Raw genomic sequence first — 72,089 nt, 5'->3', positions numbered from 1 at the left:
TAATTTATCACAAATACAGCACAAATCTATCACTAAATACTTTTATTATTCAATTCAATTACACTTTTCCACAGTTTCCACTCAGTTTCTACACAATTTTCACTGCAACTAAATGTTTAAAATGTTTTTTCATTGGCTCCCATCATTGGACCAATTAATACGCCAATGGTTACTCGTGGCAATTTCTCATTGGGCAGTTATCTTACATGGAAGCTTACATTAAGACTACACGTAGCTTACAGTAAGGTTACGGTAGAGAGGACATTTGCAGCTTACCTTAACCTCACCTGAACTTAAAGTATGTCGGTCAGTGTGTTGATTGATAACAAATAATGATTGTATATTTTTTGAATGATTTATCAACGAGATTCATTGACATTTTAGATCACTCATATTCATGTATTTAACATTTAAATATACAAATGCTTTTTAAATAATTGTTTGTGATTTTAAAGGTGCTTCACTTTCACTCTGAAATTGAAGTGTTATAAATTGCGTATACTTAACTCTTTAGTAAAGTTGTTATTTTCGATTAATACTATTGCGTATAAATTAGTTGCTAATTATTCTACTATGCATGTTCTACATATGGGGCTTTCTACTGCAAATTTTAAGTCAAATTTTTTTTTCTGAAATGGTTTTGCGCATATATTTGCCGCACTACGTAAAATACACATCAGTTTAAAGTAAATAGTACTTTTTTGCATATTTTAATAACATTTTTCTCTGCTTCGTTATATTTTCAATACCTTTTTAGGTCTTTTTGTCGTTAATAACAACTGCACATTATTTAGTAGAAAATGTAACTACGGCGCATGTATTTGATTATTCTAAGTTAAAAAGTATCTATTTAACGTGAATAATACTTTTGGGCATAATTTATTAACATTTTACTGTACTTCGCATCTATAGTTACTATTTAAGTGTTAACTAAAAATGATTTAGCCGATTAATACTACTGCCCATGATTTTATTGATAATAATTGTATTGCGCATATTTTTAATACCTGCTTAGGTCACTTTGTCGATATTAACAACTGCGCATGATTTTGTTGAGAATGTAACCTCTGCGCATGTATTTTCCTATTCTAAGTTGAAAAGAATCTATTTAACGTGAATAACACTTTTGCGCATAATTTATTAACATTTTACTCTACTGCGCATCTATAGTTACTATTTAAGTGTTTGGTACAAATGATTTGGTCGATTAATACTACTGCGCATAACTTTATTGATAATATTTGTACTGCGCATATTTTTGATATCTGCTTCGGTCATATTGTAGACATTAACAACTGCGCATGATTTGGTTGAAAATGTAACCTCTGCGCATGTATTTTTCTATTCTAAGTTGAAAAGAATCTATTTGCCGTGAATAATACTTTTGCGCATATTTTATTAACATTTTACTCTACTGCGCATCTATAGTTACTATTTAAGTGTTTGGTACAAATGATTTGGTCGATTAATACTACTGCGCATAACTTTATTGATAATATTTGTACTGCGCATATTTTTGATATCTGCTTCGGTCATTTCGTCGATATTAACAACTGCGCATGATTTGGTTGAAAATGTAACCTTTGCGCATGTATTTTCCCATTCAAAGTTCAAAATAATCTATTTAAGATGAATAAAATTTTTGCGCATATATTATTAACATTTTACTCTACTGCGCAACTATAGTTACTATTTAAGTGTTTGGTACAAATGATTTGGTCGATAATTACTACTGCGCATAATTTTATTGATAATATTTGTACTGCGCATATTTTTGATATCTGCGTCGGTTATTTTGTCGAAATTAACAACTGCGCATGATTTAGTTGAAAATGTAACCTCTGCGCATGTATAAGTTGAAAAGAATCTATTGAACGTGAATAACACTTTTGCGCATATTTTATTAACATTTAACTCTACTGCGCATCTATAGTTACTATTTAAGTGTTTGGTACAAATGATTTGGTCGATAATTACTACTGCGCATAATTTTATTGATAATATTTGTACTGCGCATATTTTTTATATCTGCTTCGGTCATTTTTTCGAAATTAACAACTGCGCATGATTTAGTTGAGAATGTAACCTCTGCGCATGTATTTTCCAATTCTAAGTTGAAAAGAATCTATTTAACGTAAATAACACTTTTGCGCATGATTTATTAACATTTTACTCTACTGCGCATCTATAGTTACTATTTAAGTGTTTGGTACAAATGATTTGGTCGATTAATACTACTGCGCATAACTTTATTGATAATATTTGTACTGCGCATATTTTTGATATCTGCTTCGGTCATTTTGTCGACATTAACAACTGCGCATGATTTAGTTGAAAATGTAACCTCTGCGCATGTATTTTTCTATTTTAAGTTGAAAAGAATCTATTTGCCGTGAATAATACTTTTGCGCATATTTCATTAACATTTTATTCTACTGCGCATCTATAGTTACTATTTAAGTGTTTGGTACCAATGAATTGTCCGATTAAAACTACTGCGCATAATTTTACTGATAATAATTGTCATTTTGTCGATATTAACAACTGCGCATAATTTAGTTGAAAATGTAACCTCTGCGCATGTATTTGACTATTCTAAGTTAAAAAGTATCTATTTAACGTAAATAATTCTGTTGCGCATATTTTGTAGACATTTTACTCTACTGCGCATCTGTTGTTGCTATTTACCTATTTAGTACTGATGTTTTTGTTGTTTAACACTACTGCGCATAAATTGGTTAATAATAATTCTACTGCGCATACTTAGAATGTTTAACCATATAATTAAACACCTTGATGCAAGAACTAGCCATAGTGCGTTTAATTTTAACGGGCACTGGCTTGTTATTACATCAACGTTCTCTATTGTTCTTTGGTGTTAGTGGAAACATACATTTGTAAAACTCTTTTATATACTCATTATTTATGAAAAGCATATTTTGGGGTCGTCATGTGAACATCGAAATTGGCACTTAAACCGACATCTACCTGCCATCTCTTAGTTATTTACGAACTACAATGTCCCCAAATTATACATTTTTATTTAAAATTTTGAAAATGTCCCCAAACCATACGTTGCGTCTGTAGTTAGTTTGGGGTCGTCCCCAAACTAACAAAAAGTCCCCAAAACATGCGTTTCTTTCATGAAATGTCCCCATATCATGCGTTCGACATATATATACATGTATATATATATATATATACATATACATACACATACACACACATATCTATACCAAAATGTAACGTTATATTTTTGAAATAAATGATACTCTATTTTTTTCCTTTACTTGCATTTAAATAAATATAATCTATTGACTATTGGAATAACTCTTCAAGGTATAAAACAACAATTACTTAACGATTTACCGAATCCGATCTCTAAAAATCGCGATTTACAGATTTTATTCAAATTTGTTCCACTTTTGCATATTACCAATCGAAAGGGCTTAAAAAAATGAGTTAAAAACAGGAAGAATTATTTTTGAAGAAGCGCCAGAAAGAGATAAATAATAATAATTATTTAACGATTTACCGAATCCGATCTTTAAAAATCGCGATTTACAGAGTTTATTCAAATTTTTCCGCTTTTGCATATTACCAATCGAAAGGGCGTAAAAAATGAGTTAAAAAAGGAAGAATTATTTTCGAAGAAGCGCCAGAAAGAGGTAAAAAATAACAATTACTTAACGATTAACCGAATCCGATCTTTAAAAATCGCGATTTAAAGAGTTTATTCAAATTTTTTCAACTTTTGCATATTACCAATCGAAAGGGCTTAAAGAAATGAGTTAAAAACAGGAAGAATTATTTTTAAAGAATCGCCGGAAAGAGATAAATTATAACAATTACTTAATGACTTACTGAATCCGATCTTTAAAAATCTCGATTTACAGAGTTTATTCAAATTTTTTCGACTTTTGCGTATTACCAATCGAAAGGGCGTAAAAAAATAAGTCAAAAACAGAAGGAATTGTTTTCAGAGAAGCGCCGGAAAGAGGTAAAAAATAACAATTACTTAACGATTTAAAGAATCCGATCTATAAAAATCGCGATTTTCAGAGTTTAATAAATTTTGTTCCACTATTGCACATTAAGAATCGAAAGGGCGTAAAAAAATGAGTCTAAAACCAGGAAGAATTATTGTCGAAGAAGCGCCGGATGGAGGTAAAAAATAACAATTAATTAACGATTTACCGAACCCGATCTCTAAAATTTTCGATTTTCATAGTTTATTAAAATTTGTTCCACTTTTTCATATTACCATTCGAAAGGGCGTAAAAAATGTGTTAAAAACAGGTAGAATTATTTCCGAAGAAGCGCCGGAAAGGGGTAAAAAAATAACAACGCAAATAACAAGTTTTTTTTTTGCTCTTTATGGAAGCAGTATTATAATTTTTAATTGATTTAAAAATGTACTCTATTGTGTACATTTTTTTGCTGCTATTGTAATTCTTGGTTTTTAATACAAGGAAGAGGTAATTTATTTATATTTTGATTAAATATAATAAATAGATAACGTACAAATTTTTAATTTTTCCAGGTGAACTTCTTTTTTGACCCCCCTTCTCTATAAAACTGTATAATTATGTTATATAAGGACTGCCTCTTATCTTTTTTATTTAAAAAATATTAAAGATCCTTAAGGTCGAGAGAATTGATGTATCTTTCCCCTTTCACTTCCTTTGTGAGTAACCGGTATCAGAAGTGACAACCGACTTCATTTTGAATCAATCAAATAAATTTTGGATTAAGTTTCGATTCCGGTTATCCTCCACCAATCACAGCTCAGCAACTCCAGAGTAACGAGCTGCAAAGGAATCAGATTAATTTTATAAATAGTCGTTCGCCTTTTGAATTTTCAAAAATGAATTTCAAAAATTTTTAGATTCACAGTTAGCAGCCCTGAAACCCCCTAAGTAACGAGTTGCAAACCAATCCGATAAATGTTTAATTTGGCCATCCGCCATATTGGATTATCCATTTTGAATTTTTAAAAACAGTCTTGAGATTCGTAATCAGCGACCCCAAAACCTACTGAGTGACGGGTATCAAAGGAATCCGATCAATTTTTTGAGAAGTTGTCCTCCATTTTGAATTTTTAGTAATGGATTTTGGATTCGTAACCAGCGACCTCAAACACCTTAAGGGTATAGTGATCCGTAAACGTTGTTAAATAGAAAAAATTTTAAACTCAGTTCAAAAACAATACTTTTTATTAGTGACGATAGATTTATGTAAAATAATTTATATCAAAAATATGTAATTCATAAATGAAAACAATAAAGGAAAATAGGAAATGAAATAGGAGTTAATGTTTTTTGTCTGATTTAAAAACTTCCTGTACCATACTGCTCAACAACTTAGCTAAAATTTCAGTTTTAAACATCGTCTTTTTTTTGTTTTTTCATTTGGACGTATCTATTATACCTTCGACCTCGATATGATCTCCATTTACCACCTGAAATATTGTAAATTGAATTTTTATTGCTTTTATTAACATTAATTTCTTTTTCAATTATATTAATTTCTTATTCATTTTTATAATTATAAGTGTATTATTGCCTTGGTTATTATTGAAAGCCTCTCTAGCAGGAACATTTGGGTATCTATTGTTTGAAACACTAGGATGTTGGTTTGGTTGTCTATTACTTTGTGATAATGGTTGAGCGTTTTGATTCGCAGATAGAAGAGGTTGACGAATAGCGTGTTGATCGGCAGCTTTTTTATATATATTATTTACTATTTTATTTCTTTATTTATATTTATTTCATTATTTATATTTATTTATAATAATTTATAATTATCATAAATTAAAAATATTATTTTATTAATATTATTCATTAATTTTTTTATTAGTATTTAAATTTATTTTTTATTTCTTATTTAAATTCATTTTTTTATTTATATTATTTTTTTATTTATTACTTGTATTTATTTTTTTTATTAATTATTTTTTATTTATTATTATTATTAATTATTCTAATAATTATTATTAATATTTTTGGATATAAAATTCTTACTTGGAGGAGGCTGGTTAACAGCAGAGTGAACAGAGGTTAGAGGATTTTGAACCACATAATGACCAGACAGAATTAAATTACGTTGAACCGTCGGTGGAGAATTTTCTTTTTGTTCGGTCGGTTTATGCTGATTATTATTAATTGGAGGAAAATTATCGTCAGTCAAGTCAATTGTATCAATAGTGTTAGTTTGAATAATCTGGAAGCAGGAAAATAAAGTTTTGATTTTTATTACTTTTTAGAATTGAGCATTATATTTATAAAACAAATAAAAAATATATTGTAACTCACTTCTTCTTTTATTTCATTTTCGGAAAACATTTCAAAGGTATCGGCTGTGAATAATATATCTCCGAATTGGAGCCCTCGTGGAGTCTAGTAAAAACAAAAGAAAATGCATTAAAGAAAATAATTTAATTAAATTAATGAATAAAAATAAATTTAATAAATTAATATTAATTACCCTTTTGTTATTTTCAGCGGTTTTATTTTTTTTATTCATGATGTTATTCATTGTTATATTATTTATTATAGTACCCTTAACGACGAATAAATAAACTCCGTTACCGACGGAAGTTACACACAGTTTAAGAGTGAATTTACAATGTACAATTTACAATTTTTTTAAAACTCGTAACTTCTGTAACAAAAAGTCTAAACGAGATTTTAAGAATTTTTTTTGCATGTTGTTAAAAAACATATTCTTTAGTGGAATAATTATCAATGTTTTGAAAATTAAATTTTTACATTCTCATCTTAAATGAGAAAGTATTCGTTTTGGTTGATTTTGACTAACTTCTAATTCATGTATATCTCCACGTTTTGAGACCTCCTGATGCCATAAAAATAGGTTTTGAAAACCTGTCCGTCTGTCTGTCGTTTGTCGTCTGTAGTCTGTCTGTAGACACTTTTTTGTCCCCACGATAACTTGAACAAATCTTAACGAATCGCTTTGAAATTTGGTATACTCTTTCAACATGTAAAAATGAAGCCTGCCCTTGCGACTTGTTTTGGAGGAATGAGGGTCGAATTCGACCCTGGTTCCTACCTCGTTCCTCCCTGGTTTGGGGAAATTGAAAAAAAAGTTTAGTAAATGATAAATAATGCAATAAAAACTATTAATAATAGTAAAATACTATTATTAATTGTTTTTATGTAATATTTATACTAAATTAAACAACAATTAATAAATAATAGTAATTTAAAATAAGTATTTACAGCGAAATACTTTCTACCTCGTTCCTACCTTATTCCTCCCTCATTTCGGGAAATTATAAATATGCATAATTTTCACATTCCAAGTGATAAAAGATAATCAAATTTGTTTTTCTTGTTTTTTTAATTAATGAGTTCCAGTGGCATTTATTAAAATGTATGAGTGATTAAAAAAGTAGAATGATTTGTTTACGTCTGTCAAATATGAGCCTACTTTACCAGCCGGCGTAGTGAACGCGCGATTTATTTTTTATACACAAGATGTCGCGTCGAAGAATATTAAAGCGCAATATTTGGACATTTTAAATTAGTGGAAGCATATTTTTGTTTCATAACAATTTTTACATTATTTTATTAGATACAAATTAGTATGTATAAACATACTAATTTAATCTGAATTAGTGAAATTTTCACTGATTCAGTTTAACAGAGCTGCGCTTTATTATTTCATAATTAAAAATAAATTAATTAATTTAACAAAAAAATTTTATTTCACAAAAAGAATTCATTTCTAGCTGAATTTATATTTGACAAAATACTTCTTACGCTACATTTTATTTCTACAAAAAATTCATTTGTCTTAATAATTATCTAGCAGAAAAATGTAAATGCTGATTTAAAAATAAAAAAGTAGAAAGTTATTAACAAAACAGGGTGGCCGCAAGTCAGGGAAAAACTGAAAATCAGGGAAAAGTCAGAGAATTTTGTTAGTCAGGGAAAAAACAGAGAATTTTTTAAAATTCTTTAAAAGTCAAGGAATTTTGATTAAAAGAAACTACAAATTAAAATACCCTGATACATAAATGTCAATTCAGTTTTTTTTATTTAGACGTTTTTAGTAATATAGCTCATTATAATGGTGACGTCAAATTTTTCATTTTTCAAAGTATTTACTTTTTTAATAATAAAAGTTTTAAATATATATAATAAAATTTTGTTATTTAACAATTAATAATTATCTTATCTTTTTCTTTATGAATAAAATTGTTACTTAAAAAGCATTATAAAAATTTCAATCAGCAATGCAGAATATTAAATAATTCAAAAGTTTTTTAGTCAGGGAAAAATCAGGGAACTTTGAAAATAAAATTTTGCGGCCACCCTGCAAAATCATGAATGGTTAAATTAAAAATTTTTCTCACAGATATTTATTTGGACAAATTAAAGTTCATTGAAATATAAAATCAGCGCTTTAAAATCTTTTAATTAAGTAAATTTAAATAATTAAAAAATCGCCTGGAAAAGAATTCGATGAAATAAAAATTTGTCTGAATGTAAAATCCAGATAATTATGTCAAATGCAAATTCTGGGACGAATGAATATTCCCCACATTGAAGTGAATAGAATTTTTGAGGTATGTAATTAAAATTTATAAAATTTATAGTAATAGTTGAAGTAAATAATTGTACACTGAAAAAAAAATTTATTTGATTCAAATACTTCAATTTATTTCAAAAATATTTAATTAGTTCAAATACTTTTTATTTGGATCAAAAAAATATGTATTTGATTCAAATAACTTGAATTATTTGAATCCCATTTATTTGAACCAAATAAATCGTATTTGATCCAAGTAAATAATTAATTAAATTGAATAAATGAATTCATTTAATACAAATAATGAGTTACTTGAAACTATTCATTCATTTAATTCACTCAAATATTTCGTATATTTGATACAAATAAAAAGTATTTGACACAATAACTTTATTTAATGGATTCAAGTCAACTAAATTATTTAATACTAATACCCTATTTTATCAAGACAAATAAAAAAGTATTTCAATCAATTAAATACTTATTTTAAACAATAATAATGATTTACTTGAAACATTTTATTTATTTATTTCACTCAAATATTTCGTTTTATTGAAACAAATAAAAAGTATTTGATACAATAACTTTATTTGATGGATTCAAGTGAACTAAATTATTTAACTCTAATACACTATTTAATGAAGACAAATTAAGAAATATTTTAATCAATTAAATGTTTATTTGAAACGAAAATAAAGAGTTACTTGCAACTATTAATTTATTTATTTCACTCAAATATTTCATTTTTATGGTACAAATAAAAAGTATTTGATACAATAAATTTATTTTATTGAATCTAATTAATTAAATTATTTAATATAAATAATGCGTTATTTAATGTTACTCTCTAAATTTGAATCAGTGGATTTCACTGCTAACCAGTTATAACTATACCAAATCAGTGAAATTTCACTGATTTGGTATACTTATAACTGGTTAGCAGTGAAATCCACTGATTCAAATTTAGAGAGTAATGGGTCAATCCATTATATTTCGACTGAACTTGCTGCTAACTAATTTTTAAAAATTATAACACTTTGCAGGAATGATTTTTAAGTTATTATGATCACGAAATGAAAAGAATTTTATTAAAATTTTAATTATTTTTTGCAAAATATGAATTTAAAGTATATGAGGTGCTGAAAACTGACAAATTTTTAGTCATTAGAAAATATGCAAAAAAACATAGAATTTAACATAAAAATAAAAAAAAATTTGGAATTAACTAAGAATGAATAAATTTATCATTATCAATGGATATAATTATTTAAATATGTGAAATAATATATAAAATATGATTTTCAAGTTCACCTGTCAAATAACCTAAATTTGCAAATTTCATCTATTAAATGTGAGAAAGAGAAGTCATTAAATTGAAAAAAACCTTACCAAATATAAAGTACCTGTGACTAATTTTTAGTTTTTCTTAGCACTTTCTTCCTTTTTTCTTCATAAATGTGAAATAAAAAGCAATAAAAATTGTCACTTTGCTTTTTTTCACCATTTTTAAATGTAAATAAATTTCTTGGAGAAAACTGAAAAATTACAAAACTTATGCAATATCTAATTGATCACTGAATACACACACTGAAAAAAATTCGCTTTGGTCCCGAAGATACTTTTTGAGATAATTAAGTTTAAAACTTTTCACAACACACTAAAAAAGAAATCTTGATTTCAGCCTATATTTTAGGCTGAATTTAAGGTGTAAACGGAGGCAGACCAACTAGACAAGGACAGACTTATGCAAAAAACATGGGCTTAATTTAAGGTGTAAACGGTTTAAGACTTTGTTTTTACTGTGAATTTTTATCAGGTTAATACATGTAATTTTTTAAGGACAAAGTTAGGTTTTATTGGTTAATCATTTTTAACCAACTTCAATTTTATAAAAATCACATGTATTAACCTGATAAAAATTGTGAAAAGTTTAAACTTAATTATCTCAAAAAGTATCTTCGGGACCAAAGCGAATTTTTTTCAGTGTGTGTATTCAGTGATCAATTAGATATTGCATAAGTTTTGTAATTTTTCAGTTTTCTCCAAGAAATTTATTTACATTTAAAAATGGTGAAAAAAAGCAAAGTGACAATTTTTATTGCTTTTTATTTCACATTTATGAAGAAAAAAGGAAGAAAGTGCTAAGAAAAACTAAAAATTAGTCACAGGTACTTTATATTTGGTAAGGTTTTTTTCAATTTAATGACTTCTCTTTCTCACATTTAATAGATGAAATTTGCAAATTTAGGTTATTTGACAGGTGAACTTGAAAATCATATTTTATATATTATTTCACATATTTAAATAATTATATCCATTGATAATGATAAATTTATTCATTCTTAGTTAATTCCAAATTTTTTTTTATTTTTATGTTAAATTCTATGTTTTCACAGAAAATTAAAAGGCATTAAAATAAGCTGCAACGCTTCTTATTTTAATCCAATTTTGCTTATTTTAATCCATTTTGGTATTAAAATAATCATAAAACATATAATTAACTATATTTTATAAATTGCATTTAATTGGAAAATATAATTTAATATCTTAACTTTAACTAAATGATGTTGAGCAATTTTCTGAGTTAGGTATTTTGCAAGTTCAAATGGCATTAAGAAGTTAACATTTGTTTTCAAGTAGCGTGCGTAGCGTAGTTGGTAAAGCGTTAGACTCATAATCCGTAAGTCATAGGTTCGAATCCCACCATGCATAAGATTTATTTATTTCTTAGGTTTGCCTCTATTCATTAATTCTATGTATGAATTAGTTGAAAAATGAAAATATGCGATCATAGTATACAGAAATTACATATTTTTTAATTTATTTATTTATTTATTTATTTATTTATTTATTTATAGTAAGAATTTAATTTAGAAATGGAAGAATTAGTTAACAAATATGTTATTTATTCAATTCAAATTTTGATTTATTTGAATCAAAAAATTCTTAAATATTATGCAAATAAATTATGTATTTGGATTAAATAAAATAATAATTGCTACAATTAGAGAGGTTTTAGTTTCAATTAAAATAATTACTTATGATAAATAATCAAATATTTGATTCAACAAATTTTTAATTATTTCAAGAAAAATATTTTATTGATGCAAATAAATATTTATTTGATATGATAAAATAAAATAGTTATGTCTAGTAAATATTTATTTGAATTAAATAATTTTCATAATTGATTGAAATAATTATTTATTAGCTTTGAATATACCATTTATTTGATTTGAATACTTTGTATTTGATTCAAATAACTATTTACTTGATACGATTAAATAAAATACTTATGTTTAGTAAATGTGTACATGGTTCAAATACATATTTATTGGATATATAAATGATGTATTTGGATCAAATACTTTTTATTTGATCCAAATAATTTTTTTTTCAGTGTATATGGTCTTAACACTGAAAAAAATTTGCTTCGCATTGATGACTATTAACCATAACAACTTTAAATCTAGTCAGCGTAACCAAGCATCCTAGTCAATTCAAAAATGTAGGTTGGTTAATATTATCAAAGTCGATTTAGTAGAATTGACCCCTTGTTTCCTATAGTTATATTAACTAAGGTGTTTGGTTAATATCGCATGTATCTACAGTCAATTTTGCTAAAGTTTAATTAGTCAAAGTGATTCTAGCCAATGTAACTAAGATACCTGGTTATTCTGCTAAGCTTCCCTAGTCATCTCGACTAATTGTCGAAATCAACTTTGACCAAGATTGCCTAGTGTGTTCCTCTCGTAACCAGGCAAATTAGTTAATTCCTGGTATACGGGGGTTAGGGATTTTTTTCAGTGAAGCTAGCGCGCGTCGAACCCAGGTTCAATCCCCCGTTCCTTTTAAATTTATTTTCAAATATTCCTCCAGAATACTAGAAATCGAAATACACTCTCTAAATCTGAATTAGTAGAAAACTACTGATTAGCAGTCTAAACCTGGCTTAATTCTCGCTACATCAATTAGTAAAAATTCACTGATTGACAGTAAGAAATAACTGAAACATTAGTTAAATTCCACTAATTATCAGTAGAAAACGTTACTGAAACAATAGTGAAACGAAATCTACTAATATTTCAGTTATTTTCAAACATAACCTCAAATTATTTAACTGTCAATTAGTTATTTTAACTAATATTTCAGTAGAATTTAACTATTTTCAATTAGTTGCTCAATTCTCGCTATTGAATTAGTAGTTTTCTACTAATTCAAATTTAAAGAGCAAGCAAGGCAACAATGACAAATAGAAAAATAATCAAAATTTTATCATTTGCATTTTTTGTGACATTCTTTGTAGGATCCTACGTAAAGAAAACTATATAAGTAGATATACAGTGCCGGTTCTAGATACAGATTCCTGCACCGACATTTACCGACATTTGAAATAAAAAATGGTTCTAATCCATTCTAATCGAGAAACTTCTAAAGAGATACAAAGAAAAAAAATTTTTCCTGAAAATTCCCCAAAAACTTGTCTCTCAAAATTTGTAAATTTTTTTCAAAATTGAGAAACGAATAAGTATATTTATGAAGTACAAGTTGACATACAGAGTTTCACTATATCTCCTGATCATACGGTAAGTATAAAATATTTTTCAAATAAATTTGGTTTTCTTAATATTTAAATAAATTGTTTAATTATTTAATAGAATAATAATTATACAGTTATTATTATCAGAATAAGGAAACATCACCTGTTAATGTTATGAGTGGTTTTTTTGCATGGATGATAAAAATAGTTTCATACAATTCAGAGAGGAATCATCTGGAGTGTAATATGAGACATGTCAGCATATTATATTATATTATGTATAAACGTAGAGATGAATGAACATATGTTTTTAATGTCTGAATCATTCCTTTGGAATAAATATATATATATATATAATAATTAGAAAAGAAAAAAATGTATTATCTAAAAAAAGATAGAGAATGAATTAAAGAAGTATAAAATGTGAGAATTAACTCTCCAGTTTCCATAAAGTCTCGGGTAGTTGATTTGTATTGAGAAGTTGTAACTGAGTGTTTGCGTTAAACATAATAGTTGTCAGTGTAAAAAAATACCATTTTAAATAATTTATATTGTGGTTGAAAATTTTAAGGAAAATGGAAGGAAAATTAAAGAAGTTAAACAGAGCTGCTAGTTTTTTACCAATCAAAAAATTGAGTGAATTGATCCTTAATGAATATTATAATATTACAGATATTAAACAAACAACAACAAAATTTGGTTTAAAAATTGTGGCTGAAATTGATAGTGAATATGTTGTCTTTCTACCACAAAGGATGGTAAAGGTTCTTGAAAGTGATACGGAATCATTTACTCATTTACAACAAGCTGCGGAGAAAGGAGAATTACAATTAAAATTTTTGGGTGGAAAATACAATTACTTTGAATTTGTATCTAAAGCAGAATAAAAAATGGCATATCTTCCTCTTAATCAATTACTTCTTTCAACCACATATAACTTAAATTCATCATATACAAAACAAGTAATTATTGGTGCCGAATTAAAGAGCAATTTATCTATAAAAATAAAGTTATTAAGCAGCCATCCTCAAACATCAGTCTCATTCTCAATACTAGAATGGAAATTTTTCAACACGTTTTATTTAGAAATGGAAGAATTTTTTTCTAATAAATCTGAACCTCGTGAAATCAACTGTGATACATTTCATCTGAATTTTGTCAGTTATTTAAATAATCGCTTTGTATTAATTAAAAATTCAGTTGAAGGAGAATTAGCATTTTCTCTGAAATTTGAAACTTATAATACTTTGAAGCAACTCAATCGCTGTGTGAAAGAAAGTGCAAGGGAAATAAAATTTTTGCCTTTACAACAAATTAAATTGAATATTATTAAAACAATTGAAGAAATTGTATATCAACGATTTGAATTACACCACCTGACGGCTTTGGAAAAATTTGTTCGGAAAAATAATTTTAAAATATTGGGAAATGTATTATTAAATAATGAATGTGAAAATCCTGTAAATATAGAAAAGCTTTTTTGTGAAATTATTACTTTTCATTCCAAGGCAATTTGTAATGAAGTTTTAACTTACATTCAAAAATTCACAAGCAAAATATCACATGAAAATTAGAAAGTAAGTATTTCTGCAGTTTTCTCATTATGTTCCTAATTTTTTAAATATAATTTACTTAATATATATTTGTTATATATGTTTCAGAAAATTCTGTCCAGAACCTTTTACAAAGTGAATTTAAAAATGAAAAAAACAATTCTAGTGAATCCTTAAAATTAATTGATTATTTCAAGAAGAAGAAATAGATGATGATGATGATGATGATGATGATGATTGATCCAATGAAGAAAGGAATTAATTAATTATAAACATTTAATGTATTCATGTCAGTTATGGTAAAATATATATTTAAAAAAGAAGTAGATGATGATGATTGATCCAATGAAGAAAGGAATTAATTAATTATAAACATTTAATATATTCATGTCAGTTATGGTAAAATATATATTTAAAATGTATTTTTATAATTATATATTACTATTGTATTTATATTAATGTTTAAATTATAAGAAAATAATGTACACTACAGAAATATACCATATGTTAAAATGATGATACTAATTAGATATAAATAGAAAAAAAAGATGATGTAATATCTTAATATTTATATTAGAGGAGAATAATTTTTGAACAATAAATATATTTTAGAAATTCTTCAATTTATTTCAATAAGAAAGTTTTACATATCCTCATTTATCCAACTATTATGAGAATTATCAAATCCTAACCATTTAACATACATTCTATGACGATGTTTTTTTAATATTTTTTCAATTAAATAAATATCTGGATTTTTAACTATAGCAATTTCTTCTTCATAAAAATTACCAGCTATAGGTCTATTTTGATAATCTCTGAGCAAGTATGTTACTGGTTTAGTATTGTTTACCCGATCAATTGTGAAAATTTCTGTTGTCCAGTTAGGTGTGTAACCTTTCTCAAACATATGTTTTAGTTTACTTATTCTAACTTCATCTCCTTTTCTAAATTTCGGTTTCTTTTTCGAAGATTTTACAACAAATGTTTTATAAACGTTAAACAAAATTCTCTTTTCATTATTTTTGTTTACATCTTTTGGTTTTATTTTTATGGTTTGGTGCTTAGTGTTATTGTACGAGAAAAGTAAATCTTGCAAAATACCTAACCATTTGTAATTGCCTTGCGAACTAAATTGCATCCACATTTTATTTTTCAAGGTACGATTAAAACGTTCACAAATCGAAGCTTTAAGATTACTAAATGTGGAATACATATTTATTTTATATTCTCTCATGAGATTTTTGAAATTAATATTATAGAATTCTTTTCCTTGATCCACGTGTAGGTTTTTCGGCACCCTGCCTTGGTCCAGCACTGTCTTCATTGCAGCTGAAATGTCTTCACCAGTTTTATTCTTTACAGGAACAGCCCAGGCGTATTTTGAAAAATTGTCAATGACCGTTAATATATATTTGTAGTTTTTATTTTTCTTTGCATATGTTAACATATCCACCAGGTCGGCTTGCCAAGTGTCATCGATTGCTCGTATATCAAACTTTCGCCTAGCATAATTTCTTCTAACAGGTTTATGCAATTCTCTAATTAGAGCTTGCTTCTCTTCATTCATATTTTAAAATCAAACTTTTCTTATTTTATTCAAGTGCACTTAATCGTTTATCCAACTGAGTAAGGAACTCTTTATTAAGTGTTAACCACTCTATATTTCTTTCGATACTTATTTTTAGATTATGCATATATTTATTTACAGAATCTTCTAGTCTTATTATTTTTATATTATTGTTAAGTATATCAGATCTCATAGATCCTAATATCTTATAAATTTCATTGACTTCAGTGCTCACAATTTTTTTCACAAGACTCAAGTTAGTTGCATCACCTTCACTTAAAGCTTCTGCAACATTACACAACTTTTTATTTTCAACATTGAAATTTCCTTCTGTTGTATATTTAAAGCCAACTCCAGGAGGCCCACGAATAGAATTTTCAATTTTTTTAAAAGAACGTCCAAATACGTCGAGAGACATTATTCAACTGATTTGTTTTTATATTAATCAAAATTAATAAATAATGTTTGCTTCTCGTAGTTCTTCAATGATTGATAAAATTTCGTTTGTGTGGCTTGGATTTCCTGCTGACTGAGATGCTAACAGTAAACCTAGTCTGTCCACTAGTTCATTTGGATCATCCCAATATATATAGTCCATTTTATTTGTTTGTTTAGCAATCATAAACTCAGGTAAGGCACCCCCACGAGAAGAAATCTTATTTTTTTTACCATTTCTTTTTTTAGTAGGTGAAGATAATTTGTCTATAAATCGCTTAAATTTGAAGGATTTACTCTCACGAATGTCACTATCAGCTTTATAGTTTTTTTTATGTGCGTTTGTCAAGAGAAGTATTTTTTTGAAATTTCCCAAATCTTTAGCATAGATCGAAGACTCATCTGGAGTTTTTTTGAAAAGGAGTTCAAGTAATCCTTTACTGCTAGGAAATGTTGAATTAGCCACATTTATATAGTTTTCATTAAAACTTATCGGAGAATTACCAATCTTTAATTTGTTTTTACCTGATTTTCTTACACCACATATATTATCGATTTCTCTACTGTTTTTATTTAACATCTCAAGATACATTTTTGTGTCCTTATCTAACGATCGTGAAGAAGAAGAATGTGATCCATTGTCCTCATACAACAATGAATCATCATCATCATCATCAGTTTTAACATTTTCATCTTTATTATTAATATCATCTTTTTTAAGTACTTTAAAATCACTAACTAGCTTTTCCAGAGGATTAGTAATAGGTTTAAAAGTATCTTCTAATTTTTCTGCAAAGTTTTCTTTATTTAACTTTAACAATTTATGTTTTCGTCGAATTGCGTCACTGGCTTTTGCCAAATGCAGCGCAATATCTTTTTGTTTTTGAATTTGTTCAGTTCTTGAAGATGACATCTTAATTGAACCAAGTTTAAGCTATAACTAATCTTAGAGGCTGGGTGCAAATCACTTTAAGCTTCAGAAACTTTTATAAAACAGTCAAAACCCTTTCTGTATCTACCATTATTAAGATCACTATCTTTGTCAAGGACAATGAAACCATATTTGTCACTATTCCAACATGAGGAACATAATTCCTTAAATTTTGTATATATCATATCTGTATTGACATGATCATCATATATGTGTTTAAGGTTTAAATCATCCTGTCTAAAAATTATCAAAAAATTCACATTATCTCGAATTAAATGCTTTGGAATCCGTGTATACGTTTGACATAAATAAAAACAATCAATAAGTCTATGACGACCCATTGAGAAAAATTCTCGAATCCTATCTTGTTTATCACAGGCTATATCATCAAAGACAATTGTAGAATTTGGTTTTGCTTCGTTTGGTTGAATAACCTCTTCATGTTCATGAAATGGAAAATATTCAATTCCTTCCACTAATTCAAGAGTTTTTTCCAAAAATTTATATTTTGGTTGATTTAATGATTTGGAGAAAATGTAGATATTTTCAAAGCGTAGTCCATTTGAATGTAAAAGTAGAGCAAGTAAAGCATTTGTTTTTTCACAGTTCGATGGACCACAAAAAATTGCTCTTACCGTATTGGGTAACAGATTTCCATGACGTTTTGTCTTAGACTCTTGTTGTGTTACTTTATCAAAATCTAACACAGGTAATTTTGTTGATTGTTCTTTGAACTCCATCTTTTGATATTATCTGAGGTGGAAGAGTATAAATACAAAACTGTTATTATTTTTAGTATATCAGTCTATATATTAATTTTTTTAGTGAAAAATGTAAATTATTCTCTTAAAACTTAATTCAATATATCCTATGCAATTCAGAAAGGTTAAATATTCAGAGTAAACTGAGCTAGAAAGTATAAATACATTGCTTTTATACATTTTGAAATCAGTCTTAAAAAGATACTCGTTGTAGAAATATAAAAGAATGCTTGTAAAGAAAAAAGCAAACAGTTCTAAAAACTCTATCAAACGTGGTAAAGGTCTCTTAAATAAAATTATCAACAAGTTACCTATTGAATTACATATTCCTGGTTATCAATACTGTGGACCTGGTACAAAATTAACAAAACGATTGGCACGCGGTGATCCTGGCATTAATATTCTTGATCAAGCTTGTAAGGAACACGATATTGCATATTCTCAAAATAATAGCCTTGAAAGTAGACACGTTGCAGATAAAAAACTCGCAGAAAAAGCCTGGAATCGTGTACATGCTGGTGACGCTAAACTTGGTGAAAAGGCAGCAGCTTGGGCAATTACTAACGCTATGAAAATGAAAACTAAATTGGGAATGGGTCTTAAATCGAAAATTAAAAAGAAAAAGAATAAAAAGTCTACATTTCCATTAAAAAATATTGTTTTAGCATCAAAAAAATTTATTGCACCAAGCCATGATACATCTTCTGCTATAAAGTCAGCTTTAAAAGGTGCACGTTTAGCTGTGAAAGTAGCGGGTGGAAAATGCAAAGTGAAACAACCTCGAATTTTGCCTATACCGAAAAAAGTTGGTGGTTTTTTACCATTTCTTATACCACTCTTTGCTAGCCTCAGTGCAATAGGGGCACTATCTGGTGGAGCTGCTGGAATAGCAAAAGCAGTTAATGAGGCAAGAGAAGCTAAAAATCAACTAGTAGAAAGTCAACGCCATAACAGAACCATGGAATCAATAGCTCTAGGAAAAGGTCTCTATCTTAAGCCTTATAAACAAGGATTAGGATTAGCATGTGGTTTAAAAAAAAAAAGCCCAAAAAATCGTAAAATTGCCAAAAAGAGCATTGACTAATTACGATATACTTAAATACACTAAAATTATGAAAATTCCACACTTTCGTGGTGTTTTTATGCGTGATGAGTTACCAGTTGCAGGACCTTATAAATTTGAATCAGCCATAGTAAATTTGGATAGTAGAAATAATGCTGGTACCCATTGGGTAGCTTATAGGAAGATGAACAATGATGTTGAATATTTTGATAGTTTTGGTAATCTTCAACCTCCTACAGATCTTGTAAAGTATTTCAGTGTTAATGTTATTAAATACAACCATAAGAGGTATCAAAATTTTAATACCTATGTGTGTGGTCATTTGTGTTTAAAATTTCTTTCAAATAAACTTGAGGTTAAAACTATGTTTACTCTTTAAAAACAAAGGCACTGAAACATTGAGTTTAGTATAAATTAAACTAGCAATATGAACGATTCATTAACATTTACCTTATCAGGTAAATCATCCATATTGGAGACACAATATTTTCCACCAATTGAATTGTTACCTCATAAGAATTATGTACTTGGTCTGGTTGAATTTCTTACATTTAACTCTATCCCAAATGTAGATATTGGACACAATAAGTTTTATGTTGATCAAGAAGAAATAACTATACCAACTGGTAGCTATGAAATTGGTGATATACAGCGCTATTTACAAAGTGTTTTGAAACCCAAAGGAATTGAAATTTATATTAAACCAAATAACAATACTTTACGTAGTGAGATTTTGTGCAATCGTGACATTAATTTTCAAAAAGATGATTCCATAGCCCAATTATTAGGATTTGAACCTCAAATTCTTAAAGCTGATAAATATTTCCAATCTAACTTACCCGTGTCTATTATAAAAGTTAATGCACTACGAGTTGAATGTAATATTACAACCGGTGCATATATAAATAATCTGAAGGTCCACACGATTCATGAATTTTTTCCAACAGTTCCACCAGGATATAAAATAGTGGAAGTACCATCTCATGTCATTTACTGGCCTATCGCCGTCAAGACCATTGATCAAATTCAGTTACGAATTGTTGATCAGGACGGAAATCTTGTAAATTTTCAAAGTGAAACAATTACCATTAGATTGCATGTGAAAGCAGTATAAATGGGTATTGCCTATAATCAAAGAATTGGTTACGGATATAAGAAGCCAGAATGTGTAAAAAGAGTCAGTTACGACACCACAACCAAGAGGTTAACACCTCAAAACATTCAACTATTGAAGAATCTGGGTCTGAAAGTGATCGAGAAGAAGAAACAAAGAAGATAACAAGAGCTGTTTGCATCTGTTTTGTTGTTTTTCTCTTTAAAAAGTTTAATATTTACCAAAAAAAATGGAGGATGAGGATGTGTTAAATATTGCAAAACCAATTGTCTACAATGAATCTATTGCTCACTATGAGGTTCATGCTCATCTACCATATGCCTCAGCAACATTTAATAACAGTGATGAAATAAGAATAGCTGTACAAAACCAGGATCATTGTGTTTTGCCAAGCAAAAGTTTTTTACATATTCAAGGAAAATTACTAAAGGAAAACGGGACACCTGTTACACATACTAGGTTTATTAACAATGCTATCTGTCATCTGTTTGAAGAAGCTCGTTATGAACTAAACGCTATTGAAATTGATAAAAATAGAAATGTTGGTCTTACAAGTCTCATGAAAAATTACGTTTCTGTTTATGGAGTTCAAAGTAAATTTTTAGAAAACGCTGGTTGGTTTTTGACCTGTAACGCAAACACTGTTCTTGTTGACAACCTTGGAAATTTTGATATTTCAATACCATTTAAAATTCTATTTGGTTTTGCTGAGGACTACCAAAAAATTATTGTTAATGCAAGACATGAATTAATTTTAACCAGAGCAAGAAATGATATGAATGCGATTCTACAGACAGGTGAAGAACAAATTAGTGTATCCATTAATAAAATTGAATGGTTATTACCCAATGTTCGCTTGTCTGATTCACGTAAATTCAAATTATTAAAATACATTGAGAAAGACCCACTTATTCCAATAAGTTTTCGAACATGGGAACTCTATGAGTATCCTTTACTACCACAGACAGCCAATCACGTGTGGACAGTTAAGACATCAACGCAGTTGGAAAAACCTCGTTTTATAATTTTAGGTTTTCAGACAAATCGAAAAAATGTTAATACTAGAAATGCCAGTCATTTTGATCATTGTAAAATTACAAATGTTAAATTATTCTTAAATAATCAAAGTTATCCATATGGAAATTTGAATTTAGATTTTGATAAACGACACTATGCTGTCCTTTATGACATGTATGCCAATTTTCAAGCGACGTATTACAATAAGGAGCCCCAACCATACTTATCGAAAAATGAGTTTTTTGAATATGCTCCACTTATAGTAATTGATTGTTCAAGGCAAAATGAATCATTAAAATATGGTCCAGTTGATATTCGTCTTGAATTTGAATCTAAGAAAAATTTACCTGACCAAACAGCAGCTTACTGTCTTATATTACATGACAGAATTGTTGAGTACAGACCAATTAGCGGTGGGGTTAAAAAAATCGTTTGAATAAATTATATAAATTATTAAATATTTGTATAACATATTTAGTCTTCAGAACAATGGCATACATAGTAGATGTTCAATGTTTCAAATTGCCTGTTAACGAATTTATTATAAAGGAATTAGCTATTTTACCGCTTGAAAAAACTTGTCAACAACCATACAAATTTATTTTTCAACCTCCATGTGATTGGAACTGTATTTCACCACATTATAAAAGAATGAATAAGTGGTTGGAAAATAATCTACATTGTATATATTGGTCGTCTGGTGATGTTCCATATACACTACTTCCCATTATATTAGAAACTATTTTTAAAAATGCAACTCTAATTTATGTAAAAGGCTTAGAAAAAAAGAAGTGGTTAAAAAGTTTTCTTAAGCCATCTACTGTGATTATAGATATGTTAGATATAAACTGTACATCGCTTCAATCACTGAAGCATGCTTCGTATAATATCAAGCCATGTTATAATCATCGCAAAATAATTGAAAAAGATTTAATTCAATGTGCTGAGCGAAATGTAAAACTATTATCAGAGTGGTTATCTAAAAATACTAGTAATAAGTTGTTGTAAAAAAATTTTGATGTGCAACATTTAAAAAAAATAAACATATATAAAAATCAAAAGAGTCTCATGTCATTTATTTATAAAAAAAACCCTTTTATTTTAATCAAAATGTTAATATATTATTATTGTCAAAAAGTAAAGAATTGAGTAAAAGAAGTTACTTTATTAATCGTAGATAACTATTTATTTTAATATTTTAAAAATCAAATAATAAGAAATGAGTAATGTTTTCAACTCCAAGCTGCATTCGATGTATCACATAGTTTGTAGGTGTGTAGAAGAGGTGATAAGCGGCCGGGGTCTAAGCACATGTTGATGAAGCGGGGGACGAAGGTATGGAGAGACACATAATCTTGAGACGTCAGTGCAGCAAAGGGGGTGACTAAAGTAGGAATTTTTACAGTTTTGTGACCTAGTTATTACAATTTTGTGACCTAATTGTTACAGTTTTGTGACCTAATTGTTACAATCTTGTGATCTAATTGTTACAGTTTATTAACCTAATTTAATTATATTATATAAAAGGTTGTTAAAAACTGTAACAACTAGGTCACAAAATTGTAACAATTAGGTCACAAAACTGTAACAATTAGATCACAAAACTATAACAATTAGGTCACAATACTGTAACAATTAGGTCACATAACTGTAACAATTAGGTCACATATCTGTAACAATTAGGTCACATATATGTAACAATTAAGTCACATATCTGTAACAATTATTATTGTATAAATGAGTTATCTATTTTAGATTATAATTATTTATATAATAAAAAAATTTACACTTTTCATATAAATTTATTGAAACATAACATTTTACAAAAAATATATTTGACGATTATTCACTTATTTATTTATACATAACGTTTTATACTTTTATATATTAAAAGATTATTTATATTACTGGTTTTAAACTCTATTGTCCAATTTTTGTAAAAATGTAATTATTATTCACTGCTCTTAAAGCACAAAAAGTATTTCCAATTTTTAAAATAATTTTTGGTTCGAAATTTAAAGACATATATTGATCAATATATTGATCTATTGAGAAATTGAGCACGGGTAGAAGAAAATCAAAATCGTAAGCATGGAACCATTCTACAGGTACAGAAATCGCACTCTGTACCTTACAATATTGTCGATATCCCGACGGCATAAAAACATATTCACCATTCACTAAATTTAGTCTAGCTGATATATCCCCAATTTTAAGGGATATATCAGGCCCTACATCTGTTTCTAAATATCGCTCCACAAAAGTGTCAATTGTTAAGTTTATTGTTTCCATTAAAGTTTTATGTTGTAAAGCACTACACCACTCCATTGGCACGACAACTGATGGCTGCACCTGGCTGTAAACCGGACTTGCCATTTTTCAAACTGAAAAAAATTAAATTATTTAATGCAACTATTTTTTCACAACACTATAATAAAGAAAATTTTATTGCTTAGCAAGATTTGAAATTTGACTATAAATGTCTTTTTCCAATCTTTTCTTTAGGGGTACGTTTTAAATAAAAAATGTATTACTTCTTTCGAGCAGGAGTGACACTAAACTGAAAGAAATCTCATCTTCAATACTGTCCATATGTATAATAATAACATAATGTTTTGTCTATTATCCTCCTTTTGACCACTCTTTATGAAATGTGTAGAAAATTTTTATATAAAATCTTTGAAATTGGTCTGCATAATTGTTGAAATCCATCCCATCTCTTATCAGCTAAACAGCTGAAAGAAACAATTCGTGATTCTTACAGTGTAGGCAGGGTATCATATTTTGAAATCAACACTCTTTTCATACTTCACTTCTGCTGATGGGGAATTTACTAGTTAAAAACGTGTACACTTGATTACCGGTATTACACCTCATATTACTCTTATTACTAAGTATTACACGTTATTACAGAGTATTACACATTATTACAGAGATATTACAGAGTTTTTTGCGTTATTACAGCACTGTAATAACGCATTATTACACGGTATTACACGTTATTACACGTTATTACACAAGTATTACAGGAAGAGTGTACACTTGACTACCTGAGTAAATTCTCCCTCGACTTCTGCTGTGTGAATATTTAAATTTAAATTAAAAGAAGACTCACCCTATTTATTTATTGGTAATTTTTTTCATCATGGTGAATTGTAACCCCAAGGAAGCGTGTCCGTTGTTCCTGGTAACAAGACTCGTTTATCATCTTGCCAGTTGAGAACAACTTTACTTTGTTTGAATGTATAAACTTCATGTTTTTTACTTTTAATAAAGTGCTGATTTTGGATCAGGTTTTCAGATTTTTCAAGAGTGTGCTTGTAATCATTAAACTCTATTCTTTTTAATGTTGAAAATTTCACACCTTTTGCTTTCTTTTTTAACTCTTCATTATCACCCCATAATTTGAAAGCATACAATTTTGATCTCAAACCTATAAATTCGGCTACAATTTTACCATTATTCTCATCTTTCATAAGCCCTAAAACTTTTTTATTTACAAGAGGTATATTATAAATATTATTTTCTGGATAATCAGATGTGTCAAATTTATGTAAATCCCGTCTGATATAATCATAAATATTTGGTACTGTGAAAAAATAAATAAGACTGTCAGTATCAGTATACAGTAATTTTGCATTTTCACCGAAAGTTTTCTTTATGTAATTATAATGGAAGTCGTATATTATTATTTTTGATATATCTAAAATTGTGAATCCTGTGTAAATTGGTTTATTAAACGTCACTTTTGTTTTATTCATTTCAATAATAACCATATCTTTATCGAATACAATACAGCTATGAAAATTTGGTTGAGCGATTAAATTTTTAGCTCAATATCTTCCTTCCCATTTTGTCACTAGTTTTACATCTCTATGTTTTCTAATAATTTCCATAGTTTTTCCAAATACAGAGTTATTCATTAATTTATAAAATTTTTTTTCAAATTCATTACTTGACTTTTTTCTACATTCTGTGTTTAAATCAATATATGGCTTCAACCATGATTTTTGTTTAAATTTTAAAACTCTATGTATTTGAATTAATTTCATTCCCAATGATAAATATTGTTTTAAATTTCTATAATGAATTATATATCTTTTCTTTGATAATAAGTTTGGAATTAATTTTGGAAGTGTGCATTTTGGAAGTGGAGGTACATAATGCTCGGGACATAAAGGGAAGTCTTTATGTAAATTATGAAGTTCAACAGGATATTCAAGATCAACCTCAAGAATATATCCTTCTGGAGATTCATCTGAAATATCCAAGTAAAAGTCATTCTTATATTCTTGAAACCATACAAAGTCTTTATATGGCAAATATTCACTCATAGAAGCACCATACTGATTGTTGACATCAAAATACATTATATAAGACTCTAATTCAGAGGGACTAAAATCTTTCTCCATAAATCTATTATTCGCTTTCGCATATCTATTTGAGCATTGGGATACTCCACCTCTAATACCTCTTTCAATGAAAAGTAACATTTCTATATCTGTTAGCAAATCAAGTTCTACGTTTGTATACTTAAGCATTGCATCGAATGCCAAACCTGGTGCAGTATAATAATGGAGTGGATCTAACTTGTATGTTAAGAAGCATGTTTTTCTAAAATTTTCGAAAATGTCAGCTAGAAGTAAAACATCAGTCTTTAAATATAAATCAGAGTATTCACCTAATGTTTTCAAATTAAATGTTTCCCATACTTTACAAGCATGATTATAGTCCTCGTCTGAAATATGAGAGTCATTTAACTTAGAATAAAAAGATTCTTTAATCGGTAACTGACATTCTTCTAATTTCTTCCAGCTATTAATATATTCATAAGGAAAGACCCCCTTTCTTGTCAATAAATTGAATTCATCTAAATTACTACAATATTTTTTTGTGATTTCTTTCTTATTATTTTCAAGGTATGAAGATAACTTTTCTAAACTACTGGGCATGAATCTAAATAAGTCTAAAAATCGGAATTTTATTTTTGTATTTTCTACATCTTTTGTAAAGGAAATGTATTTTTCTTTGTTTATTGGTAATAATTTAATACCACCCTCAAAAGATGTTGCAAGTTCTCTTATAATAAAATGTGCATCATATCCAGACAAGTTATGAAAAATTACTGGAATAACTTGTGAATCTTTATAGTTTACATTACAACTTTGATGTGCAGGACCACGATATTTTCCTGTAAAATGACAATGATCTCGGTGCTTGATGTCATCTTCTTTAAAAGTTTTTTCACATATATGACAATTTGTTGCTGTATTAAATTGCATTTGTTGTGAAAAAGTTAAATTTTCCATTGGAATTATATTTGTAAAATAAGAATTTGCTTTTACAGACAATTGCTTCAATTCATTCATGAACCATTTAATACAATCCGATCCTCGAAATATTTTAAATTCAGAGAGTGATTCATCAAAGTTACAATGTAAATAGAAAGCCACACTTGTCGGAATATGCTTTAGATATGGAGCTGTATTCACGAAGGTATTTGTTACAGGTTCTAAAAGACTTTCAGTGTCAGCATATATAACAAATGGAACATGTTCTTTATTTTTGTAATTTTTAAATTTTAAAATATTATCATCTTCGTTTGGCATAAAAACTCTACACTTATTTAATTTTTCACAATCAGGAGTATGTTTATTAAAAGAGTGCTCATGTGTAAAATGACATAAACATCTATCACAAAACCATATTCTATGACAATTTTTTGTAATCTGTGAACTAACTAATCGAGATAAATCGTTGATTAGTGCAAAATGATAAATTCTCTTGAATTGAAAAATATCATCATTATCATCATCATCATCATCATCATCATCAAAGTCAATTTCATTATTTTCAATCATTAATAAGTGATATGTTGGTTCATCTGATTTATATTCACTTAAATAAAGTGGAACAATATCATTTTTTTTATTAATTTTATCAATTCCATAAACGTTAATGGTTAAATTGTTTAGTTTTTCAAATTTTGAAATGTCATTTAGAGAAATAGGGAAATTTATATCACCAATCTTTAAATCAGTATCTTTGAAGTGTGGGTATGAACTAGTGCAAGACACATTACTCTTTGCTGGATAACGTTGGGCAATAATTGACCATAAAAAACAGAATTGATCATTATTTTTAATATTAACAACAGCTCTTTTATTGATTATAAATTGTGGCATTTTTATAAAAGTTGATAATCCAGTTGAAAGAGGAACGTATTTATTAATATTCACAGTTAAATTTAAAATTTCTTTCAAAGACCACCCTGACTCATTCTGTTGAAAATCATCAATTTTAACAAAAAGTTTTTCTCTAATTTCACTCTCAAACCATTTATCAAAATTTGTTGATTCAAGAATTTTTGAATTTTTTGTGTTAAAAAATTTGACATCATCAATTTCTCTACCATTTTCTAAAGCACTATAATTTGCTGCAAAAACAACATTAACTTTCAAATTTCCCATTCTTTTAAAAATTTTTTAATTTTAGAGATAATTATGTTTTTCGCATCACTAAAAAAACAATCTAAATTTTTATGTTTTAAATTTATTATTAAACCTGTTCTAATTCGATTATTAAAAGCATTCTCGATATCATCCCACCTGATCCATTTCTCATCTTCCTTGAGGCCTAATCTTCGCCTCCTTAGCTTCTTAAATTTCCGACTGTTTGACTTCAAAAGTCCAATTGTTGATAAAATTTTTCTCTTTTCTCCACATGGTAATGATTTATTTTTTAAAAGTTTAGTAAGTTGATTCACATTTTTTACACTATTTTTAATCCAAAATTTCAGTTCTTCAGGTGTTGTTTTTTTACTTAAAGTTGCTAAAGCAGTATTCATAACCTTCAAAAATTCTTTACAATAGTCAAAATTCATTGTGAATTAATAAAAATTTAACTGTTCCTTGATATTTCACATCGGACGTAACAATACAATGTAGTAATAAGAAATTCTTCCTCACTCTTTTATAGTCATACATTTTTCTCTATCTCTTTTTACTAAATATACTTCATCATTTTCTAAGACATTTAGATTGAATCATTATTGTCAGCTGATGTGAAAATAAATTAAAATTCATGCAAAAATTACATCTTGAGAGTTAATAATACTAATAATAATAATAATTGTAATAATTAATAATAATAATTGTAATAATTAATAATAATTATTAAGAAATAATAATTGATAATAATAATAAGTATTATATGTCTTCTAATTTTATTGTGCTGACATATCTCATATTACACTACAGATGATTCCTCTCTGAAATGTATGTAACTATTTTTATCATCCAAGCAAAAAACCACTCATAACATTAACAGGTGATGTTTTCTTATTCTGATAATATCTGTATAATTATTATTCTATTAAATAATTAAACAATTTATTTAAATATTAAGAAAACCAAATTTATTTGAAAAATATTTTATACTTACCGTATGATCAGGAGATACAAGTTTTTGGGGAATTTTCAGGAAAAATTTTTTTTCTTTGTATCTCTTTAGAAGTTTCTCGATTAGAATGGATTAGAACCATTTTTTATTTCAAATGTCGGTAAATGTCGGTGCAGGAATCTGTATCAAGAACCGGCAATGTATATCTACTTATGCCGGTTCAAAATTTAGTTTATAATTATGTTCGAGGGTGATACAACTAAAAAATTTGGTGTGTACCTACTTCATACCTCAAAATGATTCACGATATTTCAGATAATTCAGAATGATTCAAATACTTCAAGTCAATTCAAGATAATTCATAGTATGTAATTGAAATAATTCAAAGCAATTGATGATAATTCACAAAACTTCAGATAATTTAGGATAATTTAACACAACTGTACACCTTAATTCACGTTATTTTTCCCTCTATTATGATAATATTCTCGTTGACATTTATCAATATAATTATACTTTAAATAATAATTATGGTGATGATTTCACTTAAATTCCAGATGAGGAAGAAGGAAATACAAGGAAGCAGTTGCAGGACTCGCCGCTGAAGAAAGATCAGCCGACACCAAAGATCCCCGATATAAATAAATTATCTGGTATATTTTAAATAACTTATATAAAAATACTTCTTTTACAAGTTAGACTTATTAAATGAAGGCAAGGTTTTCAACAATAGAGTTCAAAAAGTTGATTTTTTATTGCATTTTTTGATAGCTATATAAGTTTATAATTTTTTTAGACTCGCCATATTGGCCGCAATTTTTTAATTTTTAAAAAATAAAATATATTTTTTAAAAGTTCAAAAATGTGTCTTAATTTATTAAAAAAACATGATCGTTAAGTCATAACTATTCTCCGCAACAAATTTCAAATTTTGGGTTGTTTTTCTTCACCGCAATGAGAGCCTCACATTAATATCAAAATAAAGTTCTACATATTTGTATAAAGAAACTTTCTCTATATCAAAACGAATCTCATAACATACAGATTATGAAGTATTAGCCCATTATTTTCTCAACATTTTAACAATTAACGTGAAGATTATTGTTTACATATAAATCGTTCATAAATTAATTGTGGTGATAATTTAATTTAAATTGCAGATGAGCAACAAGAATCAAATAAAAGTACCCAATTGCAGGACTCACAAGAAGATCATCCGAAAGAAGATCAGCCGAAAGAAGATAAACAGAAAGAAGATCAGCTGAATGAAGATAAACCGAAAGAAGATCAGCTGAAAGAAGATCAGCAGAAAGAAGATCATCCGGCTCCACAGATCCACAACAAAAATAAATTACAGGGTATATATTAAAGAACATATTTTAAAACACTACTTCTATAAAATGGACTTACTAAATTAATATAAAAAAAATCTTCTGCATATTTTAAATAAAGAAAGTTTTACTGTACAGAAAGAATTGACAACAATAAAAATAAGACGTAATCAATATATTCTCCACCTTTTAACATCCAAAATAAAGATTATTATTTAAATATTGACACTCAAAGTACACATTAAATGAACTTACGTTCGAAACATAAAATTACACAACCTAAGATAAACATTAAATTTCACAAAAATGTCATTTTGATTAGTAAAATTAAATTTTTTAGGACAACCAAAAAAAAAAGGAAAACCAACGGCAAGGTCGACCGCATATAAAATGAAAAATTATTACCCTGATTGGTACAAAAGAAACTACCAACCATATCCCACAAGCAGATATCCATGGTATCGGTAAAATATAAAAGTAAGGTATGAGAAAAAAATAAAAATTAAAGATCAAAGACATTAAAAATTTAAATTTATTAATAAAGTATCACCTCAAAAATAAAACTAATTTTTTTAAATCAATAAAAATTCTTATAAACCCATTTCAAACATTTGAAAACCTTGTCCGACTACAAGTGATATTCTTTAAATTTAACTTATATTTTCGAACTAATAAAACACATTTAAAATCTTTCAAACACTTGTCCGGCTACAAGTGATATTCTTAAAATTTATTTTTTATTTTAGAACTAATAAAAAAAAATTTTAAATCCTTGAAACCCTTGTCCGGCGACAGGTGATATTCCTTAAAGTTAATTAATATTTTAGAACTAATAAAACACATTTAAAATCTTTGAAACCCTTGTCCGACCACAAGTGATATTCTTCAAATTTTATCACATTTTTAGTTTTTAAAATAAACATTTAAAATATTTGAAACCCTTGTCCGGCTACAAGTGATATTCTTTAAAATTTAATTTTTATTTTAGAACTAATGAAACACATTTAAAATCCTTGATACCCTTGTCCGGCTACAAGTGATATTCTTCAAAATTTAATTTTTATTTTAGAACTAATGAAACATATTTAAATCATTTGAAACCCTTGTCCGGTTACAAGTAATATTTTTTAAATTTAAATTTTATTTTAGAACTAATAAAACATATTTAAAACATTTAAAACCCTTGTCAGGCTACAAGTGATATTCCTTACATTTAATTTTTATTTTAGAACTAATAAAACACATTTAAAATCTTTGAAACCCTTGTCCGGCTACTAGGGATATTATTTAAATTTAAATTTTTATTTCAGAACTAATAAAATACATTAAAAATCTTTGAAACCCTTGTCCGGCTACAAGTGATATTTTTCAAAATTTAATTTTTATTTTAGAACTAATAAAACACATTTAATAAACTCGAAACCCTTGTCCTGCTACAAGTTATATTCCTTACATTTAATTTTTATTTTAGAACTAATAAAACATATTTAAAACATTTTTATTTTAGAACTAATAAAACATATTTAAAAGATTTGAAACACTTGTCCGGCTACAAGTGATATTCTTTACATATAATTTTTATTTTAGAACTAATAAAACATATTTAAAACATTTTTACTTTAGAACTAATAAAACACATTTAAAATCTTTGAAACCCTTGTCCGGCTACAAGTGATATTTTTTACAGTTAATTTTTTTTTAGAACTAATGAAACACATTTAAAATCTTTGAAACACTTGTCCGGCTACAAGTGATATTCTTTACATTTAATTTTTATTTTAGAACTAATAAAACATATTTAAAAGATTTGAAACACTTGTCCGGCTACAAGTGATATTCTTTACATTTAATTTTTATTTTAGAACTAATAAAACATATTTAAAACATTTTTACTTTAGAACTAATAAAACACATTTAAAATCTTTGAAACCCTTGTCCGGCTACAAGTGATATTTTTTACAGTTAATTTTTATTTTAGAACTAATAAAACATATTTAAAACATTTGAAACCCTTGTCAGGCTACAAGTGATATTCTTACATTTAATTTTTATTTTAGAACTAATAAAACACATTTAAAATCTTTGAAACCCTTGTCCGGCTACTAGGGATATTATTTAAATTTAAATTTTTATTTCAGATCTAATAAAATACATTTAAAATCTTTGAAACCCTTGTCCGGCTACAAGTGATATTTATTACATTTAATTTTTATTTCAGAACTAATAAAATACAATTAAAATCTTTGAAACACTTGTCCGGCTGCAAGTGATATTTTTGACAGATAATTTTTATTTTAGAACTAATAAAACACATTTAATATACTCGAAACCCTTGTCCTGCTACAAGTTATATTCCTTACATTTAATTTTTATTTTAGAACTAATAAAACATATTTAAAACATTTTTACTTTAGAACTAATAAAACACATTTAAAATCTTTGAAACCCTTGTCCGGCTACAAGTGATATTTTTTACAGTTAATTTTTTTTTAGAACTAATGAAACACATTTAAAATCTTTGAAACACTTGTCCGGCTACAAGTGATATTCTTTACATTTAATTTTTATTTTAGAACTAATAAAACATATTTAAAACATTTTTACTTTAGAAGTAATAAAACACATTTAAAATCTTTGAAACCCTTGTCCGGCTACAAGTGATATTTTTGACAGTTAATTTTTATTTTAGAACTAATAAAACATATTTAAAACATTTGAAACCTTTGTCCGGCTACAAGTGATATTTTTTAAATTTAAATTTTTATGTTAGAACTAATAAAATACAATTAAAATCTTTGAAACCCTTGTCCGGCTGCAAGTGATATTTTTAACAGATAATTTTTATTTTAGAACTAATAAAACATATTTAAAATCTTTGAAACCCGTGTCCGGCTGCAAGTGATATTTTTTACAGATAATTTTTATTTTAGAACTAATAAAACATATTTAAAAAATTTGAAACCCTTGTCCGGCTACAAGTGATATTCTTTACATTTAATTTTTATTTTAGAACTAATAAAATACATTTAAAATCTTTGAAACCCTTGTCCGGCTGCAAGTGATATTTTTTACAGATAATTTTTATTTTAGAACTAATAAAACATATTTCAAAGATTTGAAACACTTGTCCGGCTACAAGTGATATTATTAAATTTTAAATTTTTGTGTTAGAACTAATAAAATACATTTAAAATCATTGAAACCCTTGTCCGGCTACAAGTGATATTTTTTACAGTTGATTTTTATTTTAGAACTAATAATACATATTTAAAATCTTTGAAACCCTTGTCCGGCTGCAAGTGATATTATTAAAATTTAAATTTTTATGTTAGAACTAATAAAATACATTTAAAATCATTAAAACCCTTGTCCGGCTACAAGTGATATTTTTTAAATTTAAATTTTTATGTTTGAACTAATAAAATACATTTAAAATCTTTGAAACTCTTGCCCGTCTGCAAGTGATATTTTTTACAGATAATTTTTATTTCCCTGGTAAAAAAGTCGGGTAAGTTTCGTATCAAATTCGGACAGAATAGACTGGATAAGTGGGAAAAATGTACGAAATAATTACGAAAGTTATCGGCATTAGTATGAAATTAGTCTGAACAAAACGACAAATCCAAAATTAGACGGCATTAATCTGGAATATCTACGAAAACAAACCGCAATCTGTCCGAAACAATCCAAATGCGAATCCGAAAAAAACGAATCAGCAATTAATAAGAAAAAATCCGAAAATAGTATTAGCAAAATATGAAAACAATCCGCTTCACTTCGAATTCAGTCCGAACAAAAAACTTAATCCGACATAATAGTGAAATAATCTGGAAATTGTATGCACAATATTCGCAAACAGTCCGCAATAATACGAAATTAGTTCAGTTCAAAAATATAAGTCCAAACCAAGAACGAAACATTACGAATTTAGTATGTGAAGAATCCAGTTTCAGTCCGCATCAATCAGCAAATAGTTAAGCAGAGTCATATTTCGAAATTACATTGAAACAATACGAAATCAGTATGCAAATTGAATACGGTTTTGCTCTGAAACGATCCGATTTATATATGACTGAAACACGGCATCAAGACACAAATCCGGAATAATCTGGAACTTGTACGTAATTTAGTTGCAAGCAGTCCGCAATAGTACGAAATTAGTTGGTAAATATCTTTAATCGAATTGAGTACGAAACAATTCGATTGAAGTATGTAGTAGATCTGGTTTTGGTCCGCTTTAATCCGAAATTAGTCTGGGAAATTCTTAATCGGAAATTGTGTTAAATCAATCCGAAATTAATATGCATATATAGTACGATAATGCTCTGAATCTATCCGATTTATATATGACTAACGCACGGCAACCCCTGGTAAAAAAGTCGGATTAATTTCGGATTAAATTCGGAGAAATTGGTCTGGATTAGCCTGAAAAGTGTACGAAACAAGTACGATAATGATCCACGATAGTCTGAAATCAGTTCGACTAAAATAATAAATCCTAAGTTAGACCGGAATAATCTGGAATGACTATGAAATCAGTCCGCTATAATCCGAATATGAATCCTGAAAAAATTAAATCAGGAAATACTACTGAACAATCCAAAACCTGTAAGCAAAGAATCTGAAAGTAATACGCATCACTTTGAAATCAGTCCGAACAAAATAGCGTAGTCCGAATTTTCACTGTGGTAATCCGAAACTTTTATGTATAAAATCCGCAAACACTCCGTAACAATCTGCATTTAATATACTTAAAAAATTTCGTTAAAATTAAGTATGAAACGATCCGAAATCCGTATGTGAAGAATCAAGAATAGGTCTGTATCAATCCGAAATTAGTCTTGCTAAACCATATTCCGTATTGAGGCCGGAACAAATCCGAAATTTGTATGCAGCAAATTCGGTAAATGTCAGAAACAATCGGAATTATATCTGATAGAAACGCGATAATTCGCAATGAGCCCAGAATAATCCGGAACTTGTACGTAGACTATCCACAACAATCCGAATTCAGTATGTGAAAAATCCGGAATTAGTCCGTATTAATCCGAAATCAATCCGGTTTATAATTCCAGTAAATCCGGAATTAGTCCGGTATAATCCAAAATTAATCCGAATTATTATTCCAGTAAATCCGGAATTAGTCCGGTTAAGCCTGAAATTAATCAGGTCTGTGAATATAGTAAATCCGAAATTAGTCTGGTTTAATCTGTAATTAGTCTGCAACAATCAAGATTTATGAAAATTGTCTACTCTGGATTCATTGCGAGTTGTCGTGTTTTTAACAGATATAATTTGGCCTGTTAAAGACTATTAACAGATGATTTGCATACGAATCTCGGATTGTTCCAACTCATTTTCGAAGTAGGGTTTAAACATACTCATTTCAGGCTTAACAGGACTAATTCCGGATTTACTGGAATTATAAACCGGATTGATTTCGGATTAATACGGACTAATTCCGGATTTTTCACATACTGAATTCGGATTGTTGCGGATAGTCTACGTACAAGTTCCGGATTATTCTGGGCTCATTGCGAATTATCGCGTTTCTATCAGATATAATTCCGATTGTTTCTGACATTTACCGAATTTGCTGCATACAAATTTCGGATTTGTTCCGGCCTCAATACGGAATATGATTTAGCAAGACTAATTTCGGATTGATACCGACTATGTAAGTGAATATTTATATCAATAAAAGTAGAAAATTTTAATAAATCTTGATTGTTGCAGACTAATTACAGATTAATTTCAGATTAAACCGGACTAATTTCGGATTTACCATATTCACAGACCGGATTAATTTCCGATTCAATCGGACTAATTCCGGATATTCTGGATTCATAAACCAGATTAATTTCGGATTAAACATGACTAATTCCGGATTTTCTGGATTCATAAACCGGATTAATTTCGGATTAAACAGGACTAATTCCGGATTTACTGGTATAATAAACCGGATTAATTTCGGATTTAACGGGACTAATTCAGGATTGTATAGATTCATAGACTGGGTTAATTTCCGATTTATGTGGATTAATGACTGATTTACTTGATTCATAGACCAGACTAATTCCAGATTTATGGGAACCGTTTGCGGATTGCCAACAGACAAGTTTTGTATTATTTCTGACTTATATCGGATTAAGGTTTTTAAATGGATTAAATCCAGACATTTGCGAACTATTTTCGCACATATTTCTGATTATACTTTTTCTTCGGACAGATTTCGAACAATTGTGGAGAATTTTCGTATAGTTTTCGAAACAATCCGGACTTTCTTATCAGATTTAATGCAAAACTAGTCTGAAATTTTAAGTTTCTTTTTCTGCCGCATGGTGCGGCTTTCTCACAAGTGAGAAGAGTCTGACATTCTATAAAAGCCGTGCCGTGTGGAAGACGTGTATGTCTAGAGAAATTTGTAGTTCTCTTTTTCTCTCAAGGAGAGGTCTGTGGTTATTAGTAATACAGACTGCATTAATTCCGGACTTAACCGGGAAAATTCCAGATTCTGAGAACCCCACAAATTCCGGATCTACTAGATTCATATATCCGTTTAATTTAGGATTCAACCGGACTAATTCCGGATTTTCGGGATCCATAAACCGGATTACTTTCGGATTAAACCGGACTATTTCCGGATTCACTTATTACACAAATGAGACTAATATCGTATAAGACCGGATTAATTTCAAAGTTAGTAGTTACATAAATCGCACCAATTTCGGTTTGAATCGGACAAATTTCGGATGATTAAAATCTTACCATAAACCGGACTATTTCCGAATAGTTCCGGATTTACTATTAAGAGAAAACGGATTCTTTCCGTACTTGACTGGACCAATTCCACATTTACTGTTTACGGACAATCGGACTAACTCCGGATTAGACCAGACTAATATTGGATTCACTAATTAATCGCACCCCGTATTGGTTTCAGACTTAATCGAACCAATTCCGGGTGACAAAAACCTGACCATAAACCGCATTGTTTCATACTAATTGCGGATTAGTCCGATATCAATCCGAAACTTTAACCAGGGTTTAGAACTAATAAAACATATTTAAAACATTTGAAACCCTTGTCCGGCTGCAAGTGATATTTTTTACAGTTATTTTTTATTTTAAAAATAATAAAACATATTTAAAAAATTTGAAACACTTATCCGGCTACAAGTGATATTCATTACATTTAATTTTTATTTCAGAACTAATAAAATACATTTAAAATCTTTGAAACCCTTGTCCGGCTGCAAGTGATATTTTTGACAGTTATTTTTTATTTTAAAAATAATAAAACATATTTAAAAAATTTGAAACACTTATCCGGCTACAAGTGATATTCATTACATTTAATTTTTATTTCAGAACTAATAAAATACATTTAAAATCTTTGAAACCCTTGTCCGGCTACAAGTGATATTTTTCAAAATTTAATTTTTATTTTAGAACTAATGAAACATATTTAAATCATTTGAAACCCTTGTCTGGCTACAAGTGATATTTTTTAAATTTAAATTTTTATATTAGAACTAATAAAACACATTTAATATCCTCGAAACCCTTGTCCTGCTACAAGTGATATTTTTTACAGTTAATTTTTATTTTAGAACTAATAAAACATATTTAAAACATTTGAAACCCTTGTCCGGCTACAAGTGATATTTTTTAAATTTAAATTTTTATGTTAGAACTAATAAAATACATTTAAAATCTTTGAAACTCTTGCCCGGCTGCAAGTGATATTTTTTACAGATAATTTTTATTTTAGAACTAATAAAACATATTTAAAATCTTTGAAACCCTTGTCCGGCTGCAAGTGATATTTTTTACAGATAATTTTTATTTTAGAACTAATAAAACATATTTAAAAGATTTGAAACACTTGTCCGGCTACAAGTGATATTCATTACATTTAATTTTTATTTTAGAACTAATAAAACATATTTAAAACATTTTTATTTTAGAACTAATAAAACATATTTAAAACATTAGAAACCCTTGTCCGGCTACAAGTGATATTTTTTAAATTTAATTTTTTATGTTAGAACTAATAAAATACATTTAAAATCTTTGAAACCCTTGTCCGGCTGCAAGTGATATTTTTTACAGTTATTTTTTATTTTAAAAATAATAAAACATATTTAAAAAATTTGAAACACTTATCCGGCTACAAGTGATATTCATTACATTTAATTTTTATTTCAGAACTAATAAAATACATTTAAAATCTTTGAAACCCTTGTCCGGCTACAAGTGATATTTTTCAAAATTTAATTTTTATTTTAGAACTAATGAAATATATTTAAATCATTTGAAACCCTTGTCTGGCTACAAGTGATATTTTTTAAATTTAAATTTTTATATTAGAACTAATAAAACACATTTAATATCCTCGAAACCCTTGTCCTGCTACAAGTGATATTTTTTACAGTTAATTTTTATTTTAGAACTAATAAAACATATTTAAAACATTTGAAACCCTTGTCCGGCTACAAGTGATATTTTTTAAATTTAAATTTTTATGTTAGAACTAATAAAATTCATTTAAAATCTTTGAAACTCTTGCACGGCTGCAAGTGATATTTTTTACAGATAATTTTTATTTTAGAACTAATAAAACATATTTAAAATCTTTGAAACCCTTGTCCGGCTGCAAGTGATATTTTTTACAGATAATTTTTATTTTAGAACTAATAAAACATATTTAAAAGATTTGAAACACTTGTCCGGCTACAAGTGATATTCTTTACATTTAATTTTTATTTTAGAACTAATAAAACATATTTAAAACATTTTTATTTTAGAACTAATAAAACATATTTAAAACATTAGAAACCCTTGTCCGGCTACAAGTGATATTTTTTAAATTTAATTTTTTATGTTAGAACTAATAAAATACATTTAAAATCTTTGAAACCCTTGTCCGGCTACAAGTGATATTTTTCAAAATTTAATTTTTATTTTAGAACTAATGAAACATATTTAAATCATTTGAAACCCTTGTCCGGCTACAAGTGATATTTTTTACAGTTAATTTTTATTTTAGAACTAATAAAACATATTTATAACATTTGAAACACATGTCCGGCTACAAGTGATATTTTTTAAATTTAAATTTTTATGTTAGAACTAATGAAACACATTTAAAATCTTTGAAACACTTGTCCGGCTACAAGTGATATTCTTTACATTACTGTTACGTTTATATTTAATTTTGAAGGTAAGCGTAGTCAAAAGGTATTTTATACTTCGGAAGTCGTTAGCAAATATTTCACACCAATGCAATATTCGTGCTTTATTTTTATTTATTTGTAGGAATGTTTCTTGCCTCAGCCCTATGGGGACCGTTATGAAATTGTTCTTACTAATTTGACAGAAAAGAGTATAAAGGTTAAGAGAAAATAAAATATAAAAATATGCAAGAGAATATTAGTTTATTATAATAAGAACTCAAATATAAAATGAAATTAAATTATAAGTATAATAAAGTATTACAACCAAGTATTACTTACAACTTACTTATGTGCTTTCCTCGAAGGAATGTATACGTAGTATGGTTGAATAAATTATGTGTTTAGATATTTTAACAAGGTTTAGAATTGGTTGGAAGTCAATACGGGTACGAGATTTTGGTTATCTTTTTATCGAAAGTAAAAATACTCGAATGCCGATCTTTGACCAGATTTTACATCAGAATCCGAAATAAATTATACCGAGTACAATGGTTCGTATGGACCATGCCATATAATTGTTAATTTTGACAATTAGGCCCGAATCCGCTTTCGGAATAAATAAACGAATCTATTACTGATGGGATAAATATTAAAGTACAGAAAACCGAAATACAGACAACTGTCTGAAGTAAACTGTCGCAGAAAAATGTATCGGTTCTGGAGGAGAATTTCCAGGCTTTTATACCCTTTGGTATAGGGGTGACGGGGCAAAGGTGACGTTGTGACGATTTTGAATAGCCAATCAATATATTAAATAATTTATATCGTCACTGTTACCCAATCTGAATTAATTTGCTTTATAATGACCAATAAGAATTCATCTGATGGGGAGGAGTCATTGTTGTTTCTCGGTAAAAGTGGGGAAATGCACTGGTTCCTCTCCTCCAGACAATTCTTGAAAAAATGATCTTATTACATGACTTATATATATTCCAGTTATTTTTAGTTAATTAAGATATTAATAAAAATATTAATTGTTAATAATAATAAATAAATAAATATGTAAGTCATGTAAAAGGTCTTATTTTTGTGAAATTAATAATAAAATCATACAAACATTCAATCATACAAACATACACTAATTTTGTATAATGGAATATAATAAGAACAATACTAATTAATTAAATAATTAATATACGTTAATTCTAAGATTAGTTGATCTTTAATCGATTCAGATTATTTGATCAGGTGATTGACCGCGATGACCTCGTATGACACCATATGCATGTGTCTACAGAGTACGAAAAATATGCTACATTGTGTCGGTCTTCTACTCTTATTCTTTGTAGAAGCGAACGACTTTTAATGGTCACGTACTGTAGTGACAGTCTTGACCTCTTATGAACTTTAATTGCCGTATTGGTTTATAGTGCACTTTTTAATTTCGTATTAATTTTAGGTTTAATATAATAATGCAATAACAATCATACCATACAATAGGTTATACAATATTATGCATTTTACACAATATTATACCACACTAAGATAATATAATTATTACTATCATTATTATTAGATATTTTAAATAATGATTTTGAAAAAGATTTTGTGAACGTAACAAACATATTTAAAACATTTTTATTTTAGAACAAATAAAACATATTTAAAAGATTTGAAACACTTGTCCGGCTACAAGTGATATTCTTTACATATAATTTTTTTTTTAGAACTAATAAAACATATTTAAAACATTTTTACTTTAGAACTAATAAAACACATTTAAAATCTTTGAAACCCTTGTCCGGCTACAAGTGATATTTTTTACAGTTAATTTTTATTTTAGAACTAATGAAACACATTTAATATCTTTGAAACACTTGTCCGGCTACAAGTGATATTCTTTACATTTAATTTTTATTTTAGAACTAATAAAACACATTTAAAATCTTTGAAACCCTTGTCCGGCTACAAGTGATATTTTTTACAGTTAATTTTTATTTTAAAAATAATAAAACATATTTAAAAAATTTGAAACCCTTGTCCGGCTACAAGTGATATTCAATACATTTAATTTTTATTTCAGAACTAATAAAATACATTTAAAATCTTTGAAACCCTTGTCCGGCTACAAGTGATATTCTTTACATTTAATTTTTATTTTAGAACTAATAAAACATATTTAAAACATTTTTATTTTAGAACTAATAAAACATATTTAAAAGATTTGAAACACTTGTCCGGCTACAAGTGATATTTTTTAAATTAAAATTTTTATTTTAGAACTAATAAAACACATTTAAAATCTTTGAAACCCTTGTCCGGCTACAAGTGATATTTTTTACAGTTAATTTTTATTTTAAAAATAATAAACCATATTTAAAAAATTTGAAACCCTTGTCCGGCTACAAGTGATATTCAATAGATTTAATTTTTATTTCAGAACTAATAAAATACATTTAAAATCTTTGAAACCCTTGTCCGGCTACAAGTGATATTTTTCAAAATTGAATTTTTTTTTAGAACTAATGAAACATATTTAAATCATTTGAAACCCTTGTCCGGCTACAAGTGATAATTTTTAAATTTAAATTTTTATTTTAGAACTAATAAAATACATTTAATATCCTCGAAACCCTTGTCCTGCTACAAGTGATATTCTTTACATTTAATTTTTATTTTAGAACTAATAAAACATATTTAAAACATTTTTATTTTAGAACTAATAAAACATACAGGGTGATTCAGAATAAGTGTCCCCCACTATATGTACGGAAAGTTTGTTGGATTGTGGAAAAAACGTATAATTTATTTTTTTGATTGACCCAATAGATTTTAAATGGGATGAAATTAAAAATTTAACTTTTTGGTCCAATGAGAGAGCCGCCATTTCGCGGCCGGATGTGTTGACGATAAAAAAATAATAGCTGAAAAAAAATTTCATAACTTCTCCTGAAGCCAACTTCGCATGCGAAAGTTTGTATGTAATGTCAAAACAAACTCGCGTGTCAGTTTGAAATGTAAACAACACATTTAATAACCTAATTAAATGTGTAGTTTTTTGAAAAATTATTCTGTGCCTAAATTAAAAAAAAATCTTTTACGGATATTTATGAAGTGTGAAAAATTGATCAACAAAAAAAGTAAGTACAAAATTATTAATATGATTTAAAGAAAAAAAAATTTAAAGATAAATAGGGTTAACTTGTTTACATTTTTTTCCTTTTAAAAATATTTGTTGATATTAAATTATTTTCGTAATTTTTTTTTTTTTTAAAGTAATAAATGAACTAATATTTTTTAATTAAGAATTGATTCTGGAATCAATCTCTGAATTGATTTCAAATCAATTTATTTTCCATTAAAAAATTTTTCTTAATTATTATTATCTGTAAAAAAAATTTATTTTAAAAAAAAAAAAAAAATTAATGGGTAAAAAATTCAATAAAAAAAAAATTTTGCAGGTTTTTCGATCATTAAAAAAAACGAAAAAAAATAATTTTTTTCCCTCTTTTTCATGAAATTTCAATTTTTGAAAAAAACGACCGTCATAACCTGCCATCTGGTGTCTGTTTTCGTTAAACAACACAAATTATATTATCTTTTTTTAAAGAAAATTTGACAATATTTTAATTTTTTCAGAAAATCTAATAAATTCTTTCATTTTATTCAATTAAAAAAAATTGATTCTGGAATCAACCTTTGGGTTGATTTCAGAATCAATTTTTTTTTTGGAACGAAAAATTTTTCGTTCCTTAAATATCATCTACTTGAAGATAACCAATACAAGGTCTAATGGACAAGTGGATAGTGCACTCAACTGCTAATCCGAAAATCGTGGGTTCGATTCCTCGTCGCTACAAATTTTTTTTTTTCTAAAATTCGTATCTGTAGAAAAATGTCTTTAAAAAATAAAATTTTTCTTAGTATGATATTAAGTAGATAAATTTTTTTTATAGTTTTTGATTTTCCAAATAAACGAAAAAAACCTAAAAATTTTTTTTTCTCTACATCATGAAATTTCAATTTTTGAAAAAAACGACCGTCATAAGCTGCCATCTGGTGTCTGTTTTCATTAAACAACACAAATTATATTATCTTTTTTTAAAGAAAATTTGACAATATTTTAATTTTTTCAGGAAATCTAATAAATTCTTTCATTTTATTCAATTAAAAAAAATTGATTCTGGAATCAACCTTTGGGTTGATTTCAGAATCAATTTTTTTTTTGGAACGAAAAATTTTTCGTTCCTTAAATATCATCTACTTGAAGATAACCAATACAAGGTCTAATGGACAAGTGGATAGTGCACTCAACTGCTAACCCGAAAATCGTGGGTTCGATTCCTCGTCGCTTCAAATTTTTTTTTTTCTAAAATTATTATCTGTAGAAAAATGTCTTTAAAAAATAAAATTTTTCTTAGTATGAAATTAAGTAGATAAAATTTTTTTATAGTTTTTGATTTTCCAAATAAACGAAAAAAACCTAAAAATTTTTTTTCTCCACATCATGAATTTTCAATTTAAAAAAAAAACGACCGTCATAACCTGCCATCTGGTGTCTGTTTTCGTTAAACAACACAAATTATATTTTCTTTTTTTAAAGAAAATTTGACAATATTTTAAATTTTTCAGGAAATCTAATAAATTCTTTCATTTTTTTTTGGAACGAAAAATTTTTCGTTCCTTAAATATCATCTACTTGAAGATAACCACTACTAGGTCTAATAGACAAGTGGATAGTGCACTCAACTGCTAACCCAAAAATCGTCGGTTCGATTCCTGGTTGTTAAAAATTTTTTTTTTTACTAAAATTATTATCTGTAAAAAAAATGTCATTACGGTAAGTTTGCGAACTATAACAAAAAAAATTTTTTTTCCAATTTTTCAAAATCTGAACCCTGGCGGGAAGATTGCGAATTATGGCAAAAGAATTATTTTTTTGCGATTGTTCAAGAATCGAAACTTGTCGGAAAGCTTCCGAACTATGGCAAAAAAATTATTTTTTTTCCAAATTTTCAAGATTTGAACCTTGGCGGGAAGATTGTGAACTATAGGCACTCTCACACCTTTTTGGCTGCCTGCCTGCAGGTTACCATGGCAACGCACTAGTGTGAGTGAGACAGAAAATTTGAATATTCATATTTTTAAATTTTCTGTCGCACTCACTCTCATGCGTTGCCATTGTAACCTACAGGCAGCCAAAAAGGTGTGAGAGTGCCTTATGGCAAAGAACCTTTTTTTTGCGATTTTTTAAAAATTTTAATCTTGGCGGTAAGTTTGCGAAATATAACAAAATTTTTTTTCCAATTTATCAAGATTTGAATCCTGGCGGGAAGATTGCGAATTATGGCAAAAAAATTATTTTTTTTCCAATTTTTCAAGATTTGAACTCTGGCGGGAAGATTGTGAACTATGGCAAAGAAAATTTTATTTTTGCGATTTTTTAAAGAATCGAAACTTGTCGGAAAGCTTCCAAACTATGTCAAAAAAATGATTTTTTTCCAATTTTTCAAAATTTGATCCCTGGCGAAAAGATTGTGAACTATGGCAATGAAAATGTTTTTTTTGAGATTTTTTAAAGATTTAAACCTTGACGGTAAGTTTGCGAACTATGACAAAAATTTTTTTTTTACAATTTCTTAACATTTGGTCCCTGGCAGGAAGATTGTGAACTGTGGCGATGCAAATTATTTTTCTGCGATTTTTTAAAGATTCGAAACTTGTCGGAAAGCTTACGAACTATGGCAAAAAAATTATATTTTTTTCAATTTTTCAAGTTAGTCCTCATTTACATTCTCAAGTCAATTATCATCTTTGTCTTAAATTGGTCCTCATTTTCATTCTTAAGTTAGTTTTCATCATTGTCCTCATTATCGTTAGAAGTTAGTCCTGAACTTTGTCCTCATTTTCTTTCTCAAATTAGTCCTCAACTTTGTACTCATTTTTTTTTCAAATTAGTCGGCAAACTTCGTCCTCATTTTTGTTTTTCAAGTTAGTCCTCAAATTCATCCTCATTTTCGTTTCAAGTTAGTCCTCATTATCGTCCTCATTTTCGTTTTCAAGTTAGTCCTTATTTTCGTCTACAAGTCAGTTCTCATCTTGATCCTTTAATTCGACCTTATTTTCGGTTCAAGTTAGTCCTTAAATTCGTCCCCATTTTCATTCTTAAGTAAGTTTTCATTGTCCTCATTTTCTTTAGAAGTTAGTCCTGAAATTTGTCATCATTTTCTTTCTCAAATTAGTCCTCAACTTCGTCCTCATTTTCTTTCTCAAATTAGTACGCAAGTTCGTCCTTATTTTCGTTTCAAGTTAGTCCTCAAATTCGTCCTCATTTTCATTTTTCAAATTAGTCCTCAGTTTCGTCCTCAAGTCAGTTGTCAGCTTTGTCCTTAAAATCGTCCTCATTTTTGTTTCAAGTTAGTCCGCAAATTCGTCCTTATTTTCGTTTTTAAGTTAGTTCTCATTTTCGTCCTCAAGACAGTTCTCATCTTTGTCCTCATCTTCGGCTTCATTTTCGTTTTTAAAGATAGTCCTCATTTACGTCCTTATTTGTGTTTTTCAAGTTAGTCCTCATGTTCGTCCTTAAGTCAGTTCTCATCTTTGTCCTTAAAAATTCGTCCACATTTTCGTTTCAAGTTAGTCCTCAAATTCGTCCTAATTTCCATTCTTAAATTAGTTTTCATCATTGTGATCCTGAACTTTGTCCTCATTTTCCTTTCAAGTTAGTCCTCAAATTCGTCCTCATTTTCTTTCTCAAATTAGTTCGCAACTTCGTCTTTATTTTTGTTTTTCAAGTTAGTCCTCATGTTCGTCCTCAAGTCAGTTCTCATCTTTGTCCTTAAAAATTCGTCCACATTTTCGTTTCAAATTAGTCCTCACTTCGTCCTCATTCTTTTTCTCAAATAAGACGGCAACTTCGTCCTCATTTTCGTTTCTAGTTAGTCCCCATTATCGTCCTCATTTTCGTTTCAATTTAGTCCTCAAATTCGTCCTCATTTCCATTCTTAAATTAGATTTCATCATTGTGATCCTGAACTTTGTCCTCATTTTCCTTTCAAGTTAGTCCTCAAATTCGTCCTCATTTTCTTTCTCAAATTAGTTCGCAACTTCGTCTTTATTTTCGTTTTTCAAGTTAGTCCTCATTTTCATCCTCAAATCAGTTTCATCTTTATCCTTAAATACGTCCTCATTTTCCTTTCAAGTTAGTCCTCAAATTCGTCCTCATTTTCTTACTCAAATTAGTCCGCAACTTTGTCTTTATTTTTGTTTTTTAAGTTAGTCCTCATTTTCGTCCTCAAGTTAGTTCTCATCTTTGTCCCTATATTCGTCCTCATTATCGTTTGAAGTTAGTAATGAATTTTGTCCTTATTTTCTTTCTCAAATTAGTCCTCACTTCGTCCTCATTTTTGTTTTTCAAGTTAGTCCTCATTTTCGTCCTTATTTTTGTTTTTCAAATTAGTCCTCATTTTCATCCTCAAATCAGTTTCATCTTTGTCCTTAAATACGTCCTCATTTTACTTTCAAGTTAGTCCTCAAATTCGTCCTCATTTTCTTACTCAAATTAGTCCGCAACTGCGTCTTTATTTTTGTTTTTTAAGTTAGTCCTCATTTTCGTCCTCAAGTTAGTTCTCATCTTTGTCCCTACATTCGTCCTCATTATCGTTTTAAGTTAGTAATGAACTTTGTCCTCATTTTCTTTCTCAAATTAGTCCTCACTTCGTCCTCATTTTTGTTTTTCAAGTTAGTCCTCAAATTCGTCCTCATTTTCGTTTCATGTAAGTCCTCATTTTCGTCCTCATTTTCGTCCTTATTTTTGTTTTTCAAATTAGTCCTCATTTTAATCCTCAAATCAGTTCTCATCTTTGTTCTTAAATTCGTCCTCATTTTCCTTTCAAGTTAGTCCTCAAATTCGTCCTCATTTTTATTCTTAAGTTAGTTTTCATTATTGTCCTCATTTTCGTTAGAAGTTAGTCCTGAACTTTGTCCTCATTTTCTTTCTAAAATTAGTCCTCAACTTCGTCCTCATTTTTTTTCTCAAATTAGTCGGCAACTTCGTCCTCATTTTTGTTTTTCAAGTTAGTCCTCAAATTCATCCTCACTTTCGTTTTCAAGTTAGTTCTCAAATTTGTCCTCATTTTCGTTTCAAGTTAGTCCTCATTATCGTCCTCATTTTCGTTTCAAGTTAGTCCTCAAATTCGTCCTCATTTTCATTCTTAAGTTAGTTTTCATCATTGTCCTCATTATTGTTAGAAGTTAGTCGTGAACTTTGTCCTCATTTTCATTCTCAAATTAGTGCTCAACTTCGTCCTCACTTTCTTTCTCAAATTAGTCTGCAACTTCGTCCTCATTTTCGTTTTCAAGTTAGTCCTCAAATTCGTCCTCATTTTCGTTTCAAGTTAGTCCTCATTATCGTCCTCATTTTCGTTACAAGTTAGTCCTCAAATTCGTCCTCATTTTCATTCTTAAGTTAGTTTTCATCATTGTCCTCATTATTGTTAGAAGTTAGTCGTGAACTTTGTCCTCATTTTCATTCTAAAATTAGTCCTCAACTTCGTCCTCACTTTCTTTCTCAAATTAGTCTGCAACTTCGTCCTCATTTTCGTTTCAAGTTAGTCCTCATATTCGTCCTCATTTTCGTTTTTCAAGTTAGTCCTCATTTTCGTCCTCATTTTCGTTTTCAAGTTAGTCCTCAAATTCGTCCTCATTTTCGCTCTCATTTTTATTTCAAGTTAGTCCTCATTATCGTCCTCATTTTCGTTTTCAAGTTAGTCCTTAATTTCGTCCTCATTTTCGCTTTCATTTTCGTTTCTAGTTAAGGCTCAAATTCGTCCACTTTTTCGTTCTTAAGTTAGTCCTCACTTTGTCCTTATTTTCGTTTTTAAAGTCTTCAAATATGGGCGAACTATGGGCCAAGTATGGCGAAGTATGGGAGGCGAAAAAAATCATTTTTTTCAAATTCTTCAAATATGGGCGAACTATGGGCCAAGTATAGCGAAGTATGGGAGGCGAAAAAAACACTTTTTTTTAAATTTTTGAACTATGGGCGAACTATGGGCCAAGTATGGCGAAGTATGGGAGGCGAAAAAAAAACTTTATTTAAATTTTTGAACTATGGGCGAACTATGGGCCAAGTATGGCGAAGTATGGGAGGCAAAAAAAATCATTTTTTTCATATTCTTTAAATATGGGCGAACTATGGGCCAAGTATGGCGAAGTATGGGAGGCAAAAAAAATCATTTTTTTTAAATTCTTCAAATATGGGCGAACTAGGGGCCAAGTATGGCAAAGTATGGGAGGCGAAAAAAACACTTTTATTTAAATTTTTGAACTATGGGCGAACTATGGGCCAAGTATGGCGAAGTATGGGAGGCAAAAAAAATCATTTTTTTCATATTCTTTAAATATGGGCGAACTATGGGCCAAGTATGGGAAGTATGGGAGGCAAAAAAAATCATTTTTTTTAAATTCTTCAAATATGGGCGAACTAGGGGCCAAGTATGGCAAAGTATGGGAGGCGAAAAAAACACTTTTATTTAAATTTTTGAACTATGGGCGAACTATGGGCCAAGTATGGCGAAGTATGGGAGGCGAAAAAACACTTTTTTTTAAATTTTTGAACTATGGGCGAACTATGGGCCAAGTGTGGCGAAGTATGGGAGGCGAAAAAACACTTTTTTTTTAAATTTTTGAACTATGGGCGAACTATGGGCCAAGTATGGCGAAGTATGGGAGGCGAAAAAAACACTTTTTTTATATTTTTGAACTATAAGCGAACTATGGGCCAAGTATGGCGAAGTATGGGAGGCGAAAAAAATCATTTTTTTCAAATTCTTTAAATATGGGCGAACTATGGGCCAAGTATGGCGAAGTATGGGAGGCAAAAAAAATCATTTTTTTCAAATTCTTCAAATATGGGCGAAATATGGGCCAAGTATGGCGAAGTATGGGAGGCGAAAAAAACACTTTTATTTAAATTTTAGAACTATGGGCGAACTATGGGCCAAGTCCTCATTTTCGTCCTTATTTTTGTTTTTCAAATTAGTCCTCATTTTAATCCTCAAATCAGTTCTCATCTTTGTTCTTAAATTCGTCCTCATTTTCCTTTCAAGTTAGTCCTCAAATTCGTCCTCATTTTCATTCTTAAGTTAGTTTTCATTATTGTCCTCATTTTCGTTAGAAGTTAGTCCTGAACTTTGTCCTCATTTTCTTTCTAAAATTAGTCCTCAACTTCGTCCTCATTTTTTTTCTCAAATTAGTCGGCAACTTCGTCCTCATTTTTGTTTTTCAAGTTAGTCCTCAAATTCATCCTCACTTTCGTTTTCAAGTTAGTTCTCAAATTTGTCCTCATTTTCGTTTCAAGTTAGTCCTCATTATCGTCCTCATTTTCGTTTCAAGTTAGTCCTCAAATTCGTCCTCATTTTCATTCTTAAGTTAGTTTTCATCATTGTCCTCATTATTGTTAGAAGTTAGTCGTGAACTTTGTCCTCATTTTCATTCTCAAATTAGTGCTCAACTTCGTCCTCACTTTCTTTCTCAAATTAGTCTGCAACTTCGTCCTCATTTTCGTTTTCAAGTTAGTCCTCAAATTCGTCCTCATTTTCGTTTCAAGTTAGTCCTCATTATCGTCCTCATTTTCGTTTCAAGTTAGTCCTCAAATTCGTCCTCATTTTCATTCTTAAGTTAGTTTTCATCATTGTCCTCATTATTGTTAGAAGTTAGTCGTGAACTTTGTCCTCATTTTCATTCTAAAATTAGTCCTCAACTTCGTCCTCACTTTCTTTCTCAAATTAGTCTGCAACTTCGTCCTCATTTTCGTTTCAAGTTAGTCCTCATATTCGTCCTCATTTTCGTTTTTCAAGTTAGTCCTCATTTTCGTCCTCATTTTCGTTTTCAAGTTAGTCCTCAAATTCGTCCTCATTTTCGCTCTCATTTTTATTTCAAGTTAGTCCTCATTATCGTCCTCATTTTCGTTTTCAAGTTAGTCCTTAATTTCGTCCTCATTTTCGCTTTCATTTTCGTTTCTAGTTAAGGCTCAAATTCGTCCACTTTTTCGTTCTTAAGTTAGTCCTCACTTTGTCCTTATTTTCGTATTTAAAGTCTTCAAATATGGGCGAACTATGGGCCAAGTATGGCGAAGTATGGGAGGCGAAAAAAATCATTTTTTTCAAATTCTTCAAATATGGGCGAACTATGGGCCAAGTATAGCGAAGTATGGGAGGCGAAAAAAACACTTTTTTTTAAATTTTTGAACTATGGGCGAACTATGGGCCAAGTATGGCGAAGTATGGGAGGCGAAAAAAAAACTTTATTTAAATTTTTGAACTATGGGCGAACTATGGGCCAAGTATGGCGAAGTATGGGAGGCAAAAAAAATCATTTTTTTCATATTCTTTAAATATGGGCGAACTATGGGCCAAGTATGGCGAAGTATGGGAGGCAAAAAAAATCATTTTTTTTAAATTCTTCAAATATGGGCGAACTAGGGGCCAAGTATGGCAAAGTATGGGAGGCGAAAAAAACACTTTTATTTAAATTTTTGAACTATGGGCGAACTATGGGCCAAGTATGGCGAAGTATGGGAGGCAAAAAAAATCATTTTTTTCATATTCTTTAAATATGGGCGAACTATGGGCCAAGTATGGGAAGTATGGGAGGCAAAAAAAATCATTTTTTTGAAATTCTTCAAATATGGGCGAACTAGGGGCCAAGTATGGCAAAGTATGGGAGGCGAAAAAAACACTTTTATTTAAATTTTTGAACTATGGGCGAACTATGGGCCAAGTATGGCGAAGTATGGGAGGCGAAAAAACACTTTTTTTTAAATTTTTGAACTATGGGCGAACTATGGGCCAAGTATGGCGAAGTATGGGAGGCGAAAAAACACTTTTTTTTAAATTTTTGAACTATGGGCGAACTATGGGCCAAGTATGGCGAAGTATGGGAGGCGAAAAAAACACTTTTTTTTATATTTTTGAACTATAAGCGAACTATGGGCCAAGTATGGCGAAGTATGGGAGGCGAAAAAAATCATTTTTTTCAAATTCTTTAAATATGGGCGAACTATGGGCCAAGTATGGCGAAGTATGGGAGGCAAAAAAAATCATTTTTTTCAAATTCTTCAAATATGGGCGAAATATGGGCCAAGTATGGCGAAGTATGGGAGGCGAAAAAAACACTTTTATTTAAATTTTAGAACTATGGGCGAACTATGGGCCAAGTATGGCGAAGTATGGGAGGCGAAAAAACACTTTTTTTTAAATTTTTGAACTATGGGCGAACTATGGGCCAAGTATGGCGAAGTATGGGAGGCGAAAAAACACTTTTTTTTAAATTTTTGAACTATGGGCGAACTATGGGCCAAGTATGGCGAAGTATGGGAGGCGAAAAAAACACTTTTTTTTATATTTTTGAACTATGGGCGAACTCTGGGCCAAGTATGGCGAAGTATGGGAGGCGAAAAAAATCATTTTTTTCAAATTCTTTAAATATGGGCGAACTATGGGCCAAGTATGGCGAAGTATGGGAGGCAAAAAAAATCATTTTTTTCAAATTCTTCAAATATGGGCGAAATATGGGCCAAGTATGGCGAAGTATGGGAGGCGAAAAAAACAATTTTTTTAAATTTTTGAACTATGGGCGAACTATGGGCCAAGTATGGCGTAGTATGGGAGGCAAAAAAAATCATTTTTTTCATATTCTTTAAATATGGGCGAACTATGGGCCAAGTATGGCGAAGTATGGGAGGCAAAAAAAATCATTTTTTTAAATTCTTCAAATATGGGCGAACTAGGGGCCAAGTATGGCAAAGTATGGGAGGCGAAAAAAACACTTTTATTTACATTTTTGAACTATGGGCGAACTATGGGCCAAGTATGGCGAAGTATGGGAGTCGAAAAAAACACTTTCTTTTAAATTTTTGAACTATGGGCGAACTATGGGCCAAGTATGGCGAAGTATGGGAGGCGAAAAGAGCACTTTTTTTAAATTTTTGAACTATGGGCGAACTATGGGCCAAGTATGGCGAAGTATGGGAGGCGAAAAAAACACTTTATTTAAATTTTTGAACTATGGGCGAACTATGGGCCAAGTATGGCGAAGTATGGGAGGCGAAAAAAACACTTTATTTAAATTTTTGAACTATGGGCGAACTATGGGCCAAGTATGGCGAAGTATGGGAGGCGAAAAAAACACTTTTTTTTAAATTTTTGAACTATGGGCCAAGTATGGCGAAGTATGGGAGGCAAAAAAATCATTTTTTTCAAATTCTTTAAATATGGGCGATCTACGGGCCAAGTATGGCGAAGTATGGGAGCCAAAAAAATCATTTTTTTCAAATCCTTCAAATATGGGCGAACTATGGGCCAAGTATGGCGAAGTATGAGAGGCGAAAAAAACACTTTTATTTAAATTTTTGAACTGTGGGCGAACTATGGGCCAAGTATGGCGAAGTATGGGAGACGAAAAAAACACTTTTTTTTAAATTTTTGAACTATGGGCCAAGTATGGCGAAGTATGGGAGGCAAAAAAAATCATTTTTTTCATATTCTTTAAATATGGGCGAACTATGGGCCAAGTATGGCGAAGTATGGGAGGCAAAAAAATTCATTTTTTTTAAATTCTTCAAATATGGGCGAACTAGGAGCCAAGTATGGCAAAGTATGGGAGGCGAAAAAAACACTTTTATTTAAATTTTTGAACTATGGGCGAACTATGGGCCAAGTATGGAGAAGTATGGGAGTCGAAAAAAACACTTTCTATTAAATTTTTGAACTATGGGCGAACTATGGGCCAAGTATGGCGAAGTATGGGAGGCGAAAAAAGCACTTTTTTTTAAATTTTTGAACTATGGGCGAACTATGGGCCAAGTATGGCGAAGTATGGGAGTCGAAAAAAACACTTTTTTTTAAATTCTTCAAATATGGGCGAACTATGGGCCAAGTATGGCGAAGTATGGGAGGCGAAAAAAACACTTTTTTTTAAATTTTTGAACTATGGGCGAACTATGGGCCAAGTATGGCGAAGTATGGGAGGCGAAAAAAACACTTTATTTAAATTTTTGAACTATGGGCGAACTATGGGCCAAGTATGGCGAAGTATGGGAGGCGAAAAAAACACTTTATTTAAATTTTTGAACTATGGGCGAACTATGGGCCAAGTATGGCGTAGTATGGGAGGCAAAAAAAATCATTTTTTTCATATTCTTTAAATATGGGCGAACTATGGGCCAAGTATGGCGAAGTATGGGAGGCAAAAAAAATCATTTTTTTAAATTCTTCAAATATGGGCGAACTAGGGGCCAAGTATGGCAAAGTATGGGAGGCGAAAAAAACACTTTTATTTACATTTTTGAACTATGGGCGAACTATGGGCCAAGTATGGCGAAGTATGGGAGTCGAAAAAAACACTTTCTTTTAAATTTTTGAACTATGGGCGAACTATGGGCCAAGTATGGCGAAGTATGGGAGGCGAAAAGAGCACTTTTTTTAAATTTTTGAACTATGGGCGAACTATGGGCCAAGTATGGCGAAGTATGGGAGGCGAAAAAAACACTTTATTTAAATTTTTGAACTATGGGCGAACTATGGGCCAAGTATGGCGAAGTATGGGAGGCGAAAAAAACACTTTATTTAAATTTTTGAACTATGGGCGAACTATGGGCCAAGTATGGCGAAGTATGGGAGGCGAAAAAAACACTTTTTTTTAAATTTTTGAACTATGGGCCAAGTATGGCGAAGTATGGGAGGCAAAAAAAATCATTTTTTTCAAATTCTTTAAATATGGGCGATCTACGGGCCAAGTATGGCGAAGTATGGGAGCCAAAAAAATCATTTTTTTCAAATCCTTCAAATATGGGCGAACTATGGGCCAAGTATGGCGAAGTATGAGAGGCGAAAAAAACACTTTTATTTAAATTTTTGAACTGTGGGCGAACTATGGGCCAAGTATGGCGAAGTATGGGAGACGAAAAAAACACTTTTTTTTAAATTTTTGAACTATGGGCCAAGTATGGCGAAGTATGGGAGGCAAAAAAAATCATTTTTTTCATATTCTTTAAATATGGGCGAACTATGGGCCAAGTATGGCGAAGTATGGGAGGCAAAAAAATTCATTTTTTTTAAATTCTTCAAATATGGGCGAACTAGGAGCCAAGTATGGCAAAGTATGGGAGGCGAAAAAAACACTTTTATTTAAATTTTTGAACTATGGGCGAACTATGGGCCAAGTATGGCGAAGTATGGGAGTCGAAAAAAACACTTTCTATTAAATTTTTGAACTATGGGCGAACTATGGGCCAAGTATGGCGAAGTATGGGAGGCGAAAAAAGCACTTTTTTTTAAATTTTTGAACTATGGGCGAACTATGGGCCAAGTATGGCGAAGTATGGGAGTCGAAAAAAACACTTTTTTTTAAATTCTTCAAATATGGGCGAACTATGGGCCAAGTATGGCGAAGTATGGGAGGCGAAAAAAACACTTTTCTTTAAATTTTTGAACTATGGGCGAACTATGGGCCAAGTATGGCGAAGTATGGGAGGCGAAAAAAACACTTTATTTAAATTTTTGAACTATGGGCGAACTATGGGCCAAGTATGGCGAAGTATGGGAGGCGAAAAAAACACTTTATTTAAATTTTTGAACTATGGGCGAACTATGGGCCAAGTATGGCGAAGTATGGGAGGCAAAAAAAATAATTTTTTTCATATTCTTTAAATATGGGCGAACTATGGGCCAAGTATGGCGAAGTATGGGAGGCAAAAAAAATCATTTTTTTTAAATTCTTCAAATATGGGCGAACTAGGAGCCAAGTATGGCAAAGTATGGGAGGCGAAAAAAACACTTTTTTTTAAATTTTTGAACTATGGGCGAACTATGGGCCAAGTATGGCGAAGTATGGGAGGCAAAAAAAATCATTTTTTTCAAATTCTTTAAATATGGGCGAACTATGGGCCATGTATGGCGAAGTATGGGAGTCGAAAAAAACACTTTCTATTAAATTTTTGAACTATGGGCGAACTATGGGCCAAGTATGGCGAAGTATGGGAGGCGAAAAAAGCACTTTTTTTTAAATTTTTGAACTATGGGCGAACTATGGGCCAAGTATGGCGAAGTATGGGAGGCGAAAAAAACACTTTTTTCAAAATTTTTGAACTATGGGCGAACTATGGGCCAAGTATGGCGAAGTATGGGAGGCAAAAAAAATCATTTTTTCCATATTCTTTAAATATCGGCGAACTATGGGCCAAGTATGGCGAAGTATGGGAGGCAAAAAAAATCATTTTTTTTAAATTCTTCAAATATGGGCGAACTAGGAGCCAAGTATGGCAAAGTATGGGAGGCGAAAAAAACACTTTTATTTAAATTTTTGAACTATGGGCGAACTATGGGCCAAGTATGGCGAAGTATGGGAGTCGAAAAAAACACTTTCTTTTAAATTTTTGAACTATGGGCGAACTATGGGCCAAGTATGGCGAAGTATGGGAGGCGAAAAAAACACTTTTTTTTAAATTTTTGAACTATGGGCGAACTATGGGCCAAGTATGGCGAAGTATGGGAGGCGAAAAAAACACTTTATTTAAATTTTTGAACTATGGGCGAACTATGGGCCAAGTATGGCGAAGTATGGGAGGCAAAAAAAATCATTTTTTTCAAATTCTTTAAATATGGGCGAACTAGGAGCCAAGTATGGCAAAGTATGGGAGGCGAAAAAAACACTTTTTTTTAAATTTTTGAACTATGGGCGAACTATGGGCCAAGTATGGCGAAGTATGGGAGGCAAAAAAAATCATTTTTTTCAAATTCTTTAAATATGGGCGAACTATGGGCCATGTATGGCGAAGTATGGGAGTCGAAAAAAACACTTTCTATTAAATTTTTGAACTATGGGCGAACTATGGGCCAAGTATGGCGAAGTATGGGAGGCGAAAAAAGCACTTTTTTTTAAATTTTTGAACTATGGGCGAACTATGGGCCAAGTATGGCGAAGTATGGGAGGCGAAAAAAACACTTTTTTCAAAATTTTTGAACTATGGGCGAACTATGGGCCAAGTATGGCGAAGTATGGGAGGCAAAAAAAATCATTTTTTCCATATTCTTTAAATATCGGCGAACTATGGGCCAAGTATGGCGAAGTATGGGAGGCAAAAAAAATCATTTTTTTTAAATTCTTCAAATATGGGCGAACTAGGAGCCAAGTATGGCAAAGTATGGGAGGCGAAAAAAACACTTTTATTTAAATTTTTGAACTATGGGCGAACTATGGGCCAAGTATGGCGAAGTATGGGAGTCGAAAAAAACACTTTCTTTTAAATTTTTGAACTATGGGCGAACTATGGGCCAAGTATGGCGAAGTATGGGAGGCGAAAAAAACACTTTTTTTTAAATTTTTGAACTATGGGCGAACTATGGGCCAAGTATGGCGAAGTATGGGAGGCGAAAAAAACACTTTATTTAAATTTTTGAACTATGGGCGAACTATGGGCCAAGTATGGCGAAGTATGGGAGGCAAAAAAAATCATTTTTTTCAAATTCTTTAAATATGGGCGAACTATGGGCCAAGTATGGCGAAGTATGGGAGGCGAAAAAAACACTTTTTTTTAAATTTTTGAACTATGGGCGAACTATGGGCCAAGTATGGCGAAGTATGGGAGGCGAAAAAAACACTTTATTTAAATTTTTGAACTATGGGCGAACTATGGGCCAAGTATGGCGAAGTATGGGAGGCGAAAAAAACACTTTATTTAAATTTTTGAACTATGGGCGAACTATGGGCCAAGTATGGCGAAGTATGGGAGGCGAAAAAAACACTTTATTTAAATTTTTGAACTATGGGCGAACTATGGGCCAAGTATGGCGAAGTATGGGAGGCAAAAAAAATAATTTTTTTCATATTCTTTAAATATGGGCGAACTATGGGCCAAGTATGGCGAAGTATGGGAGGCAAAAAAAATCATTTTTTTTAAATTCTTCAAATATGGGCGAACTAGGGCCAAGTATGGCAAAGTATGGGAGGCGAAAAAAACACTTTTTTTTAAATTTTTGAACTATGGGCGAACTATGGGCCAAGTATGGCGAAGTATGGGAGGCAAAAAAAATCATTTTTTTCAAATTCTTTAAATATGGGCGAACTATGGGCCAAGTATGGCGAAGTATGGGAGTCGAAAAAAACACTTTCTATTAAATTTTTGAACTATGGGCGAACTATGGGCCAAGTATGGCGAAGTATGGGAGGCGAAAAAAGCACTTTTTTTTAAATTTTTGAACTATGGGCGAACTATGGGCCAAGTATGGCGAAGTATGGGAGGCGAAAAAAACACTTTTTTCAAAATTTTTGAACTATGGGCGAACTATGGGCCAAGTATGGCGAAGTATGGGAGGCAAAAAAAATCATTTTTTCCATATTCTTTAAATATCGGCGAACTATGGGCCAAGTATGGCGAAGTATGGGAGGCAAAAAAAATCATTTTTTTTAAATTCTTCAAATATGGGCGAACTAGGAGCCAAGTATGGCAAAGTATGGGAGGCGAAAAAAACACTTTTATTTAAATTTTTGAACTATGGGCGAACTATGGGCCAAGTATGGCGAAGTATGGGAGTCGAAAAAAACACTTTCTTTTAAATTTTTGAACTATGGGCGAACTATGGGCCAAGTATGGCGAAGTATGGGAGGCGAAAAAAACACTTTTTTTTAAATTTTTGAACTATGGGCGAACTATGGGCCAAGTATGGCGAAGTATGGGAGGCGAAAAAAACACTTTATTTTAATTTTTGAACTATGGGCGAACTATGGGCCAAGTATGGCGAAGTATGGGAGGCAAAAAAAATCATTTTTTTCAAATTCTTTAAATATGGGCGAACTATGGGCCAAGTATGGCGAAGTATGGGAGTCGAAAAAAACACTTTCTATTAAATTTTTGAACTATGGGCGAACTATGGGCCAAGTATGGCGAAGTATGGGAGGCGAAAAAAGCACTTTTTTTTAAATTTTTGAACTATGGGCGAACTATGGGCCAAGTATGGCGAAGTATGGGAGGCGAAAAAAACACTTTATTTAAATTTTTGAACTATGGGCGAACTATGGGCCAAGTATGGCGAAGTATGGGAGGCAAAAAAAATCATTTTTTTCAAATTCTTTAAATATGGGCGAACTATGGGCCAAGTATGGCGAAGTATGGGAGGCAAAAAAATCATTTTTTTCAAATCCTTCAAATATGGGCGAACTATGGGCCAAGTATGGCGAAGTATGGGAGGCGAAAAAAACACTTTTATTTAAATTTTTGAACTATGGGCGAACTATGGGCCAAGTATGGCGAAGTATGGGAGGCGAAAAAAACACTTTTTTTAAATTTTTGAACTATGGGCCAAGTATGGCGAAGTATGGGAGGCAAAAAAAATCATTTTTTTCATATTCTTTAAATATGGGCGAACTATGGGCCAAGTATGGCGAAGTATGGGAGGCAAAAAAATTCATTTTTTTTAAATTCTTCAAATATGGGCGAACTAGGGCCAAGTATGGCAAAGTATGGGAGGCGAAAAAAACACTTTTATTTAAATTTTTGAACTATGGGCGAACTATGGGCCAAGTATGGCGAAGTATGGGAGGCGAAAAAAACACTTTTATTAAATTTTTGAACTATGGGCGAACTATGGGCCAAGTATGGCGAAGTATGGGAGGCGAAAAAAAGCACTTTTTTTTAAATTTTTGAACTATGGGCGAACTATGGGCCAAGTATGGCGAAGTATGGGAGGCGAAAAAAACACTTTTTTTTAAATTCTTCAAATATGGGCGAACTATGGGCCAAGTATGGCGAAGTATGGGAGGCGAAAAAAACACTTTTTTTTAAATTTTTGAACTATGGGCGAACTATGGGCCAAGTATGGCGAAGTATGGGAGGCGAAAAAAACACTTTATTTAAATTTTTGAACTATGGGCGAACTATGGGCCAAGTATGGCGAAGTATGGGAGGCGAAAAAAACACTTTATTTAAATTTTTGAACTATGGGCGAACTATGGGCCAAGTATGGCGAAGTATGGGAGGCAAAAAAAATAATTTTTTTCATATTCTTTAAATATGGGCGAACTATGGGCCAAGTATGGCGAAGTATGGGAGGCAAAAAAAATCATTTTTTTTAAATTCTTCAAATATGGGCGAACTAGGGCCAAGTATGGCGAAGTATGGGAGGCGAAAAAAACACTTTTTTTTAAATTTTTGAACTATGGGCGAACTATGGGCCAAGTATGGCGAAGTATGGGAGGCAAAAAAAATCATTTTTTTCAAATTCTTTAAATATGGGCGAACTATGGGCCAAGTATGGCGAAGTATGGGAGGCGAAAAAAACACTTTTTTTTAAATTTTTGAACTATGGGCGAACTATGGGCCAAGTATGGCGAAGTATGGGAGGCGAAAAAAACACTTTTTTTTAAATTTTTGAACTATGGGCGAACTATGGGCCAAGTATGGCGAAGTATGGGAGGCGAAAAAAACACTTTTTTCAAATTTTTGAACTATGGGCGAACTATGGGCCAAGTATGGCGAAGTATGGGAGGCAAAAAAAATCATTTTTTCCATATTCTTTAAATATGGGCGAACTATGGGCCAAGTATGGCGAAGTATGGGAGGCAAAAAAAATCATTTTTTTTAAATTCTTCAAATATGGGCGAACTAGGGCCAAGTATGGCGAAGTATGGGAGGCGAAAAAAACACTTTTATTTAAATTTTTGAACTATGGGCGAACTATGGGCCAAGTATGGCGAAGTATGGGAGGCGAAAAAAACACTTTTTTTAAATTTTTGAACTATGGGCGAACTATGGGCCAAGTATGGCGAAGTATGGGAGGCGAAAAAAACACTTTTTTTTAAATTTTTGAACTATGGGCGAACTATGGGCCAAGTATGGCGAAGTATGGGAGGCGAAAAAAACACTTTATTTAAATTTTTGAACTATGGGCGAACTATGGGCCAAGTATGGCGAAGTATGGGAGGCAAAAAAAATCATTTTTTTCAAATTCTTTAAATATGGGCGAACTATGGGCCAAGTATGGCGAAGTATGGGAGGCGAAAAAAACACTTTTTTTTAAATTTTTGAACTATGGGCGAACTATGGGCCAAGTATGGCGAAGTATGGGAGGCGAAAAAAACACTTTTTTTAAATTTTTGAACTATGGGCGAACTATGGGCCAAGTATGGCGAAGTATGGGAGGCGAAAAAAACACTTTATTTAAATTTTTGAACTATGGGCGAACTATGGGCCAAGTATGGCGAAGTATGGGAGGCGAAAAAAACACTTTATTTAAATTTTTGAACTATGGGCGAACTATGGGCCAAGTATGGCGAAGTATGGGAGGCAAAAAAAATCATTTTTTTCAAATTCTTTAAATATGGGCGAACTATGGGCCAAGTATGGCGAAGTATGGGAGGCAAAAAAAATCATTTTTTTTAAATTCTTCAAATATGGGCGAACTATGGGCCAAGTATGGCGAAGTATGGGAGGCGAAAAAAACACTTTTTTTAAATTTTTGAACTATGGGCGAACTATGGGCCAAGTATGGCGAAGTATGGGAGGCAAAAAAAATCATTTTTTTCAAATTCTTTAAATATGGGCGAACTATGGGCCAAGTATGGCGAAGTATGGGAGGCGAAAAAAACACTTTTTTTAAATTTTTGAACTATGGGCGAACTATGGGCCAAGTATGGCGAAGTATGGGAGGCGAAAAAAACACTTTTTTTTAAATTTTTGAACTATGGGCGAACTATGGGCCAAGTATGGCGAAGTATGGGAGGCGAAAAAAACACTTTTTTAAATTTTTGAACTATGGGCGAACTATGGGCCAAGTATGGCGAAGTATGGGAGGCAAAAAAAATCATTTTTTTCAAATTCTTTAAATATGGGCGAACTATGGGCCAAGTATGGCGAAGTATGGGAGGCAAAAAAAACCATTTTTTTTAAATTCTTGAAATATGGGCGAACTATGGGCCAAGTATGGCGAAGTATGAGAGGCGAAAAAAACACTTTTATTTAAATTTTTGAACTATGGGCGAACTATGGGCCAAGTATGGCGAAGTATGGGAGGCGAAAAAAACACTTTTTTTAAATTTTTGAACTATGGGCGAACTATGGGCCAAGTATGGCGAAGTATGGGAGGCGAAAAAAACACTTTTTTTTAAATTTTTGAACTATGGGCGAACTATGGGCCAAGTATGGCGAAGTATGGGAGTCGAAAAAAACACTTTCTTTTAAATTTTTGAACTATGGGCGAACTATGGGCCAAGTATGGCGAAGTATGGGAGGCAAAAAAAATCATTTTTTTCAAATTCTTTAAATATGGGCGAACTATGGGCCAAGTATGGCGAAGTATGGGAGGCGAAAAAAACACTTTTTTTAAATTTTTGAACTATGGGCGAACTATGGGCCAAGTATGGCGAAGTATGGGAGGCGAAAAAAACACTTTTTTTAAATTTTTGAACTATGGGCGAACTATGGGCCAAGTATGGCGAAGTATGGGAGGCGAAAAAAACACTTTATTTAAATTTTTGAACTATGGGCGAACTATGGGCCAAGTATGGCGAAGTATGGGAGGCAAAAAAAATCATTTTTTTAAATTCTTTAAATATGGGCGAACTATGGGCCAAGTATGGCGAAGTATGGGAGGCAAAAAAATCATTTTTTTAAATTCTTCAAATATGGGCGAACTATGGGCCAAGTATGGCGAAGTATGGGAGGCGAAAAAAACACTTTTATTTAAATTTTTGAACTATGGGCGAACTATGGGCCAAGTATGGCGAAGTATGGGAGGCAAAAAAAATCATTTTTTTCAAATTCTTTAAATATGGGCGAACTATGGGCCAAGTATGGCGAAGTATGGGAGGCAAAAAAATCATTTTTTTTAAATTCTTCAAATATGGGCGAACTATGGGCCAAGTATGGCGAAGTATGGGAGGCGAAAAAAACACTTTTATTTAAATTTTTGAACTATGGGCGAACTATGGGCCAAGTATGGCGAAGTATGGGAGGCGAAAAAAACACTTTTTTTAAATTTTTGAACTATGGGCGAACTATGGGCCAAGTATGGCGAAGTATGGGAGGCGAAAAAAACACTTTTTTTTAAATTTTTGAACTATGGGCGAACTATGGGCCAAGTATGGCGAAGTATGGGAGGCGAAAAAAACACTTTTTTTAAATTTTTGAACTATGGGCGAACTATGGGCCAAGTATGGCGAAGTATGGGAGGCGAAAAAAACACTTTTTTTAAATTTTTGAACTATGGGCGAACTATGGGCCAAGTATGGCGAAGTATGGGAGGCGAAAAAAACACTTTATTTAAATTTTTGAACTATGGGCGAACTATGGGCCAAGTATGGCGAAGTATGGGAGGCGAAAAAAACACTTTATTTAAATTTTTGAACTATGGGCGAACTATGGGCCAAGTATGGCGAAGTATGGGAGGCAAAAAAAATCATTTTTTTCAAATTCTTTAAATATGGGCGAACTATGGGCCAAGTATGGCGAAGTATGGGAGGCAAAAAAAATCATTTTTTTTAAATTCTTCAAATATGGGCGAACTATGGGCCAAGTATGGCGAAGTATGGGAGGCGAAAAAAACACTTTTTTTAAATTTTTGAACTATGGGCGAACTATGGGCCAAGTATGGCGAAGTATGGGAGGCAAAAAAAATCATTTTTTTCAAATTCTTTAAATATGGGCGAACTATGGGCCAAGTATGGCGAAGTATGGGAGGCGAAAAAAACACTTTTTTTAAATTTTTGAACTATGGGCGAACTATGGGCCAAGTATGGCGAAGTATGGGAGGCGAAAAAAACACTTTTTTTAAATTCTTGAACTATGGGCGAACTAGGGGCCAAGTATGGCGAAGTATGGGAGGCGAAAAAAACACTTTTTTTAAATTTTTGAACTATGGGCGAACTATGGGCCAAGTATGGCGAAGTATGGGAGGCAAAAAAAATCATTTTTTTCAAATTCTTTAAATATGGGCGAACTATGGGCCAAGTATGGCGAAGTATGGGAGGCAAAAAAAATCATTTTTTTTAAATTCTTCAAATATGGGCGAACTATGGGCCAAGTATGGCGAAGTATGGGAGGCGAAAAAAACACTTTTATTTAAATTTTTGAACTATGGGCGAACTATGGGCCAAGTATGGCGAAGTATGGGAGGCGAAAAAAACACTTTTTTTAAATTTTTGAACTATGGGCGAACTATGGGCCAAGTATGGCGAAGTATGGGAGGCGAAAAAAACACTTTTTTTAAATTTTTGAACTATGGGCGAACTATGGGCCAAGTATGGCGAAGTATGGGAGGCGAAAAAAACACTTTTTTTAAATTTTTGAACTATGGGCGAACTATGGGCCAAGTATGGCGAAGTATGGGAGGCGAAAAAAACACTTTTTTTTAAATTTTTGAACTATGGGCGAACTATGGGCCAAGTATGGCGAAGTATGGGAGGCGAAAAAAACACTTTATTTAAATTTTTGAACTATGGGCGAACTATGGGCCAAGTATGGCGAAGTATGGGAGGCGAAAAAAACACTTTTTTTAAATTTTTGAACTATGGGCGAACTATGGGCCAAGTATGGCGAAGTATGGGAGGCGAAAAAAACACTTTTTTTTAAATTTTTGAACTATGGGCGAACTATGGGCCAAGTATGGCGAAGTATGGGAGGCGAAAAAAACACTTTTTTTAAATTTTTGAACTATGGGCGAACTATGGGCCAAGTATGGCGAAGTATGGGAGGCAAAAAAAATCATTTTTTTAAATTTTTAAATATGGGCGAACTATGGGCCAAGTATGGCGAAGTATGGGAGGCGAAAAAAACACTTTTTTTAAATTTTTGAACTATGGGCGAACTATGGGCCAAGTATGGCGAAGTATGGGAGGCGAAAAAAACACTTTTTTTAAATTTTTGAACTATGGGCGAACTATGGGCCAAGTATGGCGAAGTATGGGAGGCGAAAAAAACACTTTTTTTAAATTTTTGAACTATGGGCGAACTATGGGCCAAGTATGGCGAAGTATGGGAGGCGAAAAAAACACTTTTTTTAAATTTTTGAACTATGGGCGAACTATGGGCCAAGTATGGCGAAGTATGGGAGGCAAAAAAAACATTTTTTTAAATTTTTAAATATGGGCGAACTATGGGCCAAGTATGGCGAAGTATGGGAGGCAAAAAAAATCATTTTTTTCAAATTCTTTAAATATGGGCGAACTATGGGCCAAGTATGGCGAAGTATGGGAGGCAAAAAAAACATTTTTTTAAATTCTTGAAATATGGGCGAACTATGGGCCAAGTATGGCGAAGTATGGGAGGCGAAAAAAACACTTTTATTTAAATTTTTGAACTATGGGCGAACTATGGGCCAAGTATGGCGAAGTATGGGAGGCAAAAAAAATCATTTTTTTCAAATTCTTTAAATATGGGCGAACTATGGGCCAAGTATGGCGAAGTATGGGAGGCAAAAAAATCATTTTTTTCAAATCCTTCAAATATGGGCGAACTAGGGGCCAAGTATGGCGAAGTATGGGAGGCGAAAAAAACACTTTTATTTAAATTTTTGAACTATGGGCGAACTATGGGCCAAGTATGGCGAAGTATGGGAGGCGAAAAAAACACTTTATTTAAATTTTTGAACTATGGGCGAACTATGGGCCAAGTATGGCGAAGTATGGGAGGCAAAAAAAATCATTTTTTTCAAATTCTTTAAATATGGGCGAACTATGGGCCAAGTATGGCGAAGTATGGGAGGCAAAAAAATCATTTTTTTTAAATTCTTGAAATATGGGCGAACTATGGGCCAAGTATGGCGAAGTATGGGAGGCGAAAAAAACACTTTTTTTAAAATTTTTGAACTATGGGCGAACTATGGGCCAAGTATGGCGAAGTATGGGAGGCAAAAAAATCATTTTTTTAAATTCTTGAAATATGGGCGAACTATGGGCCAAGTATGGCGAAGTATGGGAGGCAAAAAAAATCATTTTTTTTAAATTCTTCAAATATGGGCGAACTATGGGCCAAGTATGGCGAAGTATGGGAGGCGAAAAAAACACTTTTATTTAAATTTTTGAACTATGGGCGAACTATGGGCCAAGTATGGCGAAGTATGCGAGGCGAAAAAAACACTTTTTTTAAATTTTTGAACTATGGGCGAACTATGGGCCAAGTATGGCGAAGTATGGGAGGCAAAAAAAATCATTTTTTTTAAATTCTTCAAATATGGGCGAACTATGGGCCAAGTATGGCGAAGTATGGGAGGCGAAAAAAACACTTTTATTTAAATTTTTGAACTATGGGCGAACTATGGGCCAAGTATGGCGAAGTATGGGAGGCGAAAAAAACACTTTTTTTAAATTTTTGAACTATGGGCGAACTATGGGCCAAGTATGGCGAAGTATGGGAGGCAAAAAAAATCATTTTTTTTAAATTTTTGAAATATGGGCGAACTATGGGCCAAGTATGGCGAAGTATGGGAGGCGAAAAAAACACTTTTATTTAAATTTTTGAACTATGGGCGAACTATGGGCCAAGTATGGCGAAGTATGGGAGGCGAAAAAAACACTTTTTTTAAAATTTTTGAACTATGGGCGAACTATGGGCCAAGTATGGCGAAGTATGGGAGGCAAAAAAAATCATTTTTTTCAAATTCTTTAAATATGGGCGAACTATGGGCCAAGTATGGCGAAGTATGGGAGGCAAAAAAACACTTTTATTTAAATTTTTGAACTATGGGCGAACTATGGGCCAAGTATGGCGAAGTATGGGAGGCGAAAAAAACACTTTTTTTAAATTTTTGAACTATGGGCGAACTATGGGCCAAGTATGGCGAAGTATGGGAGGCAAAAAAAATCATTTTTTTCATATTCTTTAAATATGGGCGAACTATGGGCCAAGTATGGCGAAGTATGGGAGGCGAAAAAAACACTTTTATTTAAATTTTTGAACTATGGGCGAACTATGGGCCAAGTATGGCGAAGTATGGGAGGCGAAAAAAACACTTTTTTTTAAATTTTTGAACTATGGGCGAACTATGGGCCAAGTATGGCGAAGTATGGGAGGCGAAAAAAACACTTTATTTAAATTTTTGAACTATGGGCGAACTATGGGCCAAGTATGGCGAAGTATGGGAGGCAAAAAAAATCATTTTTTTCAAATTCTTTAAATATGGGCGAACTATGGGCCAAGTATGGCGAAGTATGGGAGGCAAAAAAACACTTTTATTTAAATTTTTGAACTATGGGCGAACTATGGGCCAAGTATGGCGAAGTATGGGAGGCAAAAAAAATCATTTTTTTCAAATTCTTTAAATATGGGCGAACTATGGGCCAAGTATGGCGAAGTATGGGAGGCGAAAAAAACACTTTTTTTTAAATTTTTGAACTATGGGCGAACTATGGGCCAAGTATGGCGAAGTATGGGAGACAAAAAAAATCATTTTTTTCAATTTTTTAAATATGGGCGAACTATGGGCCAAGTATGGCGAAGTATGGGAGGCGAAAAAAACACTTTTTTTTAAATTTTTGAACTATGGGCGAACTATGGGCCAAGTATGGCGAAGTATGGGAGGCAAAAAAAATCATTTTTTTCAAATTCTTTAAATATGGGCGAACTATGGGCCAAGTATGGCGAAGTATGGGAGGCAAAAAAACACTTTTATTTAAATTTTTGAACTATGGGCGAACTATGGGCCAAGTATGGCGAAGTATGGGAGGCGAAAAAAACACTTTTTTTAAATTTTTGAACTATGGGCGAACTATGGGCCAAGTATGGCGAAGTATGGGAGGCGAAAAAAACACTTTTTTTAAATTTTTGAACTATGGGCGAACTATGGGCCAAGTATGGCGAAGTATGGGAGGCGAAAAAAACACTTTTTTTAAATTTTTGAACTATGGGCGAACTATGGGCCAAGTATGGCGAAGTATGGGAGGCGAAAAAAACACTTTATTTAAATTTTTGAACTATGGGCGAACTATGGGCCAAGTATGGCGAAGTATGGGAGGCAAAAAAAATCATTTTTTTCAAATTCTTTAAATATGGGCGAACTATGGGCCAAGTATGGCGAAGTATGGGAGGCAAAAAAATCATTTTTTTAAATTTTTCAAATATGGGCGAACTATGGGCCAAGTATGGCGAAGTATGGGAGGCGAAAAAAACACTTTTTTTAAATTTTTGAACTATGGGCGAACTATGGGCCAAGTATGGCGAAGTATGGGAGGCAAAAAAAATCATTTTTTTCAAATTCTTTAAATATGGGCGAACTATGGGCCAAGTATGGCGAAGTATGGGAGGCAAAAAAAATCATTTTTTTTAAATTCTTCAAATATGGGCGAACTATGGGCCAAGTATGGCGAAGTATGGGAGGCGAAAAAAACACTTTTATTTAAATTTTTGAACTATGGGCGAACTATGGGCCAAGTATGGCGAAGTATGGGAGGCGAAAAAAACACTTTTTTTAAATTTTTGAACTATGGGCGAACTATGGGCCAAGTATGGCGAAGTATGGGAGGCGAAAAAAACACTTTTTTTTAAATTTTTGAACTATGGGCGAACTATGGGCCAAGTATGGCGAAGTATGAGAGGCGAAAAAAACACTTTTATTTAAATTTTTGAACTATGGGCGAACTATGGGCCAAGTATGGCGAAGTATGGGAGACGAAAAAAACACTTTTTTTTAAATTTTTGAACTATGGGCCAAGTATGGCGAAGTATGGGAGGCAAAAAAAATCATTTTTTTCAAATTCTTTAAATATGGGCGAACTATGGGCCAAGTATGGCGAAGTATGGGAGGCAAAAAAAATCATTTTTTTAAATTTTTCAAATATGGGCGAACTAGGGGCCAAGTATGGCGAAGTATGGGAGGCGAAAAAAACACTTTTTTTTAAATTTTTGAACTATGGGCGAACTATGGGCCAAGTATGGCGAAGTATGGGAGGCGAAAAAAACACTTTTTTTAAATTTTTGAAATATGGGCGAACTATGGGCCAAGTATGGCGAAGTATGGGAGGCGAAAAAAACACTTTTTTTTAAATTTTTGAACTATGGGCGAACTATGGGCCAAGTATGGCGAAGTATGGGAGGCGAAAAAAACACTTTATTTAAATTTTTGAACTATGGGCGAACTATGGGCCAAGTATGGCGAAGTATGGGAGGCGAAAAAAACACTTTATTTAAATTTTTGAACTATGGGCGAACTATGGGCCAAGTATGGCGAAGTATGGGAGGCAAAAAAAATCATTTTTTTAAATTTTTAAATATGGGCGAACTATGGGCCAAGTATGGCGAAGTATGGGAGGCAAAAAAAATCATTTTTTTTAAATTCTTGAAATATGGGCGAACTATGGGCCAAGTATGGCGAAGTATGGGAGGCGAAAAAAACACTTTTTTTAAATTTTTGAACTATGGGCGAACTATGGGCCAAGTATGGCGAAGTATGGGAGGCGAAAAAAACACTTTTTTTAAATTTTTGAACTATGGGCGAACTATGGGCCAAGTATGGCGAAGTATGGGAGGCGAAAAAAACACTTTTTTTAAATTTTTGAACTATGGGCGAACTATGGGCCAAGTATGGCGAAGTATGGGAGGCGAAAAAAACACTTTATTTAAATTTTTGAACTATGGGCGAACTATGGGCCAAGTATGGCGAAGTATGGGAGGCAAAAAAAATCATTTTTTTCAAATTCTTTAAATATGGGCGAACTATGGGCCAAGTATGGCGAAGTATGGGAGGCGAAAAAAACACTTTTTTTAAATTTTTGAACTATGGGCGAACTATGGGCCAAGTATGGCGAAGTATGGGAGGCGAAAAAAACACTTTTTTTAAATTTTTGAACTATGGGCGAACTATGGGCCAAGTATGGCGAAGTATGGGAGGCAAAAAAAATCATTTTTTTCAAATTCTTTAAATATGGGCGAACTATGGGCCAAGTATGGCGAAGTATGGGAGGCAAAAAAATCATTTTTTTAAATTCTTGAAATATGGGCGAACTATGGGCCAAGTATGGCGAAGTATGGGAGGCGAAAAAAACACTTTTATTTAAATTTTTGAACTATGGGCGAACTATGGGCCAAGTATGGCGAAGTATGGGAGGCAAAAAAATCATTTTTTTTAAATCCTTCAAATATGGGCGAACTATGGGCCAAGTATGGCGAAGTATGGGAGGCAAAAAAAATCATTTTTTTTAAATTCTTCAAATATGGGCGAACTAGGGGCCAAGTATGGCAAAGTATGGGAGGCGAAAAAAACACTTTTATTTAAATTTTTGAACTATGGGCGAACTATGGGCCAAGTATGGCGAAGTATGGGAGGCGAAAAAAACACTTTTTTTAAATTTTTGAACTATGGGCGAACTATGGGCCAAGTATGGCGAAGTATGGGAGGCAAAAAAAATCATTTTTTTTAAATTCTTCAAATATGGGCGAACTATGGGCCAAGTATGGCGAAGTATGGGAGGCGAAAAAAACACTTTTATTTAAATTTTTGAACTATGGGCGAACTATGGGCCAAGTATGGCGAAGTATGGGAGGCGAAAAAAACACTTTTTTTTAAATTTTTGAACTATGGGCGAACTATGGGCCAAGTATGGCGAAGTATGGGAGGCAAAAAAAATCATTTTTTTTAAATTCTTCAAATATGGGCGAACTATGGGCCAAGTATGGCGAAGTATGGGAGGCGAAAAAAACACTTTTATTTAAATTTTTGAACTATGGGCGAACTATGGGCCAAGTATGGCGAAGTATGGGAGGCAAAAAAATCATTTTTTTTAAATTTTTGAAATATGGGCGAACTATGGGCCAAGTATGGCGAAGTATGGGAGGCAAAAAAAATCATTTTTTTTAAATTCTTCAAATATGGGCGAACTATGGGCCAAGTATGGCGAAGTATGGGAGGCGAAAAAAACACTTTTATTTAAATTTTTGAACTATGGGCGAACTATGGGCCAAGTATGGCGAAGTATGGGAGGCGAAAAAAACACTTTATTTAAATTTTTGAACTATGGGCGAACTATGGGCCAAGTATGGCGAAGTATGGGAGGCGAAAAAAACACTTTATTTAAATTTTTGAACTATGGGCGAACTATGGGCCAAGTATGGCGAAGTATGGGAGGCAAAAAAAATCATTTTTTTCAAATTCTTTAAATATGGGCGAACTATGGGCCAAGTATGGCGAAGTATGGGAGGCAAAAAAATCATTTTTTTAAATTCTTCAAATATGGGCGAACTATGGGCCAAGTATGGCGAAGTATGGGAGGCGAAAAAAACACTTTTATTTAAATTTTTGAACTATGGGCGAACTATGGGCCAAGTATGGCGAAGTATGGGAGGCAAAAAAAATCATTTTTTTCAAATTCTTTAAATATGGGCGAACTATGGGCCAAGTATGGCGAAGTATGGGAGGCAAAAAAATCATTTTTTTCAAATTCTTCAAATATGGGCGAACTAGGGGCCAAGTATGGCAAAGTATGGGAGGCGATAAAAACACTTTTATTTAAATTTTTGAACTATGGGCGAACTATGGGCCAAGTATGGCGAAGTATGGGAGGCGAAAAAAACACTTTATTTAAATTTTTGAACTATGGGCGAACTATGGGCCAAGTATGGCGAAGTATGGGAGGCAAAAAAAATCATTTTTTTCAAATTCTTTAAATATGGGCGAACTATGGGCCAAGTATGGCGAAGTATGGGAGGCAAAAAAATCATTTTTTTAAATTTTTCAAATATGGGCGAACTATGGGCCAAGTATGGCGAAGTATGAGAGGCGAAAAAAACACTTTTATTTAAATTTTTGAACTATGGGCGAACTATGGGCCAAGTATGGCGAAGTATGGGAGGCAAAAAAATCATTTTTTTTAAATCCTTCAAATATGGGCGAACTATGGGCCAAGTATGGCGAAGTATGGGAGGCAAAAAAAATCATTTTTTTTAAATTCTTCAAATATGGGCGAACTAGGGGCCAAGTATGGCAAAGTATGGGAGGCGAAAAAAACACTTTTATTTAAATTTTTGAACTATGGGCGAACTATGGGCCAAGTATGGCGAAGTATGGGAGGCGAAAAAAACACCTTTTTTAAATTTTTGAAATATGGGCGAACTATGGGCCAAGTATGGCGAAGTATGGGAGGCAAAAAAAATCATTTTTTTTAAATTCTTCAAATATGGGCGAACTAGGGGCCAAGTATGGCAAAGTATGGGAGGCGAAAAAAACACTTTTATTTAAATTTTTGAACTATGGGCGAACTATGGGCCAAGTATGGCGAAGTATGGGAGGCGAAAAAAACACTTTTTTTTAAATTTTTGAACTATGGGCGAACTATGGGCCAAGTATGGCGAAGTATGGGAGGCAAAAAAAATCATTTTTTTTAAATTCTTCAAATATGGGCGAACTATGGGCCAAGTATGGCGAAGTATGGGAGGCGAAAAAAACACTTTTATTTAAATTTTTGAACTATGGGCGAACTATGGGCCAAGTATGGCGAAGTATGGGAGGCGAAAAAAACACTTTTTTTAAATTTTTGAACTATGGGCGAACTATGGGCCAAGTATGGCGAAGTATGGGAGGCAAAAAAAATCATTTTTTTCAAATTCTTTAAATATGGGCGAACTATGGGCCAAGTATGGCGAAGTATGGGAGGCAAAAAA

General features: G+C 31.0%; 1 protein-coding gene and 1 long non-coding RNA gene across 2 annotated transcripts; both read left to right on the top strand.

Moving 5' to 3' along the window:
• Nucleotides 1-20,752: 20,752 nt before the first annotated feature.
• Nucleotides 20,753-21,976, top strand: LOC127291644 (uncharacterized). The gene has a single exon (XM_051320843.1). It carries the CDS (start codon nt 20,753-20,755, stop codon nt 21,974-21,976), a length of 1,224 nt encoding a protein of 407 aa, XP_051176800.1.
• A 7,540-nt stretch (nt 21,977-29,516) lies between these two features.
• Nucleotides 29,517-30,300, top strand: LOC127291642 (uncharacterized). The gene is made up of 2 exons (XR_007844636.1): nt 29,517-29,594; nt 30,102-30,300. It is a non-coding gene; the product is annotated as an uncharacterized LOC127291642 (long non-coding RNA).
• The last annotated feature ends 41,789 nt before the right edge of the window (nt 30,301-72,089 follow it).

This window comes from Leptopilina boulardi, unplaced genomic scaffold (assembly GCF_019393585.1).
Source record: "Leptopilina boulardi isolate dan_hultmark-lab unplaced genomic scaffold, ZJU_Lbou_2.1 LbouV2_15, whole genome shotgun sequence".
In the NCBI taxonomy this organism is placed as follows: domain Eukaryota; kingdom Metazoa; phylum Arthropoda; class Insecta; order Hymenoptera; family Figitidae; genus Leptopilina; species Leptopilina boulardi.
This window is presented reverse-complemented; position numbering and strand designations above follow the sequence as displayed.

Coding starts and splice junctions, on each gene's coding strand:
- LOC127291644 (XM_051320843.1), top strand. CDS start 20,753: ATGGAGGATGAGGATGTGTTAAATATTGCAAAACCAATTGTCTACAAT.